Below are 72,089 nucleotides of genomic sequence, written 5' to 3'. Positions count from 1 at the left end.
CAGTCCACCAACCTTTAAAAAAATAAAAATAAAAAAGTAAAAAAAAAACTAAAAATAAATAAATAAAAAATGAAAAATGGTTCAATTTTACAAGTTGGGGAAAACAAAAAACAGAAGCCACATCCCATCGTCATTTAGCAAAATGTCAACACTTTTGCCTGACTTTGGCTGAGCTCCTAATACCGGAAAAGATCCAAAACTTGTAAAGATGTGAAAAAATAAATAATTACCCAGAAAAAATGGATACACTAAATTTGACAATATGCGTGATGGTGCAGCAACATTGTGCCATTGCTTAGGAAAAGCCCTGGATGGTTGATGTTTAAAAATGCAAAAGTACTTTTTATCCAATTACTCGATTAACTGCCAGAATACTCAATTACTAAAATCGATAGCTGCTGTCATGACTGGGTGTGGCGTGGCACAGAAAGTGGTAGGACACACGATGCAGACTCTCAGGCTGAGGCATGGAGGTAAAAATGGGCTTTATCAAGAAACAGGCAATGGTCCGGTGTACAGTGGGCCTTTGAAAACGAGACAAACGAGAGGCAGATTCGTAGTTCAGTACACAAGCTGGGGTCAGGTTCACGGCGTGGCGGAGATCGAGTCAAACAAGCAAGGTCAAAAAACGAGGCAAACAGACTACGACAAAGAAGGCGAGGATGTGACACACGATCGACAAACCAGCAGGGAAGTGAGGGACTGTGAGAGCTTAAATACAAGTGGAGTAATCAGGGAGCGATGTAAAACAGGTGTGGGGAAGGTCCTGGAAGGGGAGTGGCCAGACAAGACAGGTGGGCGTGACAGACATAAGAACTAAGTGCCAGTGACACACCCACAACGGAGAGAGATAAAAAGAACTGAAAACCACAAACTGATGTGTTCAAGTGTCAGGACCCAGAAAATAAAGGCAAAGACTTAACTAAGACAGAACTCACCATGTGGCTAAAGAATAAAGGGAAAAAACAACTAACGACTAAAGTGTAAGGCAAAGTGCAAATACAACCAGAAAATGAAAAGCAAAGTCTAAACTAGAACAGAACTGATACAGTTCAAAGTACGAAAGTAAATGCCATAACTGATTACCAGCTGACCAGAAAAATAAGACACCAAAATAAACCAGTGACGAATGAATACAACAAAGGACAACACAGAATAATAGGAAACCAGAGAAAGCAACAAATAACTAAAGGAACGTAACCAGAAGAAAACACTGAAGATAAATACTAACCAAAACCAGTGACTAAAGTATAAAGCAATACATGTGATAAACAAAAACTAAACTGGGACTGAAGTAACTAAAGGGACCACAAGTAAAAGAATACAAATGCATTACAACGAGCAAAAAAGAAAAACAAACTACAGTTCAGACAGAAACAAAGACAAAACTAAGTATATGGTAACCAGGTGATACAAAGAAAATAAATGAAACAAAACTAATCATAAGCAGAGCATAAGATGATAAAACACAAGACATAAAGATAAACAGAAACCACAGACAGAATAATCAAAACCAGAAGTGAGGAAAAGTGATAAAACCATGACCAGAGTCCTGAATGGGCCGAATCCTGACAGCTGCAGCCCAAGAAGAGACGCCAAAATGGGGGTAATGTGGTCAAACTTTCTGCTACGTGTCAAAGGTCTGGCAGCAGCATTTTGAACCAATTGGAGAGCCTTAATGCTGGACTGCGGTAAACCAGAGAATAGAACATTGCAGTAGAAGAGATAAACGCATGGATCAGGGTCTCAGCATCAGCCATAGACACGATGGGACGAATCTTTGCTATATTTTGCAGGTGGAAGAAAGCAGTCCTCGTAATATCTCTAATGTGGAGGTCAAAGGACAACATAGGATCAAAAATTACCCCAAGGTTCCTCACTTTGTCAGTGTGATGTATGACACATGAGCCTAGGCTAAGCGTTAACTGGTCAAATTGATGCCGATGTCTCACTGGACCAAGAACAATCATTTCAGTCTTATCAGAGTCTAAAATTAGGAAGTTGCGAGACATCCAGATCCTCATTGATACAAGACAATCTTCTAAGGATTTTATGTGGATAAGATTACCAGCAGTTATCAGCATGTATAACTGAGTATCATCAGCATAGCAGTGAAAGGTAATCCTAAACCACCACAATCCAAGAAATCTTGTGCTGTAAAAGGAGAGCGACTTACAGGTGGTTGTTCATGAATAAGTGTTACCACCGTGTCCAACAAGAACTTTGAGTTATGCTTGTTTTTTTTTTTATCAAATCAGAGTAATAGGTTCACTTTGTAGCCAGTAGTGCATGTTTACAGTCTAAGATAGTATCGCGCCACACGAGGTGAAATATTTCGAATTTTGAACTACAGCATTTCCGTTCTAGACCTCTAGTCTTAGGCTTGAGGTCATGCAAGTAATCACTGAACCAAGGTGACTTGTGTGTCATACATCACACTGACAAAGTGTGGAACCCTGGGGTAATTTTTGATCCTACGTTGGTCTTTGACCTCCACATTAGAGATATTATGAGGACTGCTTTCTTCCACCTGCAAAATATAGTGACAATTTGTCCCAGTTAGAGCACAACAGGAAGTACGACTGGTTGTACATCCCTTCAAAATAAGGCAAATAATCATAACGTACCCTCTACGGTGGCCTGGATGGGAATATAGGCAATCTGAAGAAATACTTCACTATAAGTTTTATTACTTGAAACCTCATTTAACAGCTCATTCAGGACTTCTGACCAGTAGATGTCAGAGGGGGGAAGCTTTCGAAAATTCAAGCTAAAAATTGGCCATTCTAGGGGTACCCAAAGGGGAAAAGCCAAGTACGACAGCCCAAGTTCCTTCATCATGTCCAGAAGGCTGGGGAAGTTTGTTGAGTGGGCAATCTCATTGTGGGTTAGCCAGTACATGGCCCTCAGTGAGGCTGTCGGAGTCCGTGGACATTTTTAAGTCAAGACTTAAAACCTATTTTTATTCTTTCTTATGAGTAGTTTTTATTTTGTTATGTTTTATTATTTTACTTCTGTTTTTAATTAGGTATTTGATTTTTTATTTTTATTTATTATTTATTTTAATTTTTTATGTTGAACTGTTCTGTGTGAGGCACCTTGAGACGGCTTTTGTTGTAATTTGGTGCTTTATAAGCTGATTAAATTGAAATTGAACAACATTTTATTGAGGCTTAAAGTCGATAAATATGAAATTGGTTACTGGATCCTTAACTCTGGACATAATAAACTCTACATGGTGGATCCTTGATCTCTGGACATAAACAGAAATAAAATCTGTTAGTTTTTGTCAAAAGCATTTCCTTTCAGACATTATTATTGGCATGAATGTCTTTCCATATCTGAGCTGAGCTCTGTGCTGCACGTCAGGTTCATAAAGAATACAGCACGTTTCATTTTGGGAGGAAAAAAAAGTTTTAGTCGATTGTAGTTTCTTGTCTGTATTACAACGCTTGTAAAAGGTGTCATTTTATTTAAAGCGGCCATTCGTTTTGAAGTTATTAATTCCGAGTGGACTCTGTCTCAGCAGAGAGCCGCGCAGCATTTGAAGCTGTGATAATGGAACGGAGGACGATTCTTGTTTCTCGACTGCAAGACAGGACTCCCAGTTAGTGAATTTAATCTACACAAAAGTGACTTTTGTGTGTATTTTAATGGCTTTGAGAGGGGTTAAGAAGTGGACTTACCGCTTCTGAAGAGCAGTGAATCAAAGAGCCACGAGCCATTGAATCAAAGCATTGCATTCACGCTTCAAACTGGAGTTGCGCTGCAGAAACGGTTGATTATAGACGATGTACTGAAAATCGTACCGGTCCAAAATAAGTGTAACGGTCCAAAATTATAGCGTAACAGGCCGTAACGCAAGTTTGCGCTAGCTAGAACCCTGCTTGGGTGTAGAGAGTCAGACTCAGTGAATCAGACTCAGACGTGCCGCTGCTGCGCTCTGATCGCTTCCCTCGTCTTTTATGATGAAATAATGCTGGATTTATGTGGAAATGATTGTTGTACAAAAACTTCAGATATCTGTCAGTGAGACAGATGATGACTGGAGGCAGTTTCAAGCAAAAACAAGGTGATAATCAGTGAATCGCTGCTGACGCTCCAAAATGACGCATGCACAGTGAAGGCAGGGTGGACTGATTTTTAGGGGGGGACCGTTTGGTCGGTAACACGGGAAACAATCCAAAGAGATTTGCTGGTTGCTATCTCGCTCTGCATTATTACAAGAGGCTTTCACTGATAAATAAAAAAAAGAAGATATTAGCAGTTATTTAGATTTTTTTATTGCAATGTCAGAATAAAAGGAATGAAATCCTATTTCCCATGTTTTGACGTTTTTAAAAAACCTTTGATAGACCACTTTAAGATATTTGAATATGATTAAGGCCTATTTTTAAATGAACAAATTCACTGCAGACTTTTGAAGGATCCACGGGCTCCCTGCTTCAGGACGAACAGAAACCAGGAGCTCTGCTGTGCACACAGGAGGAGCAAATATTTAAATATGACCCTGAGCCGCCCAATCTATGAAATCTGACGCCGCCTCTGGATAAAAAAAAAAAAAAGAGCCGCGCTAACCCGTCTAGCGCCGTCAGTGATGTCATAAAGGACAGCAGCCGTCGGTGTGAGGTCACGCTGCATGTTTGTCCCTGACAAGGTTCTGAGGTTCGGCTCTCCCTGCAGATGAAGTTCAGCCCAAAAACGAGCAGCAGGACGTCCCAGGAGGACATCCGGTCACGGAATGCGGCAAACACACGGACCGGCCGAACCCCGGCTCCGGATCACTGCTGGTACCTGCTGCAGGCCGAGAATTAACCAAAAAACACGAAAACCCACGTAGCTCCGCGCGTGCCGGTCTCACCTTCAGCCGCTCCGCGCGACGAGAGAGGAGGACACGCTGCGTGGACACAGTCCGCGTGGACAAGCGCCGTGGGCCCGAGGAGGCTGCAGATGCTCCACGAAACCTGCCGCTCCCTCCTCCTCCTGTTGGACACAGATGTCAGCATCACTGAGGAGGGGCGGGGTTTAAAGGGGTCACGTTCTGCAGATTTATTGACACTTTACACGTTTCACCTTTGATGAGTTTCGAAACCTGACCTGCTTTAAACAAAAGGAAGACCTGAAATGGCTGATTGTTTGTTTGTTTTAACTTCTTGTGACATATGTCGCAGAAATCCTACAGTTATCTCCTGACACTGCTGGTGTTCCACCTCCTCTCAAAGGAGGGGCGTGGCTAAAATACAGCTCCTTTCCATTTAAAGGAACAGACACAGCGCAGGCTTTCTTTAGTTTGCACCTTCTCACACTATGGTCACGCTAGCTACGAGTGATGAAGGCAAAATGACGATGTGCCGTTCATTTTCAGTCAGAGAGGGCGTTTTGTAGCGGCAAGAGACAAAGGTCGCTCTGTTGCCAGCTGGGCGGGGCCTAAACTGACTTCAAGTCTATTTTATGAAGATGCTGAGCTCAGTGTTGTATAGTAACAAAGTAAAAATACTTGACTACTGTACTTAAGTACGTTTTGGGAGACTTTGTACTTTACTTGAGTTTTTTAAATTACTTTCACTTTTACTTACGGAGCGCCTTGGGGCAACTGTTTGTTGTGATTTGGCGCTATATAAGAAAAAAGTTGATTGATTGATTGACTTCACTACATTTTCAACCTTAATTGCATACTTCTACTCCGATACATTTTCTATGCGCCATGCCGTTACTTGTTACAAAAAAAAACCACACACACACACACAAAAAAAGTCATGTTTTCACCCAGAGACACCACTGATTACTAGTGACTGCAACGAAGTCAGGCCGATTTGTCATGAGGCTTTTTTGCAGTTGTGCACTTGGGGGGTGTTTGTCAGGAAAATGATCATTTCTCTACATTGATTATTACAGAGATTAGAGCATGCCATAGGTATTAAAGGCACTGCGCTGCGGTGGTTTGAATCATATTTGTCTAATAGATTACAATTTGTTCATGTAAATGGGGAATCTTCTTCACAGACTAAAGTTAATTATGGAGTTCCACAAGGTTCTGTGCTAGGACCAATTTTATTCACTTTATATATGCTTCCCTTAGGCAGTATTATTAGACGGTATTGCTTAAATTTTCATTGTTACGCAGATGATACCCAGCTTTATCTATCCATGAAGCCAGACGACACACACCAATTAGCTAAACTGCAGGATTGTCTTACAGACATAAAGACATGGATGACCTCTAATTTCCTGCTTTTAAACTCAGATAAAACTGAAGTTATGGTACTTGGCCCCACAAATCTTAGAAACATGGTGTCTAACCAGATTCTTACTCTGGATGGCATTACCCTGACCTATAGTAATACTGTGAGAAATCTTGGAGTCATTTTTGATCAGGATATGTCATTCAAAGCGCATATTAAACAAATATGTAGGACTGCTTTTTTGCATTACGCATATCTCTAAATCAGAAAGGTCTTGTCTCAGAGTGATGCTGAAAAACTAATTCATGCATTATTTCCTCTAGGGCTTGGACTATTGTACTTCATTCTTATCAGGTTGTCCTAAAAGTTCCCTAAAAAGCCTTCAGTTAATTCAAAATGCTGCAGCTAGAGTGCTGACGGGGACTAGAAGGAGAGAGCATATCTCACCCATATTGGCCTCTCTTCATTGGCTTCTGTTAATTCTAGAATAGAATTTAAATTCCTTCTTCTTACTTATAAGGTTTGAATAATCAGGTCCCTTCTTATCTTAGGGACCTCGTAGTACATATCACCCCAATAGAGCGCTTCGCTCCTCAGACTGCAGGCTTACTTGTAGTTCCTAGGGTTTGTAGGAGTAGAATGGGAGGCGGAGACTTCAGCTTTCAGGGCTCCTCTCCTGTGGAACAGCTCACCAATCAGATCAGGGGAGACAGACACCCCTCTCTACTTTTAAGATTAGGCTTAAAACTTTCATTTTTGCTAAAGCTTATTAGTTAGGGCGGATCAGGTGACCCTGAACCATCCCTTAGTATGCTGTATAGACGTAGACTGCTGGGGGTTCCCCTGATGCACTGTTTCTTCTCTTTTGCTCTGTATGCCAACTCTGCATTTAATCATTAGTGATCGATCTCTGCTCCCCTCCACAGCATGTCTTTTTCCCTGGTTCCTCTCCCTCAGCCCCAACAGTCCCAGCAGAAGACTGCCCCTCCCTGAGCCTGGTTCTGCTGGAGGGTCTCCTGTTCAAAGGGAGTTTGTCCTTCCACTGTAGCCAAGTGCTTGCTCACAGGGGGTCGTTTTTGGCCCGTTGGGGTTTTACCTCATTATTGTATGGCCCTTGCCTTATCAACTATAAAGCGCTTGGGGCAACTGTTTGTTGTGATTTGGCGCTATCTAAAAAAAAAAATTGAATTGATTGATTGATTGATTACCGACCGCAGCGGGTCTGTAATCAACTTTTCTGCAGACGGCTTTGTTTTGCACCTGGAACCAATCGAAGCAGTGATTCGCAGGTCGAAGCAGTGCTTCGATCTACGATTCGTGGATTGTTTTATTTTGCTTTATCCTAATTTTTTCCTGCTAAAACCCTGAAGAGCATATGTCTGTGAGTAATATTTAATATTTTTATGTTAATCCGACCTGCTATGGTCTTCTGAAACAGTTGATAGATGTATTTTATAACTTAAAAATGGACTGAGCTAACTGTGTTAGCATGTCTTCTGGCAGTTTTTCAATGTTTAAAGTTAGCATTAAGCTGTTAGCATCAGCAAGTTTGTGTTGATTTGTTTTCTGTATATTAATGCTCAGCGTTGGTTGTCATAAAAGAGTCAAATTGTCATTTTTTTAAATTTATTTTTATTCCTATATTATAGACACAACAATAATAGTATACATCATAGACAATAATAGTCAATAATAATAGACTAATAATGTACAATACAATTTTAGAGAAGAGACAAAAAGAACATAATGAAACAAAACAACAGAAAAGATAAAACCATGTAACAATGAAAATAAATAAATACATATAGAAAAATAACTGTTTCCTGTGAACTCTAGTGAGTAGCCTACTCTCGTTTAGGTTTGAAACCTGGTTTGAAGTGTTTTGTGTGATGTGCACAATTTTCGGTATTTTGACTAATTTTTACTACCAGTCATTTCCACGCCTAGATATAACTTTGTAATCTAACAACAATCAGTCCGTTTTTGATTATCACAGTTACTTGTACTTTTACTTTCAATACTTGAGTACATTTAGGTTGTACATTACTTGTTCATACTTAAGTACAATAAATACTAGGATACTTTAAGACTTTTACTTGAGTAGCATTTCAATCAGTGCCTTGAACTTCTACCAAAGTTCATTTTTAATGGGTATCTGTACTTTTACCTTAAGTGGTTTCTGGTACAACACTGGCGGACTGGCGATCAGAGTGGAACGGGCAGCGTGATGTCAGCTAAGCTGTTTCGTGCCAACAAATAATCCAAGGTGGCAGAATCTGCTCCCAATGTCTTATTTCTGTAAACATTATTTTTTGTATATTTTGTAAAAAAAAAAAAAAAAAAAAATAGTGAAGAAAATAAACACGTCTAAATGTAAAAACACTGTTTTTGTAACCAGGTAACACCTCTGAATAGCCCATCACGTGACAAGCCATCTGATGCGTTGTACCCCCCTCGCCAGTTCTCACTTGCCACTCTGGGGGGCTGAGCTGAGCCGTGAATGCGCTAGAGGACTTAGGGGTTCTTTACTTCTGGTCTTTTGTCTGGAACCAGCACCTCATTCACAGGACTATAAACTCCAATATTCTGCTGAGAATCACCGATATCACAACATCCCAAAATAAGGTTAAAGATAACATATCATTTGTCAATTAATCTGAATAAATACCGAGCCTTAAATTTGTAGCCGCACCGATTATCGCTCACAAAGTCACGCTGCTGTCAAAATGAAATGCGTCGTCGGTGCCCGTGCTGTTATTGCTGCAAACGTTTGCAAACAACCTGGACCAAAAATCACGTAAAAAATAATAAATAAATAAATAAAATGGTGGCGTTCCTCTTCCCTTAGCTGACTGAATAAAATTGACTTTAACTGTCTTTTTTTAAAACTTGCCTTGTTGCAAATTGACTACAAGATCTATGTTTTATATAAGACTAGCTGAGTTCCCTGTTCTACACACGGGTAATAAAGATGAATTTTATCCATGTCATTGTGTATTTCATGTCCCTTTAGTTAAGGTGTAGTAAGTTGCATTGTGTGTATGCTGTCATCATTAATTTTCACAGAGCAATTTGTAACATTCATGAGACTCAAGTGAATGATGATAAAAAGGTGACAGCAGGTCAGATCACTGCAGTGCTCTGGGATATATAATGTTCTTAGTGTCTCTGCAGATATTTTCCAGCTCTATTACATTTCATCCATTTAGCACTTGCAGTTTTACCATCTAACGCCCCCTGCTTCTTGGGAGGCATATTGACAGTCTGCATGCTGTACACAGCAGGTACATTTTAAGTCAAAAAAGGCACACCTTAACTTGCATGCAGTGCTCACTGGCCCCTTCAGATTCTAATTAAAGTCCACCCTCACCAGCCGCTACTACATAGTAAAGCCCCTTTCACACCGGGGCTGCTCCCAGTTGCTTCCTGTGGTGTCATGACAACGCAGGAATTTCTGCGTCAGGTGCACGCAGCAGGGGGCAGAGAGGAGGTGAGAACGCAGCCTGCAGGTTCTCTGCACAGAGAAGTCAGTGCACAGTTTGGCTGCAGACAGACTGTGCACTCTGACTTCTCTTCTACTTGTTGTTGTGCTGAGCTGCAGGGCTGCATTCTGAGTTCTGTTATAGTTTATCTTTCCTCCCTTGACCTCCACATTTGGAGATGTCTCGCGGTCTGGAGTTCTACTTGATGTTGACATGTCCTGGACTTATGTCCTTTTTTAACTGTGATGAAAGAGTCTGAGGAGAGAAAGGAACTTACTGCTTGCAGACAATTTTTGTTCTTTTCTTTCCTCCTTTGACCGTGATATGCGTGCACGAACGAACCGTCAAGCAAATGTGGAGATGTCTTGAGTTCTACTTGATGTTGACATGTCCTGGACTTATGTCCTTTTTTAACTGTGATGAAAGAGTCTGAGGAGAGAAAGGAACTTACTGCTTGCAGACAATTTTTGTTCTTTTCTTTCCTCCTTTGACCGTGATATGCGTGCACGAACGAACCGTCAAGCAAATGTGGAGATGTCTTGAGTTCTACTTGATGTTGACATGTCCTGGACTTATGTCCTTTTTTAACTGTGATGAAAGAGTTTGAGGAGAGAAAGGAACTTACTGCTTGCAGACAATTTTTGTTCTTTTCTTTCCTCCTTTGACCGTGATATGCGCGCACGAACGAACCGTCAAGTAAATGTGGAGATGTCTTGAGTTCTACTTGATGTTGACATGTCCTGTCTCAGGACTTATGTCCTTTTTTTAAATGTGATGTGAGAGTTTGAGCAGAGAACAAGGAACTAATGCCTGCAGCCAGACTTTTTTTTTTCTTTTAATTGTTCACATGTGCGTGCGTGAACAAACGTCCATGAGTGGACTAGAGATGTCCGGACTTTTTACTGGATATTTCTGGCAATCAGTCTGCATTTTTTTCTGTGGTCTTTTTTTTTTTCAGCGTGTAGTTTTTACTGCATTATGTACACGGTATAACAACAATCCTGCATGATTTATACTGCGGGAACAATGGAACACAGCAGGAATCATAAATTGGCTTCCGAGTCACGCCGAGTAACGCCTCTTTGCCCCGAGTTACGCCTCTTTGCCCCGACTTGTGCTGGAACCACTTCCTTTCTGCGTCCAGCACAGGACGCCAAAAAAATTAAACAGGTTTAATTTTTCAACCCCTTTTGATGCACAGCGCAATTGGGAGCAACCGGGAGCACCACCGGTGTGAAAGGGGCTTAAGTAAAATGTGATGCTGCTACCAGACCTGAGTACCATGTGAACTGTGAAAATAAGGGCTCCAGTGAGCGGGTCATAATCTATTATATAAAGCTGACCCTGTGTGTGTGTATATGTGTGTGTGTTTTCACAGCAAAATCGAAAACCTAAATCCGGTCATTGACAAAGATGGACATCTCTGAGTTGGAGGACGCTTATCCAGTTCTCAGCTGACTATAAGTGAGGTAAACCCTCTTATCATTCCTGGCAACCACTACCATGCAACACTGATCATTAGACATCATCATGAGATGGTAAAGCACCAGGGTAGACATTTCACGGAGGGTGCCATTCATGGTGATGGATTGTGGTTGGTAAGAGGAAAGAGGCACACAGATTGTACTCTTTAAATGTGTCACCTGCTGAAAACTTCGGGGTAAGATAGCCGGGTTGGCCAAGATCACGCTACACTGGGCCTCATCACCGGACAATGCGGTGAACAACGTACATCCTCTAGGGAAAAAAGAAGGAGGGAGACCCCGACAAATACTAATCCAGTTCTCAGTGAGATACCACCGAGACGCCTTCTGGAAACTGACCAAGGATTCTAAGATGTGCAAGGAGCTAGGCATCTACTTCAAGCTAGATTTCTGTAAGTTAAACAGGGAGGCAAGAGCAGCTGTTTGACCCAAAATGGAGCAAGCCAGAGCGGAGGGGAAAAAACGCCTACTACTACTACAACTACTGCTACTACTACCGACACGTCGGTTACATCAAGGGAGGTCGGGTTCTCCCTGCTTGACTGTATATCTAACTGAAAGTTAAGCCTTTGTTACACTTTGTTCCACTACTATAGGAGGAGCACTAAATAATTACTAATAATACTACACAAGTTCTATTTTAAGCTAAATGCCTTAAGTTTAAATAGGCAGGTTCAAAGTTCATATCTTTACAAACCTGTTTGGTACGCTGTTACAATGCCTTTTGGAGGTCTATTGCACTTTTCTGAGTTCAGTTCAAGGGATTCAGTGTTTAAAACCTTTATAAACTACTACTTTACCTGAGCACTTGAAGTACAGTTAATTGTTAACTTGTTTTGTTTTTTCTTTTATGTCTTTTTCCCCCTCCAATTTTAACTGCGGGTCGTTGAATGCTAGGGGCTTGAGAGATAGTGTTAAAAGAAAATCTATATTTTTATTTTGTAACAATATTAAAACAAACTGCATATTACTACAGGAAACACACTCTGTTGAGGCAGATGAGAACTTTTGGTCTAATCAGTGGGTTGATAAAATAATTCTTTGTCATGGTACTAACAAATCAGCTGGTGTAGCTTTTTTATTCAAAAACTTTTGGAACAAGATAGAAACTCAAAGGAAGGACAGTCTGGGCCATTGGCTAATGTGTGTTGTCAAAGTGGAAAATAGCTTTCTGATTTTCTGCAGTATTTATTGGTACAACAGTGTTACACAGAAGAAAATTATGTTAGCTGAAATAAGCAATCATATGAAAACTGTCTCACAAATACTCAACAAACAATATTATATTGGGAGATTTCAATATGGTATATAATGAATGGCTTGATAGATCACCCTCTAAATACCAGTCTAACCATGTAAATTCAAGTGTACAAATGCCTAGATTTTAATCTAACAGACGCTTGTAGATTAGCAAATCCTTCAGATCAGGACTTTTTATGGTTCAAACCCGATGGCTCAGCAAAATCTCAGATTGACTTCTGGGTAGTCTCGGACAATATACTACAAAATAGTGTAGAAGCTAGTATCTCAGCTGCACCTTTAACCGATCATTGTTTGACACAACTTAATGTCACACATCAATTGGAAAAATGTAATAACAGAGGTTACTGGAAATTTAACTCAATGTTGCTTACAAATGAAAACTTTAGTAACAAAATTCTTGAACAACTAGAACTAATTTCTGTTGATATAAACTTAAAGTCTTACACAGAAAAATGGTAATATTTTATGCCCCGCATAAAATAATAGCATTTAGCATATTGAATATAGCATCTGGGTTGTCCGTCCGTCTGTCCGGCTGCAATTTTTTCGCCACAACGTAGCTTGGCACCTATTGCCCACAAAAACGTCATATTTGGTGGGTACATGCCTTGGAGGAATACTTCGCAGGCCAGTGACCTTGACCTCCATTTCAAGGTCACCAGTGGTTGCATTTGTTTTGAAGGCTGCGACCGTGACCAACTTTTTATGCTCACTGTTTGTCACATCCTCTAAATAAATATTATGCCAATCTCCAATTTTTTCATTTTCATTTCATTTTCATTCATTCATTTTCATTTTAGAATTTTCCCAGTTTCCATCAAACACATAAGGCTTCAACCAAATACCCACCCCATACAATCAATCAATCAATCAATCAATTTTTTTATATAGCGCCAAATCACAACAAACAGTTGCCCCAAGGCGCTTTATATTGTAAGGCAAGGCCATACAATAATTATGTAAAACCCCAACGGTCAAAACGACCCCCTGTGAGCAAGCACTTGGCGACAGTGGGAAGGAAAAACTCCCTTTTAACAGGAAGAAACCTCCAGCAGAACCAGGCTCAGGGAGGGGCAGTCTTCTGCTGGGACTGGTTGGGGCTGAGGGAGAGAACCAGGAAAAAGACATGCTGTGGAGGGGAGCAGAGATCGATCACTAATGATTAAACGCAGAGTGGTGCATACAGAGCAAAAAGAGAAAGAAACAGTGCATCATGGGAACCCCCCAGCAGTCTACGTCTATAGCAGCATAACTAAGGGATGGTTCAGGGTCACCTGATCCAGCCCTAACTATAAGCTTTAGCAAAAAGGAAAGTTTTAAGCCTAATCTTAAAAGTAGAGAGGGTGTCTGTCTCCCTGATCTGAATTGGGAGCTGGTTCCACAGGAGAGGAGCCTGAAAGCTGAAGGCTCTGCCTCCCATTCTACTCTTACAAACCCTAGGAACTACAAGTAAGCCTGCAGTCTGAGAGCGAAGCGCTCTATTGGGGTGATATGGTACTACGAGGTCCCTAAGATAAGATGGGACCTGATTATTCAAAACCTTATAAGTAAGAAGAAGAATTTTAAATTCTATTCTAGAATTAACAGGAAGCCAATGAAGAGAGGCCAGTATGGGTGAGATATGCTCTCTCCTTCTAGTCCCCGTCAGTACTCTAGCTGCAGCATTTTGAATTAACTGAAGGCTTTTTAGGGAACTTTTAGGACAACCTGATAATAATGAATTACAATAGTCCAGCCTAGAGGAAATAAATGCATGAATTAGTTTTTCAGCATCACTCTGAGACAGGACCTTTCTGATTTTAGAGATATTGCGTAAATGCAAAAAAGCAGTCCTACATATTTGTTTAATATGCGCTTTGAATGACATATCCTGATCAAAAATGACTCCAAGATTTCTCACAGTATTACTAGAGGTCAGGGTAATGCCATCCAGAGTAAGGATCTGGTTAGACACCATGTTTCTAAGATTTGTGGGGCCAAGTACAATAACTTCAGTTTTATCTGAGTTTAAAAGCAGGAAATTAGAGGTCATCCATGTCTTTATGTCTGTAAGACAATCCTGCAGTTTAGCTAATTGGTGTGTGTCCTCTGGCTTCATGGATAGATAAAGCTGGGTATCATCTGCGTAACAATGAAAATTAAGCAATACCGTCTAATAATACTGCCTAAGGGAAGCATGTATAAAGTGAATAAAATTGGTCCTAGCACAGAACCTTGTGGAACTCCATAATTAACTTTAGTCTGTGAAGAAGATTCCCCATTTACATGAACAAATTGTAATCTATTAGACAAATATGATTCAAACCACCGCAGCGCAGTGCCTTTAATACCTATGGCAAGTACATATTACTGCACTTTGCATGGAAAATAATACTGTGCGTGGGGCATTTTGTGATGAATGTCTCTAGTTTAAATTTAAAGTACGCCAAATCTCAATCAAACATAGAAATTATTATCTTACCAGAATAAACAAAAAGAAACAGAAATTATAAAAGAACTTAAGCATATCTGTTTGAAACCCTTTTTTAATGATGATGATAAATAATGCAAGTCTATTTTACAATCTAATTTAGATGATATTTATACAAAAAAAAGCCAAAGGAGCATATCTAAATCCTGAGCTAGGTAGATAGAAGATGGTGAGAAAAGCACTGCATATTTCTATAGATTAGAAAAAATAAGACAAGAGAGAAATGCTATAAATAGTTTGCAAATTGATAATCAGCTATGTACAGACCCTCAAATAATATCCAAAGAATTTTATTACATTTTATAGCAATTTATACTCCTCTTCATACACTAAGCCAATGGCTGAGATTTTCAAACAATCTATTCAACACTTGATTACCAAAATTGATGGAAATTTCAAACAAGTATGTGAGGCAGGGATTACTATAGAAGAATTAAATAAAGCCTTAAGTGCTTTATCCAATGATAGAGCCCCATGCTGTGATGGACTGACAAGTAACTTTGGAAACTTTATTAGACTCATATCAGAACCCTTGTTTTCTGGAATGCTTACAGAAATTTTAGAAAATGGTTCTCTTACACACACTATGAAACAAGGCGTCATCACACTCATACCTAAACCTGGTAAAGATCCAACTCTTCTTGACAACTTAAGACCTATTACATTATTGAATAATGATTATACACTCCTAACCCATATTTTTGCTAACAGATTAAAATCAGGCATAACCCAAATTATTTCTGACACCCAGTCTGGCTTTTTAAAAAGGCCATTCTATACACAATAATATCGGCCTTATTTTGGACCTGATTGATTATAGCTCCCTAGTTGAAAATGAAGGTTTTGTACTATATTTTTTTTATTATTTTTACAAAGCCTTTGACATGATAGAAAATGAGTTTATGTTCCAAGCTTTAGATCTCTTTGAGTTTGGAAATAATTTAATTAATGTAATTATATTACAGAGATACAAAGAGCTCAGCCTGCCTTCCACATGGCACCTCACAAAGATTTAAAATCAACAAAGGTATAAAACAAGGATGTACAATTTCACCATTGCTATTTACTGCAGCTACAGAAATGCTTTCCATACTAATTAAGAATGCTGTATCTGGTAAAATAACTGTTCTAGATAAAAAGTTCTCTATCAGCCAGTTAGCTGATGACACAACCATCTTCTTAAACAACCTGAGTGAAATTCCCCTAATCCTCCAAATTATTGAGAAATTTTCCAAAGCTTCAGGTTTAAAACTAAATTTAAACAAATGTGAGATTTTACCTTTAAAAGACTGTACTATATCTACTGCATTTAATATCCCCGTAAAATCCATTCTCAAATATTTGGGTAAGCATATCACTAAAAATAGGACTGATTTGGAAAATCTTAATATTTGGGAGAAACTGAAAAACTGCAAAACTCGTCAAAATAATTGGTTGCAGAGAGATTTATCTATTCTGGGAAGAATATTTCTCACCAAAATGGAAAGTATTTCCAGACTTATACACCCTGCATACACATTGGGAATACCCAAATCAGCAATCAAATCTATTAACCAAATTAAATTTGAATTCATGTGGAAAACGGAAAATACACTATATTAGAATCTGTGGCGGTGCCAAGGGGGGGCTTAATAATTGGCAATAATTCTGCCAATAATGTGAATATAGTGACTGACATATTTGTGGATCTCAACTGCAGTTTTACGCTGAGAATGTCTCAATATTGCGTAACTGATCAAAGTGATGAATGTGTGTGTTCAGTGATCCACCAATGCTGAATCACCCTTCACAAACAGAATTTTCAGTTTTGCAAATAAACATTTATTTGTAAAAACCCACACACAAGTTACAAATCAGAAATTTGTGTTTGTGGATCACAAAGCACATGTACAAATCAAAGGATATTTGTAAATCACCCTCTGTGCATTTGCAGGTATTGAGACAAATTTAACTCCATACTCCAAAAATGTAGGTTTCATAAATATTTATTATGGCCACTCTTAAATCTTCACTTATCTTTATAATTTTATTACTGCTACATTTTAGAATGGATTTAGATGAGATATATTTATTATCTCACAGGAATATATCGCAATTATCTGGGAACTACTTTTTGCGCAGGAATTCAACAAGCACATCGAGCGCAGCTGTGCACTAACACAGAATATACAGAAGCTGTATATCATTGTTCTGCAATCATTCTAAGTGATGTGTGTGTGCACTGATACCACATTTTAGAGGAGCACAGGTGACTAAAACATATACCTTGGTATTTATAAAGCAATTTACTATATATTGTTCATTTTGACGGCATTTTGTGGAGCCCCTCCAATTTTTACCTCAGCTCCCCGAACAAAAATTTCCTGGAGCCGCTGATTAGAATTTGCGTAACTGGTCAAAGTGATGAATCCGTGTAATTTTTTTTTTTACAAATGGAAAAAAACTATATATTTACAAATACATATTTATTTGTAAAAACCCACACAAAAGTTACAAATCGGAAATTTATGTTTGTGGATCACAACACACGTAATTTGTAAATCGTAATTTGTAATGCTCTCTGTGCATTTGCAGGTTTGACAGTGTTGCTTTGTGTGAATCGTGAGCTGTTTGTGGATTTGTGCAGTTTTGCGCTCAGAATGTCTCAATATTGCGTAACTGAGCAAAGGGATGAATGCGTGTAATCGGGGATCCACAAATGATGAATCACACTTCACGTCTTTTCTATAATTTCGTAGTGAAACACTGCCATCTAGTGGCACAGTATAACAATGCAGCTGTCGTGTCCTGTGGAAGGGATCTTTTCTGTTTATTGAAGCAGTTGGGCTGAGCCAGGTAAAAACTGCCATTTTTTTCTGTCAAGGTTTTCTCAACGGATTCCGGTACTTCAGACCATACTAATCAAAATAAGATTTTGTGTCATCTTGAAATTTGTCCAGAATCCAAGATGGCAGCCAAAAATCCAGATGGCCGCCAAGATACATAAAGTTGGTCCTAAGTTTTTTTTTTTTTTTTTTTGGCATGACTTGGTGAGCTCTGACAAAGGAAATAAAAATTAGTGGCTTAAAATCATAACCAGACGTTTCCATGGTGCAAATCCAAGATGGTCGCCGGGCGGTCCCCTAAACTTCAAAGTGTCATATCTCCTATTCTACAAGTACTATGGCCACACTTCTGGTGTCCATCCATAGGTTTTTATGGTCAAGGAATCCATTTCCACCAGTATTTTGCAAATCAGATCATGCAGTCTATCAGAAAATTCAATATGGCTGCCAAAACCGTTGCTTTATTATAGTAAATGGTCTAGGACTTGCTCTAAAGCTGATGTAGCAATAATTTGTGACCAAGGGGCATAGTTTGGTGAATTCATATCTTCAATTCAATTTAAGGGTTCTTGTCCCAATTCTGAGTATTAGATTGGCGGGAAAGCTTGTTATCTCTGATTTGCAAAATCGACACTCCTGGTATGTTTTTAGTAAACTAAAATCATCTAAATATCATCTATGAATCTATTATCCAGTTCACAAAATTTCATGGCTAATTTACTGGTATATAATACCTGTAAAAACTAAAGTTTTTTATAAACAAAATGTATTTTGACAATGCATTTCATGATTTTGTCCGAGAGGGCTCATTTGCAATAGTAACATTTTATAATTGTGTGTCTTTGATTGATCATGGGGCTGCTCTTTCCATTATTTTGATGGGATAAATAACTAAGATTTCTTTACAGATTGTGTGATGCTGTGATTTTATCAGAGAATGTTGGTGTGGAGAAGAAATAGACTTTTGTGGAAGCTAGGCAATGGCAGCAAAACCGTTCTTGAGCCAGGGAGACGGTGAGGGAGAACTGTGCATTCTTTGCAACAGTTGCATTAAAGCGAATGCTAATTTTTCTGAGGTGGCTAAAGATGGACTTAAACTGTACCGGGAGGTAGCAGACAGGTGGTCCAGAGGAGAATGACCACCATACTCACTCAAACCCTGAATGGTTGGTGCTGAAACTTCCATACTCCGCCCGGGGATTAGTCCGCCCCTGTTAACATCTACCCACTTTTTCAAGTAGCACTGTGATTTCCGAGCTGCCTCGAACGTTTCTCTGCGCTGCAGGAGGGGCTGCGGCAGAACGTGACCACGTGACAGACGACATTCACTCTTCAAACCGACGTTTTATTCTTCATTCTGACCGCCGCTCACGGACTCGAACCATGTCGTCCACCGTCAAAACGTCGCGATATTTGAGCCACAGGGACGACGGGCCTGACAACGCTCGCGCAGGCTGCGAGCGCACGGTGAGAACCACTTCCTGTTCAAAATAAAACCACTTCAGCTTTACAAACTCGAGGAACAGCAGATTATTGATTAAAAATATATATTCTTATGAGTATATCTTAAAAAATTAAAATGGCTAGCATGTCTTTTAAAAATGTCAGATTGTTTATGATTTCATTCAAGAATGAAGTTACAAATATCAGTTTTAATAACACGAAGAATAACGTCCAAATATGGAAGTTTGCTGTTTTTTTTATCATAAATGAAATTATTTAGACTTTTGGGTCTGCAGTTATTTATTGCACAAAATAGTCGTAAATTAATTCGAGAATATATTAGTAAGTTTAGGGTGACAAAAGAAGAAAATCAGTTATTTCATCAAACTCAGGTTCGATACTTTTTAATAGCTTTACAAGGTGTTTGTGTGACTTTAATAAATGAGTTTATTTTTTCTGGATCACTGATTGGGCAGAACTACAAGCCGTCTATGAGATTAAATTGCTTGAGAAACACTTCCAGTTTGTTTTTTGAGCTGATGGCTGCAGGCAAGAAACTGCTGAGTCATGTTTGACTCTGGGCCTGGTGCTGAGTCACTGATAGCTGGAGGCAGTTATTATCAGTCAGGACAGTCTGGGTGGACTCACTGGAACAGCATGTGCCTGAGCTAGTTAAAGTAAACTTAAAACGGTTATAATTAATCATAATTAAACACCGTGGGGGCGGTTAGTGCGTGGAAGGTTTCTGGTTCAAACCTGCCATATTTCTCCATGTAATGTAGAGTTAATGTCAAGAAGGGCATCCGGTGTAAAACTTGTGCCAGAATCAAAGCAGTGAGTGTGAGTGAGCGGGCACTAAACCAAACCACAGGGGTTTACTCACTTTGGTACTTGCACTGTAAGCATTCAGTAGAACCTCAGGGATGTTCCTTCATCATTTGATTCAGGTGTGTTCAGCCAATCAAGACGAGCCCCAGTTTACCAGAAGAGTAAAGTCCCTTCCCTTGATCTGCATGTTGAATTGGCCCAAAGTTTACACTGGATGCCCTTCTTGACACAACTGCCCATTACATGGAGGAATATGGCAGGCGTGGGGTATGAACCGGGAACCGTCCACATTGAAACCAAGCACACTAACCACCCTGTCCTCTAGTAAGTCCCTTCGGCTGTTCCCTTGTTTGCACTTGGGGTCGCCACTGAAAGTCCAAGGTGGATCTGCATGTTGAACGGACTCTGTGGTTAATAAATGGAACAGTTCTGAGCGCATTTAAGGTGTTGGATTCTGAGACACATTAACCTGTAACATGAAAACTCAGCATAATAGACGGTGCAACCTAGTCCTTTTAAAAAGGAGCTGCTGCCCCCGCGACCTGACTCCGGATAAAGTGGAAGAAAATGGATGGATGGATGGATAGTTTGCACCGTCCAGTATTTTGCATAACATTTTGTCAAAATTGGAGCGACTTTATCTTTTGACCCCTGTCCAAACTTAAATTAACCTTTGTCACTATTTTTGCTGTTTTTACCCCGTAATGCCAAAACATTCAGTCATAGATAATCCAAACTATAGCTTTTTGGAATATTTGTGATCAGACAAATAATGTAGTTACTTTTCAATATGATTGGAGCATGTTTAAATTTTGACCCCTGTGCAAACCTTCACTGACCCCAGCCTCGGACCCTGGAATGGCCACCATGCTTTTGTGACAGCCACAGCATACTCAGGCTGGATTGTAAGTGTTGTTTTGGGAACCTTAAGTGGTGCTGACAACCTGCTTGGACCACGGACACAGCAGGGAGAGATGGAAAATGTACATGTTAGAGGTCCCTATGGACTAGCGTTGGGAAGCATTGGGTTCGGAGTCTCTGAGGACCAGGTTTGGGAAATGCAGGGTTAAGGGCCTGTCAGCAGCCTTTCAGCTAATGTATGGTTTTATTGTCTCCATTGTGTTAATTATGTATGTTTAAAAAGGAGACCGACACAAAACCTGACATTTGTGTGCTGTTGGGATGTTAAAAACCAGGGCCCAGATCCTCGGTGCATCTCAAAGACCCTCTCAGAGAGCTCCTAACATGGCCTAAAATACAGTGTTGTAATGTAACGAAGTAGAAATACTTCGTTGTACTTAAGTAGGATTTTGACGTATCTGTACTTGACTTCGTTATTTACATTTCTGGCGACTTTCACTTTTACTCCACTACAATTCCTCAGTAAAATGTATACTTTTACTCATATAAATTTCCTCAATTACATGTATACTTTTACTCCGATACATTTCCCTTAAACATCTTCATTACTCGTTAAAATATAAATGTAGAATAAATGTGACTGGACGACGCCTGTGGTGAAAGTCAGCCGAAGTGCAGTGACAGAGATGCAGTCAGCCGGAGCGCAGCGCCTTCCACCGCTGCTGACTTAAAAAAAGCTTAAAAGACTATATATATATATATATATATATATATACACGAGGTCTGTCCATAAAGTATAGGTCCTTTTTATTTTTTTCAAAAACTATGGATTTCATTCATGTTTTTACGTCAGACATGCTTGAACCCTCGAGCGCATGCGTGAGTTTTTCCACGCCTGTCGGTGACGTCATTCGCCTGTGAGCACTCCTTGTGGGAGGAGTCGTCCAGCCCCTCGTCGGAATTCCTTTGTCTGAGAAGTTGCTGAGAGACTGGTGCTTTGTTTGATCAAAAATTTTTCTAAACCTGTGAGACACATCGAAGTGGACACGGTTCGAAAAATTAAGCTGGTTTTCAGTGAAAATTTTAACGGCTGATGAGAGATTTTGAGGTGACACTGTCGCTTTAAGGACTTCCCACAGTGCGAGACGTCGCGCTGCGCTCTCAGGCGGCGTCATCAGCCTGTTTCAAGCTGAAAACCTCCACATTTCAGGCTCTATTGATCCAGGACGTCGTGAGAGAACAGAGAAGTTTCAGAAGAAGTCGGTTTCAGCATTTTATCCGGATATTCCACTGTTAAAGGAGATTTTTTAAATGAAAGACGTGTGGACGGGTCCGCGCGTCAGGACGCAGCCGACGCGACGCTCCGCCACAGGAAAAACACCTCTACTGGAAGCCTTAAGGACAAGTTGGAACATGTCCAGCTGTTAAACAATTTCTCATATACTCACTCCACTGAAAGCCATCAAAAGCTGCCTGGATTTTACAAATGGTTATCAACACGGAGGTGTTTTTCCTGTGCCGCCGCTCCGCGCCGGCTGCGTCCCGACGCGCGGACCCGTCCGCACGTCTTTCATTAAAAAAATCTCCTTTAACAGTGGAATATCCGGATAAAATGCTGAAACCGACTTCTTCTGAAACTTCTCTGTTCTCTCACGACGTCCTGGATCAACAGAGCCTGAAATGTGGAGGTTTTCAGCTTGAAACAGGCTGATGACGCCGCCTGAGAGCGCTGCGCGACGTCTCGCACCGTGGGAAGTCCTTAAAGCGACAGTGTCACCTCAAAATCTCTCATCAGCCGTTAAAATTTTCACTGAAAACCAGCTTAATTTTTCGAACCATGTCCACTTCGATGTGTCTCACAGGTTTAGAAAAAATTTTGATCAAACAAAGCGCCAGTCTCTCAGCAACTTCTCAGACAAAGGAATTCCGATGAGGGGCTGGACGACTCCTCCCACAAGGAGTGCTCACAGGCGAATGACGTCACCGACAGGTGTGGAAAAACTCACGCATGCGCACGAGGGTTCAAGCATGTCTGACGTAAAAACATATGAATGAAATCCATATAGTTTTTTAAAAAAATAGAAAGGACCTATACTTTATGGACAGCCCTCGTATAAAAGCTCTCATTTGTCTTTCCTTATTTCACGCAGCTCACCACAAAATGAATTTTTACACAGCTTGAAGATGTTTAAACATATCTATCTTCATATTAGAAGTGTGCATGGATGCGTGAGTTTATGAATAAGTTCAATGTAAGTACATAATATAATTATACATACATCAAAATTACATGCATGACACAAGAAAGTGAAAACACTTATTTCCATTGTGGTCCATTCAAAAATCAAATGACAAAATTGAAGATGATGTTGTTGTTGCTGCTCCTGTTTGTTCGGGGTCGCCACAGCGGATACAGCTAGATCCACATTGGTATTTGGCACAAGTTTCACACCGGATGCCCTTCCTGATGCAACTCCAGTTTGTGGAGAAACACACACAGCCCCTGGTGTTCCGAAGAGGTCTCCCATCCAAGTACTAACCAGGTCCCGCTCTGCTTAGCTTCTGAGATCTGATGGGATCAGAGTGACACAGAGCAGACCGGCTGCCAAATGACAAAATAGAAGTAATAATAAAATCAAATAATATCAATAATAGTGACAATAATAATAAAAAATAAGGGTAATATTAATGTGTCAAAATGATAACAATGTAAACAATTTATAAATACATTAGAACAGTAAATGAACATAAAATAATTCCGTAGATCCAGTGGGCAGCGTGTTACTGACTCACTGTCATCCTACATATGTAGAGGATCTCTGCTTCCTCTCTGGTCCTCCTCCTTCCTCTTCCAGTTTGGCACCTCAGGAGCTCTCTTAAGGTCTAAGGTGCTTTGTGGACAACTTTCATCTTACCGAGGGAAAATTCTAAGAATGTGTGGAATGCTAAGATTTTTCTTAGAATAAGATCACTATGAACTATTTTTAGCCTCAGGCTGCTTCGTGGATCCGGACCCTGGTATGTTTGAGAAATATTGACCGTACATGACTAATTTATCCACCAAAAGCTGCAGAACTTAGATTTGTATTGTCTGCTGGCATTTGGCTGAATGATGTGATGATTTAAACAATTCATGTTTCTGTAAACCAGTGTTTCCCAATCCTGGTCCCCAGAGCAAGAATTTTAGCTGAGGAAGCTTCTGCGATTTGAAGCGAAACGTCCTCGCGTCAAGCAACCCAGTCCAGTCGAAGATTCAAGCTTCTCTACTATGTCCCCGGTGTAACAGTTTATCTTCCCCCCTGGATATCTTACCCCCACCCTGATATCTGGCCAAAACATGCACGCCAACATGTACACAGAGGCCACTTGGCTTTTAAGTTTTGCAATATACGTTTGTCAGTATGTATATTTTTTGTTTGTTTGTTTGTAATCAAGAGCCATCAAGAGTGATTTAAAAGTGTTAAGTGGCATGAGCTCTTTCAGTCTAAACTGATTTTGGAGTTAATTCCAAGAGTGGAATGTTGGAATGTTGTCTGTCCTGGTTGGGGGAGGGGGGAGCTAATTTTTTGATATTTTCTAATACTAAACCAAATGACCACAAGCCTACTTACACTCAACAAAAATATAAACGCAACACTTTTGGTTTTGCTCCCATTTTGTATGAGATGAACTCAAAGATCTAAAACTTTTTCCACATACACAATATCACCATTACCCTCAAATATTGTTCACAAACCAGTCTAAATCTGTGATAGTGAGCACTTCTCCTTTGCTGAGATAATCATCCCACCTCACAGGTGTGGCCATATCAAGATGCTGATTAGACAACCATGATTATGCACAGGTGTGCCTTTAACTGTCCACAATAAAAGGCCACTCTGAAAGGTGCAGTTTTATCACACAGCCAATGCCACAGATGTCGCAGAGGTTTGAGGGAGCGTGCAATTGCATGCTGACAGCAGGAATGTCAACCAGAGCTGTTGCTCGTGTATTGAATGTTCATTTCTCTGCCATAACCGTCTCCAAAGGCGTTTCAGAGAATTTGGCAGTACATCCAACCAGCCTCACAACCGCAGACCACGTGTAAACCACACCAGCCCAGGACCTCCACATCCAGCATGTTCACCTCAAAGATCGCTGATACCAGCCACTCGGACAGCTGCTGAAACAATCGGTTTGCATAACCAAAGAATTCCTCCACAGACTGTCAGAAACCTTCTCAGGGAAGCTCATCTTCAGTGCTCGTCGTCCTCATCGGCGTCTCGACCTGACTCCAGTTCGTCATCATAACCGACTTGAGGGGCAAATGCTCACATTCGCTGGTGTTTGGCACGTTGGAGAGGTGTTCTCTTCATGGATGAATCCCGGTTCACACTGTCCAGGGCAGATGGCAGACAGTGTGTGTGGCGTCGTGTGGATGAGCGGTTTTCTGATGTCAATGTTGTGGATCGAGTGGCCCATGGTGGCGGTGGGGTTATGGTATGGGCAGGCGTCTGTTATGGACGAAGAACACAGGTGCATTTTATTGATGGCATTTTGAATGCACAGAGATACCGTGACGAGATCCTGAGGCCCATTGTTGTGCCATCCAAGAACATCACCTCATACGTGCAGCAGGATAATGCATGGCCCCATGTTGCAAGGATCTGTACACAATTCTTGGAAGCTGAAAATGTCCCAGTTCTTGCATGGCCGCATACTCACCAGACATGGCACCCATTGAGCATGTTTGGGATGCTCTGGACCAGCGTAATACGACAGCGTGTACCAGTTCCTGCCAGATCCAGCAACTTCGCACAGCCATTGAAGAGGAGTGGACCAACATTCCACAGGCCACAACTGACAACCTGATCAACTCTATATCGAAGGAGATGTGTTTGCAACTGCATGAGGCAAATGTGGTCACACCAGATACTGGACTGGTATCCCCCCCATAAACAAAAACTGCACCTTTCAGAGTGGCCTTTTATTGTGGACATCTAAGGCACAACCTGTGCACTAATCATGGTGTCTATCAGCATCTTGATATGGCACACCTGTGAGGTGGGATGGATTATCTCAGCAAAGGAGAAGTGCTCACTATCACAGATTTAGACTGGTTTGTGACAATATTTGAGGGAAAATGGTGATATTGTGGATGTGGAAAAAGTTTTAGATCTTTGAGTTCATCTCATACAAAATGGGAGCAAAACCAAAAGTGTTGCTTTTATATTTTTGTTGAGTGTAGTTTGATAACAATCAATATAAGGTTATTAAGTCTATATACCTTCAATAAAAGACAAATGACCTTTGTAAAATTCAGTTGCTGAAATTTTGAGATCCACTATATAATACAAATTTGGTGACCTTTGTGACCCTACCTTTGAACTTGTGTCTGGAAAGTTAATCAGCTTGAGAACCAGTATAAGAGCATATACAGCTTGAAAAGTGTCATGAAAGTCCATGCAGTTGTTCTTAGCTATTTTGTTCACAAACCCATCAAAAGTGCCCAGGCACACAGAGTAAATAACCCCTGTGACCTTGAGTGTGACCTTTCGCTCAACATTTTATATAATTTTCTGTGTCTACTTAAGTAGTACTATAAGCTGTCTGTGAAATTCAATAGCTGAATTGGAGATATGCTATTTAACCCCTAATATTAGATTGGTGACCTTTTATCTGAAAAGCTAATCAGCTTGGAGCTACCATTGCCTGCAATAGCAGCAGAGAATTAAAGCCCACTTCCATCTGTAGATGAAGCCACAAGTACACAGGAAGGTTTCCCATGATGCACTGTTTCTTTCTCTTTTGCTCTGTATGCCCACTCTGCATTTAATCATTAGTGATCGATCTCTGCTCCTCCCTCCACAGCATGTCCTTTTCCTGGTTCTCCTCCCTCAGCCCCAACCACTCCCAGCAGAAGACTGCCCCTCCCTGAGCCTGGTTCTGCTGGAGGTTTCTTCCCTGTTAAAAGGGAGTTTTCCTTCCCACTGTAGCCAAGTGCTTGCTCACAGGGGGGTCGTTTTGACCGTTGGGGTTTTACATAATTATGTATGGCCTTGCCTTACAATATAAAGCTCCTTGGGGCAACTGTTTGTTGTGATTTGGCGCTATATAAAAAAATTGATTGATTGATTGAAGGTTACTAAAAAAAGCATTTATAATCATTAATATCTTTAATTTTTTTTTTGTTTCCAACTGTCATAATAAAATTATTAACTATCACTTGAATCAAATGATCCTAAAATCAATTATATGCTATAAAATTGTATCAAGTATTTGTACCATACATATTTTTTATCTATATTAGAAATTTTATGATTACATTAGTACTAGCAGAATACAGTTCTTTGATTACAAATAGTAAAACTTTAATTATAAGTAAAATGTTCATTACAGCAAAGTATGCTGTCATACTGGGTGTGGAAAAACTAGCATACATGTATTGTTTGCTTATTAATCATACTGTCTGTATATAAGAAGTAAACTGATTTTTGCAGGGTAGAGAAGGGTCTGTTCCAGGGACGTCGTTCTTTTGAATACATTTGATCTTCAATTACTGTGGGGTCACTTGCCGTGTAGTTCAACACCAGTTGGGACTAGAGGTGGGCGATACCGGGAATTTTGGTCTTGATCCGATACCAAGTAAATACAGGCCCAGTATCGCCGATACCGATACTTTTTCATATTTAAGCTTCATAGATCCAAAGGATCCAAAAGACCTAGGATAAATTTTTGCCAAACATTGTACTTGACAACAAAATACTTTATTATCATAATCAACATTTTTGTTTTAAAAAAAAATCACTCAACACAACTTAAAACAAAATCTCCTGAGGTAGAGGGCTGACAAACTACAATACAACAAAATAAACACACCACAACAAATACTGTAAACAGTTTCAAACTTATTCTGTTTTTCAAGTCGAACAATACAATAAAATAATACAAAAAATAAGGAATTTCTTTCCTTCAGTGCTCTTCTCTTGAGGCGGATCGTTCAATATCAGTACCAGCATTGGTATTGATATTATCGATATTAGGATCGATCCGCCCACCTCTAGTTGGGACTCTAAAGTCTGACTCATTCTTCATGCTACTTGAAGCATGCTTCATGCTACTCATTATGTTTCTTTGCATACTATTTATTGTGTGTGTGTTTGTGTGTGCGTGTGCACATGCTACTGTGTGTTCTATACATATACTGTGGATATTTTATGCAAAACTAAATTGAAGTATTTTCCATCACATCACATATTTCAGGTTGTCAATCAGGTCCATATATTTGGAAGGGGAACTTAAAGATACTTCAGAATAGGAAATATTACTATTATAGAGAGCTACAGATACGTACAGAAAGAATACCAATATTGTTCACCATCAATCAAACTGCTTCATCTGTGACCATAAAACATCCACAAAATATAGAGTTTAAAGGCTGGTTTCAGTGTTTCTGTGTAGGCTCTTAGTTGTCCAGGTGGTTTCCATAGTAGAGAAGCTTGAATCTAGACAAAGATTTAAGCTTCTCTACTAAGGCTGGTTTCGTAAACCAAAATGTGTTGGAATCAGGGTTCATTACTTGACTCTTCAAGAGAACAACAGTGACATCTACCGGCCAAAAACGTGTATGACACCACCACAAAGCTAGTGATGGCAAAATACAACGCTGCTGCCACCTGGTGGTGGAATTAGTGAATGTTTGTGTTCAAAATCCACTAAAAGACATTTTCTGAACTGCCTCAAAATGTTAAATCATTGTGAAATTCAGTTGCAGATAAAGTGAATCAGAGTGTTCTGAGCTTCTGAGTAAAATTTTACATGTTGAGAGAACACAGCAGGAAAACAAACAAACAAACATACAAAAACCGGTGAAAACCTCAGAAAAATATCAAAATGATCGATATTATGAAGATAATGTTTGTTCCCTGTAGTTTGACTGAAGAAAAAAAAAAAAAAAAAAATATACTATATATATATATATCCCAGATAACTCAACAAATGTACACTCATCACTTGAGATCACAGAGTACGAGGGTGTGCATTTATAGAAGTTCTGAAGAACATCCAGAGACTGAGTGACAAACACATTCAGCTCAGTGGAAGGAAAGGAAAACAGGATCTAAATTTAAGAGCTAGATCCTGCTGTGCAGCGGTTTCAGGCTCAGTGAGTCAAAGTTTCCACTAAATGTAATAGATAGGTTAAAGTTTTAAAGAAACCCAGTGGAGTTGCTTTGTTGACCTTCGTAACAAGGAGCTGAGAACGGCTGCACCAGGGTGAGGCTCTCAGGGTTCAGACAGGGTCTCTGGGAGTCACCGTGTCCCGTCTCTGCCCAGGTTACAATTGACTGGTGCTGGTGAGGGACCCGGCCAGGCTGCCCGCTGACCACAAGGCCTCCCGGGTGGTGGTGGGAGACGTGCGGAATAAAGATGATGTGAAGAAGACCGTGGAAGGCCAGGAAGCCGTCATCATTGTTCTCGGCACCAGGAATGACCTCAGTAAGGAAGCACGTTTATTACCACTCACATCACTCACTAACTCGTTCTCAGAAAGGTGACTGTTGCGTTTTCTAGTGGCTACATTTTCACGCTGTTGCGGCTCTTTTGGGTTTTCTGTGAAGACGACCAGGATCCGGTTTTATGAAGCACGGAGACTGAGACTAAGGCTCAGTACTCAAACTTTAGTCAAAGACTAAAAGTGGTGGTGGTGTACTTTGGGGACGAAAAAGACAAGTTAGACCTGTCTGGCTCTAGACCAAAGGTCTAAAGTCCAGACCACCTAGCTGAGGTGGTTTATGTCTGTTGGTCCTGGTCTAAGGTCAAGATCGCAGTGATTGTTGTGCTTCAACACGTAGACAGGAGGCGACTCCAACACGGAGAGTGATTTTTCAAGATCACCAGGGACCCTGTCGAGATGGTTCACGTTGCTGGACAATCCAGTCCCTATCTGGAAAAAAAAACAAAAAAACAAACAAACAAAAACTAATGATAAAATAGTAAATGGACTGCATTTATATTGCTTTTTTCCATCTGCGTCAGACACTCAAAGCAAAGGTACAAATATGCCTCACATTCACGCAAACACATACACCCCTGTCAGGGTGCTGCCATGCAACGCGCTCACTACACACCGGAAGCACTTGGCTATTAAGGACCTTGCCCAAGGGCCCTCATGGCCTTTAACCCGGAAGCAGAAAATCCTTGCAATTTTTTTATCTCAAAATTAATTCTGATTACTGTAAAAAAAGGTTTATTACATTAGAACTCTTGTAATTGAAATAGTAAAAAATAAAAGAGTCTTTATAACCTTTTCTGCATCTGTAAATTACAATCATAACTTACCTGTTATTTTCAGATGAGATGATTTCTTGATTAACATAAGGACCCGTGAACATTTAATTTTTAGGCAAATAAAATAGCACGGAAATTAATCTGTACATTTTTAAGTCTGGTAGATCATTCATATCTCATTTCAACCAGAAAAACAGACACTGTAAATAAATACAAATGTTATTATAAATACAACAGGAGATGATTTAACAACGACTACAGTGTGATTTCCAAACTCAGCCACATGGGGTGTGCAGCCAGTACATTCTGAGTGCCGGTCCCAAGCCTGGATAAATGAGGAGGGTTGCGTCAGGAAGGGCATCCGACGTAAAACAAGCCAACCCAACTATGCAGACTCAGAATTGAATTCCCATACCGGATCGGTCGCGGCCCGGGTTAACAACGTCCGCCACCGGTGTATTGCCCAACAGGGTGCCGGTGGAAATTGGGCTACTGCTGGGCGAAGACGACGACGAAGAAGAGGAGGAAAACGTTGCCACGAACAGCGGGAGAAGAAGAAAACTAGAAGGGTGGAAATGAGAGTGGGGACTTTGAATGTTGGTAGTATGACTGGTAAAGGGAGAGAGCTGGCTGATATGATGGAGAGGAGAAAGGTAGACATATTTTGTGTGCAAGAGACCAAGTGGAAGGGAAGTAAGAGCAGGAGCATCGGCGGTGAGTACAAGTTGTTGTACCATGGTGAGGACAGAAAGAGAAATGGTGTTGGGGTCATTTTAAAGGAAGAGTATGTTAAAAGTGTGTTGGAGGTTAAGCGAGTGTCTGACAGCGTGATGAGTGTGAAGTTGGAAATTGAAGGGGTGATGATGAATATCATCAGTGCATATGCCCCACAGGTAGGTTGTGAGATGAAGGAGAAAGAAGATTTCTGGAGTGTGTTAGATGAGGTGGTGGAGAGTGTGCCCAAGCATGAAAGAGTGGTGATAGGAGCAGACTTCAGTGGGCATGTTGGTGAAGGGAACAGAGGTGATGAGGAAGTAATGGGTAGATATTGTATCAAGGATAGGAATGGGGAAGGACAGATGGTAGTTGATTTTGCAAAAAGGATGGAAATGGCTGTGGTGAATACCTACTTTAAGAAAGGGAGGAGCACAGGGTAACATATAAAAGTGGAGGAAGGTGCACACAGGTGGACTACATTCTTTATAGGAGATGCAAGCTAAAAGAAATCACAGACTGTAAGGTGGTAGCAGGAGAGAGTGTCACTAGACAGCATAGGATGGTTGTTTGTAGGATGACTTTAGAGGTAAAGAAGAAGAAGAGAGTGAGAGCTCAACAAAGGATCAGATGGTGGAAGCTGAAGGAGGAAGACTGAAGAGAAGGCGAGAAGAGAAGTGGCAAAAGCAAAGGAAAAGGCATATTGAGAGCTGTACAAAAAGTTGAATAGTAAGGAAGGAGAAAAGGACTTGTACCAATTGGCCAGACAAAGGGACAGAGCTGGAAAGGATGTGCAGCAGGTTAGGGTGGTAAAAGATGCACATGGTAATGTGCTGACAAGTGAGGAGTGTGTGCTGAGAAGGTGGAGGGAATATTGCAGTGGTGATGGACAGGTTGACAGATGAGATCAGACAGGAGTCCCCATGGACTATGATGTTTGCAGATGACATTGTGATCTGTAGTGAGAGTAGAGAGCAAGTTGAGTCTAGTCTGGAGAAGTGGAGATATGCTTTGGAGAGAAGGGGAATGAGAGTCAGTAGAAGCAAGACTGAGTACATGTGTGTGAATGGGAGGGAGCCCAGTGGAATAGTGCAGTTACAAGGAGTAGAAGTGGTGAAAGTAGATGAGTTTAAATATTTGGGGTCAACTGTTCAAAGTAATGGAGAGTGTGGTAGAGAGGTGAAGAAGAGAGTGCAGGGCAGGGGGGAGTGGGTGGAGAAAGGTGGCAGGAGTGATTTGTGACCGAAGAATATCAGCAAGAGTGAAGGGGAAAGTTTACAAAACAGTAGTGAGACCAGCTATGTTGTATGGTTTAGAGACAGTGGCACTAACAAAAAGACAGGAGGCAGAGCTGGAGGTGGCAGAGCTGAAGATGTTGAGATTCTCTTTGGGAGTGACAGAATGGACAAGATTAGGAATGAACATATCAGAGGGACAGCTCAGGTGGGACGGTTTGGAGACAAAGTCAGAGAGGTGAGATTGAGATGGTTTGGACATGTGCAGAGGAGGGACCCAGAGTATATAGGGAGAAGGATGCTGAGGATGGAGCCACCAGGCAGGAGGAGAAGAGGGAGACTAAAGAGGAGGTTCATGGATGTGCTGAGAGAGGACATGCAGGTGGTTGGTGTGACAGAGGAAGATACAGAGGACAGGGTGAGATGGAAACGATTGATCTGCTGTGGCGACCCCTAACGGGAACAGCCGAAAGACAAAGAAGACAGTGTGATTGTAAGGTAGGATTTCTTAATGTGACATGAACCTCCTGATGAAATAATTTTTTTAATATTGTGATCAGGACAGAGTAATTTTGTAAAATATGAATTTGACTAGTGACTGTGAATGTTTTAAAATTGTGCACAATAAGGGGCGGGGCTTCTACCTGTGCAAATGTCTTTTGACTGAACTTTGACGTCATTCATTTATGTTAAATATAAAATGAAACAAAATTTTTAAAAAATAAAATAGTTGCTGTTTAAAGAGCCTTTTTATTTAGAACTGTAGAAGCAGGTGATGTTTTGCTGGATTCTTGGGACATTTAACCAGATGAAGGTCTTTTCTGCAGCTTTGACCTCTGGTGTACTTGTTGAACACACTTTTGTCCCATTTTGAAGAGCAGAGAAGTTTTCTTCTGGATTTCATGGTGTTCAGCTCATCAATGGAAGTTTTTGAAGTGCGTCTGAATTTAGGTTGTCTGCACAGCAGTCTTCCTGTTTGTAGGACAAATAAAAAAAGATTTCTTAAAATATAAAGAAACACTAAAAAGTTAAAAAGTAACAACACCCCCCCCCCCTCAGAAAAAACACCTGAAAAAAATCTAAGTTATTTAGAAGTTGAGCTTTTTGTGCCCTCAGAAGTAACAAAAATAGCTGTTGCTTTATTTGGTAAAAATAATAATACAGACTGACACATAAAATAACAGGGACGACAGAATTTTCAGAGAAAAGCATGAAATTATATGAAATAGAAATATTGTCCATATTAAAAATAACGTTTTACCACGAAGGACTGTAAATAATAATTTCAGGTTTTAGACATTTTTACTGCAGAGGAAATGCAGCAAGAGTCTTACGTTTGAAAACATTTTTCTCATTAGTCTGCCATTTTTTTATTTTTTCTCCTCTCAACAGCTCCCGATTTGCCCCCCCCCCCCCCCAGCCCCTGAAAACCATCATTTTTTTTTCCCCCTTAGAGTTTCTTTAGTCAAATACTCTCTGTTCAGGACCCTGAAAACGGCTCATCACCCTGTTATGTTTTTTTAGCCTGATGCTAAATTTTAACTACTGGTCTCATGACTCTCAGACTATAACTTAGTCCAGTACTGTTTTTAGTACCACTTCATAAAAACCAGACCCAGTAGTCTGACCTGAGCTAAACCTTACACAGGTGTAATTGTGACAAAATCCCCCAGAGTAAGAAAAAAACAAAAAAACAAAACAACAACAAAAAACAAATTCAAGGGATTTGTTGGGAAAGTGTAGGTACACGGACCCACAACAGGGGGCGCAAATGAACGGACAATGGAGGAAGTCAAATAACAACACTTTACTGTTGTGAATGGGCACAACAAATACAACAGATTACAACAATGGACAAAAAGCCAAATCACAAAAGGTGTCGTGTGGGCAGGCTCGAAGATAGGAGACGTCTGTCCAAAGCAGAACTGGAACCACACGATTTCCTCCGCCACCAGACCCCGGGAATACTGGAGCCGCCAAGTCCCGAATTCCCAGGTGGCCACTGCCTCCGCGTGTCGGACCTGGTACTGCTGGCGAGGAACAAAAAACAATTAAATGTGGGCGCGGTTGCACCCAGCAATCCGCACGGCAGGAAAACTACCTCCACCTCTCGTTGGAAAAGGAGTCTGTTATACAACGCACAAAAGTCACAAAAGGTTACTGTCACACAGTCAGCTGAGTACGTTACCTTCCAGGTAGAACGATATCTCGACAAAGAGGTGGAGACGTCGTCCTGCTGATGTACCCCTGCCGATCGGATGATTGGTAACAGCTGTTGCAGGTGATGCGTGACAGCTGTCACCCGGGCTGCTCCTGTGAGGCGGCTGCGCCCTCTGGTGCCTGGAGCCCGCACTCCAGACAGGGCGCCCTCTGGTGGTGGGCCAGCAGTACCTCCTCTTCTGGCGGCCCACACAACAGGATTAACTGATGACGCCCATGACAAAAAAAAAGAAAAGAAAAGAAAATAATAAAAACAACTGAAAAGAAAATAATAAAAACAACTAAGGCACTTAATCTTGGAGTGTACCAGATGAGATGAGATTTATTGTCATTGTCACTACAGTCATGTCTCAGCCTTAACATAAGTAAGACAAAAGGTATGTTCTCTTCTAAAAACAACCAGTTTGCGAGTGATGAAATCGTTATAAAAGCTGAGAGGATTGACATTGTGAGGGAGTTTAAATGTCTTGGAGTAGTAATTGATTCAAATCTTAATTTTAAGTCACATGTTGAAAAAAAAATGGCCAAAACTATCAGATATAATTTGATACATTTTAGACATATTAGAGGCTGCCTCTCAATGAATGCTGCAAAGACCTTCATGCACGCTAAGATCCTTTCTCATTTGTCATATTGTATCATGTGTTGGGGGTTAGGCAGGAGAAACAACTATTAAACTACTGGAATCTCTATAAACAAACCTTAAAAACCTAAGATAAAAAAAATCTATGCAATATCACTACTGCAGGATTCTAGAAAAGATTCATCTGCTTAGTTTTGAGAATTAATATGCATATGTCACGGACATGAATGAACAAAGCTCGTCAGCATCTCACCGTGTCCTTTAGGTCCTTCAGTCTTTATTTTGAGTAAATGCTTCAGGGGAGCATTAGCATGACTAAAACCTTTCAGCTTCTGGGGGAGCTCCGTCCCCCAGACCCCCGCCTTTTTAAGCATTTTTCTTTATTTGCCTCTCACATGCCTGGAAAAGCTCCTCACCATCTAACCATGTCCTTTAAGTCCTTCAGACGTTTTTCAGTAAAATGGTTCTTGGGAGCATTAGCATGACTAAAACCTTTCAGCTTCTGGGGGAGCAGACCCCCTGCCTTTTGAAGCATTTTTTCTTTTTTTTTTTTTTTTTGCTTTTCAGCTGACACCCCCCACCCCAATTACAGCCCTCTTAACCCCCTTAAGCATTTTTTAGTGTAGATGTAAATTAATATTCAAAGTTTTCAGTGAGTTGACAGTAGGGCTGTACAATATTGTCATGTAAATGTTACTTATATACATGCTGTCCATATTCTTGAGCCGCTTAAAGCCCCTTTCACACCGGGGCTGCTCCCAGTTGCTCCCTGTGGCGTCATGATGACGCAGGAATTTCTGCGTCAGGTGCGCGCAGCAGGGGGCAGAGAGGAGGTGAGAACGCAGCCTGCAGGTTCTCTGCACAGAGAAGTCAGAGTGCACAGTTTGGCTGCAGACAGACTGTGCACTCTTCTCTTCTGCTTGTTGTGCTGAGCTGCAGAGCTGCGCTCTGAATTCTGTTATAGTTTATCTTTCCTCCCTTGACCACAAGATGCGTGTGGACCGTCCTTTAGCAAATGTGGAGATTGTTGGAGTTCTACTTGATGTTGACATGTCCTGGACTTATGTCCTTTTTTAACTGTGATGAGAGAGTGAGGAGAGAAAGGAGCTAACTGCCTGCAGACAATTTTTTTCTTTTCTTTCCTCCTTTGACCGTGAGATGCGCGTGCACCATCAAGCAATGCGGAGATGTCTGGAGTTCTACTTGATGTTGACATGTCCTGTCTCAGGACTTATGTCCTTTTTTGTCTTTTTTTTTTAACTGTGATGTGAGAGTTTGAGCAGAGAACAAGGAAATAATGCCTGAAACCAGACTTTTTTTTTTCTTTTAATTGTTCATGTGCCCACGTGAACGAATCAACGAATCTTGTAGAATCAAAAAGCTTGCACTGTGCACAATTTCTCCAATTACAGCCAGAGAAGCCTGTAACTTCTTCTGAGTTGTCTGTGTGTCTTGGTGGCTTTCCTCACTCTTCTGTTGTGTGGGCCGCCAGAAGAGGATGTACTGCTGGCCCACCACCAAAGGGCGCCCTGCCTGAAGTGCGGGCTTCAGGCACGAGAGGGCGCTGCCGCCACGGACACAGCCGGGAGTGACAGCTGTCACTCATTAATTCCTGACAGCTATCACACATTCTTCATCATCGCACTCCATAAAGACCAGACGTCATCTCCACCTCATCGCCGAGATATCATACTTCATTGGAGGTAATATCCTCAGCCGTTTGTGTCTTTTGCAATATATCTGTATATTGTGAGTGTTTGCAGGAGTACCTGTTCCTTTTTCTGTGGAGGCTGAGTGAGTGCAGGACGGCACTCTTTTCCCCTGAGGAATCACTGCGGTACTCTGCAAAATATTGAGTGAGAGGTGGAGGTGGCATTCCCACCGCTGTTGTTACTGGGTGTACACACACCCACACTTGACTGTCTTTGTTCTTCGCCAGCAGTACCAGATCCGACAGTCGGGGACGGTGATCACCTGGGAATTCGGGACTTGGCGGCTCCAGTATTCACCAGGTTCTGTGGGGGCGGAAATCGTGTGGTTCCGGCTCTTCTCAGGACAGACGTCTTCTATCCTCGAGCCTGCCCACACGTCACCTTTGTAATTTGACTGTAATTATATTCTGAGATTGTCTGTATGTTCGTTGTGCACGTTTCACAACATTAAATTGTTACCTTTTGGCTCATCTATTGACCGTTCATTTGCGCCCCCTGTTGTGGGTCCGTGTCACTACACTTTCACAACATCATCTCCTTCTTGCACAGTCACTCGGATTTTGAGAACTGTCTACTCCATGCAGATTTACCACAGAGTGCCATACTGTTTGTATTTCTTTGTAACTGATGTAAATAAAGTCTAAGACATATTCAGTGGCAGCTTCATCATCAGAGAGCCTCGTCCACATCGACCACAAAAGACTCCAAGCTGTCACTGATGTCAATTGAAGGCACTTTGTGGAGGGAGGTTAGAGGCTTTTGGTGCCTGATTCCAAGTCAAGTGGTAACACATTCATTCATTCAGCCATTAGAAATGTCATTCCAACCTTAGAAATGTCTAGAGAGTCAGTTCTTTGTTAAAAGTGGTATATGAAGCCAACTTTTGTTCTGTAGAGATGTCTTTTTGGCCCTATTTACTCCCTCAGGTACCTCTAGTTGCTTAGTTTCCTCATGAGTTTCCGGGTGAAAATACAGAGTGTCAGATGTCACCTGCAGCAAACATCAGAAATCAGTGGACACATCTGCAATGTAAAGGCGTCCACAGGTTCGTGTGACCAGCAGCTGCTTCCTGATGCAGGTCTGTGTTGTGCTCCTCAGGTCCGACCACCATTATGTCTGAAGGAACCAAGAACATTGTGGACGCGATGAAGGCTCTTGGGATCCGCAAAATTATCGGCTGCATGTCTGGTAGGAAGCATTTTCAAAGTAAAAAACACAGTCAAATAAATGTCTTATGTAAAAAAGCAGAAGTTATAACTGTTCTAATAACTCCATCTTATATACAGTGGATAGCCAGATGTATGTGTGCATCTGCACGTGACTGGCCTGGTGCTTAGCAACAGTAACTGTGTCATCTTTTACCCCCCCCACACACACACACACAACAGTCCCACCCCCAAAACATACAACCCCTACACACAAGTCCCCCTTCCTTCGTGTCTGTCCACAATGTCCGAATACTCTGCAAACATTAGCTCCTAATGTAAATGACAGTATTAATCAGTCAAGATCAAAGTTCAGTGATAAAGATTAAAAATGGTTTTAATGTGAAAGGGTTTGTCCAAATACTCATGTACCTCCTGAATTAAATTTCCCACTACCTTTCTTGCTTCCATCTGCAAAGTCCAAATCCTTGTCCAAGACCACAAGCTCCTAACGTTAACCAAACAAATGTATTGTTCAGTTAAAGCCAAAGTTGATTTTGTATAATGCGACTCAGGTCAGTGGTGGGCACAGTTCTGCTAATCCGCTAACTACTACTACTTTTTCTTTAGCAAATTAGTTTTTCAGCTAACTTTTGAAAACCATCAGCGGACCAATTAGCTTCCGCTAAATTTAATTCCACTAACTTTCACTCCACTAACATTGTTTTTTTGATGATAAATTAAGCTGGAAAACGCATATTAACTATGTTAAATCTAAAATGTCAAGTCATTGCAATTCTGCATGAAGTACAAGACTTCCTCTCCCAACATTCTTTGGCTATTATGTATCATGCATTACTTGTTCTATATATGACATACTGTGTTGAGGTTTGGGGAAACACATACAGAACCAATACTAATCCAATATTTCTATTGCAAAAGAAAGCTATAAGAATTAGTAGTAATAAGCCATATCGGGAGCCAACAAATCTGTTATGTGTTGGTTTGCAAATTTTAAAATTCTGGGACTTTGTTGATTATATCACAATACAAATTATGTATAAAGTCAAAAATGAACTCTTGCCTAAACATGTCCAGGATCTGTTTAAAATGAGGGATTCCTGCTACAATTTGAGAGGGACATTAGTATTTGAAAAACCAAGAATCAGAACTACTGCAAAAACTCATTGTGTTTCCGTTAAGGGTGTTGATATTTGGAATAAGTGTCCTGATAATATTAAGCTACTTGGTACCTTAGTCAAATTTAAAAGACATTACAAAAATACTATACTTACTCATTATAGTTTGAAAAATTAGGTATACCATTTTGTTGTTGTGCTTGGGTTTATCTACTGTTGCTCGTTTGGTTATGTTTTAAAATTCTGGTGCACTGAGTTGTTTTGTTTGTGCACATTTCTTTTGTATTGTTGTTATGAGTATATATGTTTATATGTGGGGAGTTCAGATGAAAAATCCAGTATCGTCAAAACCATAAATTTCCTCATATGTATGTATGTATATGTATGTATATCTTTACTTTCTTTTATTTTTTTACGGTATAAGGGGAGGATATCTATAAGCTTTGCTTCTGCCTTCACCCTTTCGGCTATACGGATTTATTGTACGTTCTTAATTTTATGAGTGTGTTATTGTTTTTGTTGTTGTTCTATGTGCCGAATTCATTCATTCATTCATTCATTCATTCAAAAAAAAAAAGGTAAAAAAAAAAGAATTGTTGATTTGTCAATGTATTTGTTTATTTGACATATGTATATGTGATTTCATAGTTTGTTTTTTTACACATTTGCAAAAATCTCAATAAAGCTTTTCTCACATTGTCAAAAAAAATATTGTTTTTTGCTGGCATAGTGAATAAAGCTTAACGGTTAAAAACATTTGTAAACCCTGAAATCCTACATATTAGTTCCTGTCGTGTGTTTTGCAATAATCAGACTGCTGTGAGAAGTTTAGTCCTCCTCCAGCAGAAGGGGGCGGACCGGCTGCCAGCTACTATTGCAAAGAAGAAGAAAAAATAAATAAAAAAAGCATCATTTACTTTCAACATGCATCGACTCAGATAATGAATGGGTAGGAGACATGAAACGCACATATCTTTTAAAGTAATGCCCTAAATCTGAAGGTTTGAGTGTTAACAGACACACTCGCCAAAAGGCATTATGGAAAATTCAGCACAAACCATTCAGCCTGCCTTGGTAAATTTAAAAGCATACTCGCCGTCACCTAGCACACGTGCTGGTTTAAAATGGTTTCCTCTGAAACCTTCATCCTCCGAATGGTTTGTGCTGACACTCCCACACTCCAGCCAGGGATTAGACTCTTCCCACAAACAGCATCAATTCTTACAGGAAAATGGTGTATTGTTTTGTTTAGGGCTGCAGCGATAGAATATTTTTGAAATCAAGTATTCTAGCAATTATGGTAAATGGACTGTATTTATACAATCCCTGGCAAAAATTATGGAATCACCGGCCTCAGAGGATGTTCATTCAGTTGTTTAATTTTGTAGAGCAGATCACAGACATGACACAAAACTAAAGTAATTTCAAATGGCAACTTTCTGGCTTTAAGAAACCCTCTATGCTGAATCACCTCTAAATTATTTACACATTATTCACTTTGTGTGTTTTTAGGAATCCGCTAGCTTAGCGCAGCTACTAGCTCTTAGCTGGTTTAGCATGGTGGCTTCTCCTGTCTCTCCCACACTTCTCTGCTCTGGGTGTGAAATGTTTAGGCATTCCTTGGCCTCCTTTAGCAGTAATGGTACTTGTAATAAGTGTAGCTTATTTGTAGCTTTGGAGGCCAGGCTGGGTGAATTGGAGACTCGGCTCCGCACCCTGGAAAATCCTACAGCTAGCCAGGCCCCTGTAGTCGGTGCGGACCAAGGTAGCTGTCCCCCAGCGGATCCCGAGCAGCCGGGAAAGCAGGCCAGCTGGGTGACTGTGAGGAGGAAGCGTAGTCCTAAACAGAAGCCCCCTGTACACCACCAACCCGTTCACATCTCTAACCGTTTTCCCCACTCAGCGACACACCCGCTGAGGAACAAACTCTGGTTATTGGCGACTCTGTTTTGAGAAATGTGAAGTTAGCGACACCAGCAACCATAGACAATTGTCTTCCGTAAATTTGGTAAGATTGTAATTCACGTCGGCAGTAATGACACCCGGTTACGCCAATCGGAGGTCACTAAAATTAACATTGAATCAGTGTGTAACTTTGCAAAAACAATGTCGGACTAGTTTTCTCTGGGCCCCTCCCCAATCGGACCGGGAGTGACATGTTTAGCCGCATGTTCTCCTTGAATTGCTGGCTGTCTGAGTGGTGTCCAAAAAATGAGGTGGGCTTCATAGATAATTGACAAAGCTTCTGGGGAAAACCTGCTCTTGTTAGGAGAGACGGCATCCATCCCATCCAACCTGGTTACAGCAGGATGAATATGTTAGTTTAAATGAGTCAACACCCCCGAGTCACACTGTCAGAATGCTCGTAGCACGGGCCGAGGGGGAGGATTAGCAGCAATCTTCCACTCCAGCTTATTAATTAATCAAAAACCCAGACAGAGCTTTAATTCATTTGAAAGCTTGACTCTTAGTTTTGTCCATCCAAATTGGAAGTCCCAAAAACCAGTTTTATTTGTTATCTATTGTCCACCTGGTCGTTACTGTGAGTTTCTCTGTGAATTTTCAGACCTTTTGTCTGACTTAGTGCTTAGCTCAGATAAGATAATTATAGTGGGCGATTTAATCATACTTTAGATCTTGTTTTGACTTAAGGTATGGAAATTGAAGACTGAACAGTATTCCCTGAAAACCCCCTTCTGTCTGGTCATTTCTTAATAACATTTACATTTACTTTAATGGACTACCCAGCAGTGAGGAATAAGTTTCATTACAGTAGAAGTCTTTCGGAAAGAGCTGTAACTAGGTTTAAGGATATGATTCCTTCTTTGTTATGTTCTCCAATGCCATATACCAACACAGTGCAGAGTAGCTACCTAAACTCTGTGAGTGAGATAGATTATCTCGTCAATAATTTTACATCCTCATTGAGCACAACTTTGGATGCTGTAGCTCCTCTGAAAAAGAGAGACTTAAATCGGAAGTGCCTGACTCCGTGGTATAACTCACAAACTCGCAGCTTAAAGCAGAAAACCCGTAAGTTGGAGAGGAAATGGCGTCTCACTAATTTAGAAGATCTTCACTTAGCCTGGAAAAAGAGTCTGTTGCTCTATAAAAAAGCCCCCCGTAAAGCTAGGACATCTTACTACACATCACTAATTGAAGAAAATAAGAACAACCCCAGATTTCTTTTCAGCACTGTAGCCAGGCTGACAAAGAGTCAGAGCTCTATTGAGCTGAGTATTCCTTTAACTAGTAATGACTTCATGACTTTCTTTGCTAATAAAATTTTAACTATTAGAGAAAAAATTACTCATAACCATCTTAAAGACATATCGTTATCTTTGGCTGCTTTCAGTAATGCTGGTATTTGGTTAGACTCTCTCCGATTGCTCTGTCTGAGTTATTTTCATTAGTCACTTCCTCAAAACCATCAACATGTCTGTTAGACCCCATTCCTACCAGGCTGCTCAAGGAAGCCCTACCATTAATTAATGCTTCGATCTTAAATATGATCAATCTATCTTTATTAGTTGGCTATATACTACAGGCTTTTAAGGTGGCAGTAATTAAACCATTACTTAAAAAGCCATCACTTGACCCAGCTATCTTAGCTAATTATAGGCCAATCTCCAACCTTCCTTTTCTCTCAAAAATTCTTGAAAGGGTAGTTGTAAAACAGCTAACTGATCATCTGCAGAGGAATGGTCTATTTGAAGAGTTTCAGTCAGGTTTCAGAATTCATCATAGTACAGAAACAGCATTAGTGAAGGTTACAAATGATCTTCTTATGGCCTCAGACAGTGGACTCATCTCTGTGCTTGTCCTGTTAGACCTCAGTGCTGCTTTTGATACTGTTGACCATAAAATTTTATTACAGAGAATAGAGCATGCCATAGGTATTAAGGCACTGCACTGCGGTGGTTTGAATCATATTTATCTAATAGATTACAATTTGTTCATGTAAATGGGGAGTCTTCTTCACAGACTAAGGTTAATTATGGAGTTCCACAAGGTTCTGTGTTAGGACCAATTTTATTCACTTCATACATGCTTCCCTTAGGCAGTATTATTATACAGCATTGCTTAAATTTTCATTGTTACGCAGATGATACCCAGCCTTATCTATCCATGAAGCCAGAGGACACACACCAATTAGTTAAACTGCAGGAATGTCTTACAGACATAAAGACATGGATGACCTCTAATTTCCTGCTTTTAAATTCAGATAAAACTGAAGTTATTGTACTTGGCCCCACAAATCTTAGAAACATGGTGTCTAACCAGATCCTTACTCTGGATGGCATTACCCTGACCTCTAGTAATACTGTGAGAAATCTTGGAGTCATTTTTGATCAGGATATGTCCTTCAATGCGCATATTAAGCAAATATGTAGGACTGCTTTTTACATTTGCGCAATATCTCTAAAATTAGAAAGGTCTTGTCTCAGAGTGATGCTGAAAAACTAATTCATGCATTTATTTCCTCTAGGCTGGACTATTGTAATTCATTATTATCAGGTTGTCCTAAAAGTTCCCTGAAAAGCCTTCAGTTAATTCAAAATGCTGCAGCTAGAGTACTGACGGGGACTAGAAGGAGAGAGCATATTTCACCCATATTGGCCTCTTTTCATTGGCTTCCTGTTAATTCTAGAACAGAATTTAAAATTATTCTTCTTACTTATAAGGTTTTGAATAATCAGGTCCCATCTTATCTTAGGGACCTCTTAGTACCATATCACCCCAACAGAGCGCTTCGCTCTCAGACTGCAGGCTTACTTGTAGTTCCTAGGGTTTTTAAGAGTAGAATGGGAGGCAGAGCCTTCAGCTTTCAGGCTCCTCTCCTGTGGAACCAGCTCCCAATTCGGATCAGGGAGACAGACACCCTCTCTACTTTTAAGATTAGGCTTAAAACTTTCCTTTTTGCTAAAGCTTATAGTTAGGGCTGGATCAGGTGACCCTGAACCATCCCTTAGTTATGCTGCTATAAACGTAGACTGCTGGGGGGTTCCCCATGATGCACTGAGTGTTTCTTTCTCTTTTTGCTCTGTATGCACCACTCTGCATTTAATCATTAGTGATTGATCTCTGCTCTTCAATAAAATTGATTTGATTTGATCTTCTGGACTCAAGCCCAACACCTTAACCACTAGACCATCACCAATTAATTGGATAAAAAGTACTTTTGCATTTTTAAACAACATCAATTGTCCAGGGCTCTCCCTAAACAATGGCACAATGTCACTGTACCATCACACAGATTGTCAAATTTAGTGTATCCCTTTGTTTTCCTGGGTAATTATTTATTTTTTCACATCTTTACAAGTTTTGGATCTTTCCCGGACTGTAAGTGCAGGCGGTCGGTGTAATCCTCAGTGAGTCAGGCTGCACGTGAACAGCTGAACGTGAGTACAGTAGACCTGTTCAAAATGTCAAATGTTACAAAATCTTTTGGGTCACATGTTCTTGTGCTACTAATAAAATATAAGATCTGTGCCAAATTTGATTGTAATCGGACATTGTTTAGGGGTCCCCCACAAAGCAACATTTTTCCCCAAACAAGCAATGCAGTAACGTACTCGTCTGGGTGACCAATCATCCACCACTTTTTGCAAATTAGAAGCCATCACATGTACAGTAGTGTTCAGAATAATAGTAGTGCTATGTGACTAAAAAGATTAATCCAGGTTTTGAGTATATTTCTTATTGCTACATTCAATTCAATTCAATTAAATTTTATTTATATAGCGCCAAATCACAACAAACAGTTGCCCAAAGGCGCTTTATATTGTAAGGCAAGGCCATACAATAATTACGTAAAAACCCCAAAGGTCAAAACGACCCCCTGTGCTTGACCTTACATGTTACATGGGAAACAAGGTACCAGTAGATTCAGTAGAGTCTCACAAATCCAACAAGACCAAGCATTCATGATATGCACACTCTTAAGGCTATGAAATTGGGCTATTAGTTAAAAAAAAGCAGTAGCAAAGGGGGTGTTCACAATAATAGTAGTGTGGCATTCAGTCAGTGAGTTCGGCAGTTTTGTGGAACAAACAGGTGTGAACCAGGTGTCCCCTATTTAAGGATGAAGCCAGCACCTGATGAACATGCTTTTCTCTTTGAAAGCCTGAGGAAAATGGGACGTTCAAGACATTGTTCAGAAGAACAGCGTAGTTTGATTAAAAAGTTGATTGGAGAGTGGAAAACTTATACGCAGGTGCAAAAAATGATAGGTTGTTCATCTACAATGATCTCCAATGCTTTAAAATGGACAAAAAAACCAGAGATGCTTGGAAGAAAACGGAAAACAACCATCAAAATGGATAGAAGAATAACCAGAATGGCAAAGGCTCACCCATTGATCAGCTCCAGGATGATCAAAGACAGTCTGGAGTTACCTGTAAGTGTTGTGACAGTTAGAAGATGCCTGTGTGAAGCTAATTTATTTGCAAGAATCCCCCACAAAGTCCCTATGTTAAATAAAAGACATGTGCAGAAGAGGTTACAATTTACCAAAATCAACTGTCCTAAAGAGAAATGGAGGAATATTTTGTGGACTGATGAGAGTAAAATTGTTCTTTTTGGGTCCAAGGGCCGCAGACAGTTTGTGAGACGACCCCCAAACTCTGAATTCAAGCCACAGTTCACAGTGAAGACAGTAAAGCATGGTGGTGCAAGCATCATGATATGGGCATGTTTCTCCTACTATGGTGTTGGGCTCATATATCGCATACCAGGTATCATGGATCAGTTTGGATATGTCAGAATACTTGAAGAGGTCATGTTGCCTTATGTTGAAGAGAACATGCCCTTGAATTTGGTGTTTCAACAAGACAATGACCCCAAACACACTAGTAACCGAGCAAAATCTTGGTTCCAAACCAACAAAATTAATGCCTCGCAGATCAAATCAAATCAATTTTTTTTACATAGCGCCAAATCACAACAAACAGTTGCCCCAAGGCGCTTTATATTGCAAGGCAAAAGCCATACAATAATTACAGAAAAACCCCAACGGTCAAAAGGACTCCCTATGAGCAAGCACTTGGCGACAGTGGGAAGGAAAAACTCCCTTTTAACAGGAAGAAACCTCCAGCAGAACCAGGCTCAGGGAGGGGCAGTCTTCTGCTGGGAATGGTTGGGGCTGAGGGGAGAGAATCAGGAAAAAAGACATGCTGTGGAAGAGAGCAGAGATCAATCACTAATGATTAAATGCAGAGTGGTGCATACAGAGCAAAAAGAGAAAGAAACACTCAGTGCATCATGGGAACCCCCCAGCAGTCTAAGTCTATTGCAGCATAACTAAGGGATGGTTCAGGGTCACCTGATCCAGCCCTAACTATAAGCTTTAGCAAAAAGGAAAGTTTTAAGCCTAATCTTAAAAGTAGAGAGGGTGTCTGTCTCCCTGATCCGAATTGGGAGCTGGTTCCACAGGAGAGGAGCCTGAAAGCTGAAGGCTCTGCCTCCCATTCTACTCGTACAAACCCTAGGAACTACAAGTAAGCCTGCAGTCTGAGAGCGAAGCGCTCTATTGGGGTGATATGGTACTAAGAGGTCCCTAAGATAAGATGGGACCTGATTATTCAAAACCTTATAAGTAAGAAGAAGAATTTTAAATTCTATTCTAGAATTAACAGGAAGCCAATGAAGAGAGGCCAATATGGGTGAGATATGCTCTCTCCTTCTAGTCCCCATCAGTACTCTAGCTGCAGCATTTTGAATTAACTGAAGGCTTTTCAGGGAACTTTTAGGACAACCTAATAATAATGAATTACAATAGTCCAGCCTAGAGGAAATAAATGCATGAATTAGTTTTTCAGCATCACTCTGAGACAAGACCTTTCTAATTTTAGAGATATTGCGCAAATGTAAAAAAGCAGTCCTACATATTTGCTTAATATGCGCATTGAAGGACATATCCTGATCAAAAATGACTCCAAGATTTCTCACAGTATTACTAGAGGTCAGGGTAATGCCATCCAGAGTAAGGATCTGGTTAGACACCATGTTTCTAAGATTTGTGGGGCCAAGTACAATAACTTCAGTTTTATCTGAATTTAAAAGCAGGAAATTAGAGGTCATCCATGTCTTTATGTCTGTAAGACATTCCTGCAGTTTAACTAATTGGTGTGTGTCCTCTGGCTTCATGGATAGATAAAGCTGGGTATCATCTGCGTAACAATGAAAATTTAAGCAATGCTTTCTAATAATACTGCCTAAGGGAAGCATGTATAAAGTGAATAAAATTGGTCCTAGCACAGAACCTTGTGGAACTCCATAATTAACCTTAGTCTGTGAAGAAGACTCCCCATTTACATAAACAAATTGTAATCTATTAGATAAATATGATTCAAACCACCGCAGCGCAGTGCCTTTAATACCTATGGCATGCTCTAATCTCTGTAATAAAATTTTATGGTCAACAGTATCAAAAGCAGCACTGAGGTCTAACAGGACAAGCACAGAGATGAGTCCACTGTCTGAGGCCATAAGAAGATAATTTGTAACCTTCACTAATGCTGTTTCTGTACTATGATGAATTCTGAAACCTGACTGAAACTCTTCAAATAGACCATTCCTCTGCAGATGATCAGTTAGCTGTTTTACAACTACCCTTTCAAGAATTTTTGAGAGAAAAGGAAGGTTGGAGATTGGCCTATAATTAGCTAAGATAGCTGGGTCAAGTGATGGCTTTTTAGGTAATGGTTTAATTACTGCCACCTTAAAAGCCTGTAGTACATAGCCAACTAATAAAGATAGATTGATCATATTTAAGATCGAAGCATTAATTAATGGTAGGGCTTCCTTGAGCAGCCTGGTAGGAATGGGGTCTAATAGACATGTTGATGGTTTGGAGGAAGTGACTAATGAAAATAACTCAGACAGAACAATCGGAGAGAAAGAGTCTAACCTAATACCAGCATTACTGAAAGCAGCCAAAGATAACGATATGTCTTTGGGTCTATGGTTATGAGTAATTTTTTCTGTAATAGTTAAAATTTTATTAGCAAAGAAAGTCATGAAGTCATTACTAGTTAAAGTTAAAGGAATACTCAGCCCAATAGAGCTCTGACTCTTTGTCAGCCTGGCTACAGTGCTGAAAAGAAACCTGGGGTTGTTCTTATTTTCTTCAATTAGTGATGAGTAGAAAGATGTCCTAGCTTTACGGAGGGCTTTTTTATAGCGCAACAGACTCTTTTTCCAGGCTAACTGAAGATCTTCTAAATTAGTGAGACGCCATTTCCTCTCCAACTTACGGGTTATCTGCTTTAAGCTGCGAGTTTGTGAGTTATACCATGGAGTCAGGCACTTCTGATTTAAGGCTCTCTTTTTCAGAGGAGCTACAGCATCCAAAGTTGTGCTCAATGAGGATGTAAAACTATTGACGAGATACTCTATCTCACTCACACAGTTTAGGTAGCTACTCTGCACTGTGTTGGTATATGGCATTGGAGAACATAACAAAGAAGGAATCATATCCTTAAACCTAGTTACAGCGCTTTCCGAAAGACTTCTACTGTAATGAAACTTATTCCCCACTGCTGGGTAGTCCATCAGAGTAAATGTAAATGTTATTAAGAAATGTGAAGAAAGCAGTGTTATTAAGCAGATGTGAAGAAATCATGAAAAACTGTGGTTATACAACTAAATACTAGTTTAGTGATTCACAGGATTGCTAAAAAAAGCAGTTTGAACATAATAGTTTTGAGTTTGTCGCGTCAACAGCAGATTCTACTATTATTGTGAACACCCCCTTTTCTACTTTTTTTTTTTACTAATAGCCCAATTTCATAGCCTTAAGAGTGTGCATATCATGAATGCTTGGTCTTGTTGGATTTGTGAGAATCTACTGAATCTACTGGTACCTTGTTTCCCATGTAACAATAAGAAATATACTCAAAACCTGGATTAATCTTTTTAGTCACATAGCACTACTATTATTCTGAACACTACTGTACGTGTAAATGAAAAATAATGGCATCAACGTCTTCTCCTGTTAGGGTGATGTTGCCTTGCCAGAGGAGCGAGAGTGGAACAAAAACAACATTGTTCATGTTATATAGTGAAAAAATAAAAGCTGTGAGAGACTTTGGGCCACGTGTCTATCTTCAACTTCGTTTACACATAACCAAAACTATGACCCTGATTTATACTTTAACGACGTTAATGACGTTATACTTTAAAATAAGACCATGAATGGACTGTAAATATTCTTTTGTTTTCTGAAGACAAAAGAAATGCTTCATTTCATCCACTTCATTTGGGTTCTGCTCTCTCTCTTTTCATCACTCATCTTCTCATCAATCAATCAATCAACATTTATTTATAAAGCGCTTTACAGCACCGACTGGTGTCCATAGTGCTTAACATTAAAACTGTTGTGTGGGCCACTGAAGAGGAGGTACTGCTGGCCCACCACCACCAGATGGCGCCCTGCTTGGAGTGCGGGCTCCAAGCACAGAGGGCGTAGGAGCCGCTGGAGGTGACAGCTGTCATCAATCAACACCAGCTGTCACCCATCACCACCACTATAAAGACCGGACTGCAACTCCACCTCCTCGCCGAGAAATCGTCTACCATACAGGTAATTTTCTCTGCTGACTTAAACTTTGAGTATTAGTCTGATCTCTTTTTGCAGCCGTTTTCCTGTGGTGTGCCTTATCTGCGGAGTTGGCGTTTGGTGTGGACTGCGACGGCTTCGCCTCACACCCCACTCAGATAAGTGGTTAACTCAGGAGCTGCACGAGTGTGTGATTGGAGGTGGAGGTTCTCCCTCCTTAACTGAACACAGACTGTGGGATTACTGAGTGTGCGGACTCACACTCGTCCAGAACTGTTTCTGTTTTCTGCCAGCAGTACCGGGTCTGACTGCTGAAGACAGTGGCCACCTGGGGCGCAGGGCTTGGCGGCTCCGGTGTTCTTCAGGACCGTTGGTGGTGAGGCTTGTGTGGGTTCTGGCTTCTCTCTCACCGGACGTTTCCTATCTTCGAGCCTGCCACACGTCACCTTTTGTTGGATTGATATAACACATATTTGTATCTGTCTGTATCACATTGTGCACCTTCACAACATTAAATTGTTACTTTTTGGCTATTCCATTGTCCCTTCATTAACGCCCCCTGTTGTGGGTCCGTGTCACGACACTTCCCCAACAAAAAACACAAATTTACAAAAATAAAACACATATAAAATAAAATTTTAAAACAACACATAAAAAAAAGAACATAAAAATAACAGAACATGTCACCTCCCCACTAAGTGTTAAAAGCCAGTTAAATAAATAAGTCTTTAACTTAAATTTAAAAAGTGCTAGGTCAGGAATAGTACGTAACTCAAGAGGTAGCTCATTCCACAGTCTGGGGCCAGCTACCGCGAAAGCATGATCACCCCACCGTTTATATCTTGACCTTGGAACATCTAAGTAAAGCTGGCTAGACGCCCTTAATTATCCTACTGTAGTTGCGCAAAGTTAAAATTTCAGACAAGTAGGGAGGTGCAAGGCCATAAATAGCTTTAAAAACAAACATTAAAATTTTAAAATCAATTCTAAAACGAACTGGAAGCCAGTGGAGTGAGTACAGGACGGGCATAATATGCTCACGTCTAAAAGTGTTTGTCAAAAGACGAGCAGCAGCATTCTGCACCAACTGGAGACGTGCAAGAGACGACTGATTAATGCCCGAATAAAGTGCATTACAATAATCAAGTCTGGAGCTGATGAAAGCATGAATGGCCGTCTCAAGATCACGTTTACTGAGAAAGTGCTTTATTTTAGCCAAAAGGCGAAGTTGGAAAAAACTAGCTTTGACAACAGAATTTATCTGTTGATCGAACCTCAAACAGCTGTCAAATATCACTCCCAAATTCTTGACAGCTGGTTTTACATAGTTAGCCAAAGCACCAAAATTTGGTGTTACCACATTTGGTATGCCAGTACGCTCAAACACCATAATCTCAGTTTTACCATCATTCAGGTAAAGGAAGTTTTGGGACAGCCACTGCTTTACATCACGAATGCAATTAAATAATGATGACAAAGCATCACTCCCATTAGTCCTCACAGGCAGATAGATTTGCAGATCATCTGCATAACAATGAAAGGACAGGTTGTGCTGGGTTATAACTGACCCCAGTGGCAGAATGTACAAAGAAAATAGAATCGGCCCAAGGACAGATCCCTGCGGCACTCCACAGCACAGAGGAGCAGTTGATGAGGAAAGGTCCCCAATCATGACAGAAAAGCTCCTTTCAGCCAAATATGATCTAAACCACTTAAGTGCAGTACCATGAATGCCAATAAAATGTTCCAACCGGGAAACAAGTACTGTGTGATCCACAGTATCAAAGGCTGCTGTGAGGTCCAACAGAACCAGCACAGCAGGATTCCCTGCATCCACCGACAGAGTAATATCATTATGAACTTTTAAAAGTGCTGACTCAGTGCTGTGTCGCGATCTAAACCCAGACTGGAATTTTTCAAGGATGAGATTGTCTTCTAAAAATGATTGTAACTGTAAAAAGACAACCTTTTCTAAAACCTTAGATAGAAATGGCAGATGAGACACAGGTCTAAAATTGGATAAAACTGATGAGTCCAGGTGAGGTTTTTTAAGAAGAGGTCGAAGCACAGCATGTTTAAAAGCAGCTGGAACAGACCCTGATCTAAGACAAGCATTGATAAAAGTTAGGAGACCCGCCCCAACAGTATTAAAAACCTCCTTCAGCACCTTAGCTGGAACAACATCAAAAGGACAACTTGTAGATTTTATGTGTTTTACAACATCAGCGAGAGATGCAAAAGAAATGGGCTCAAACTGTTCGAGCACAGCAGAATGTGCACGAGGAGCAGACAACTCAACATTACAGCTCTGATCAGCGTTCTGTCTGACTGATGAAACCTTATCAATAAAAAACTGAAGAAACTCCTCACAGGTTGTGGTTGTAGCGTCCAACAAAACAGAGGTGTGTGGATTTACAACTGAGTTTATAGTCTGAAATAACACACTGGGACGATGACAACTGCTCGAAATAATATGAGACAGATATTGTGCTTTTGCCTCCTTCACAGCCTTCTGATAGTCAGTTAGACTGTCCCTCAGAAAACCCAGAGACACCTGTAGTTTGTCCTTTTTCCATTTTCTCTCTGCCCATCTGCAGCGTTGCCTGAGGGCACGGGTCATGGCATTTAACCAGGGGTCGGATTTTGATTTCCTGGATTTGCAGCGCATCGGTGCAACAGAGTCCAAAATTACTGTGCATGTAGAGTGGAAAGAAGAGAGGATGTTATCTGGGAGTAATGGAGAAACCAGTCCATTCATGTGTTCATATGTTCTTCTTTGCCCTCTTCCTTTCCCTTCATGTCATCCATGTTCCTTTTTCCCTCCTCTATCCCAGCTTTCCTGCTGTGGAACCGAGCCAAAGTCCCACAAAGTCTGATTCCCATCACAGAGGACCATGACCGGATGTACGCTGTGCTGAGGGAATCAGGACTGGACTATGTCGCTGTCATGCCTCCTCACATCGATGGTCAGTATACCTTACTTCATCCAAATGATAATGGGAATGATGTGAATGAAGTTACCAAGCTGAAGTCCTTAAAGTATGTATGCATGGTCTTCAGGGTGGTCCAGTGTCTCTGTGATGGTGTTCCTGGGTTTGAAAAACAGGAATGTTGTCTTTGTTGAAAATCCTCCTGAATTTCTTAAAGGATTTGTTGTTTTTTTCATTGACCACAGTGTTTATATTCCTTCCAGCTCTTGAAGCTGTTTTCATAAAGGTCCATTTCGGGTATAAACAAACTTCAGGTGAAGGTGCTGGTGTTCCGTTTCTTGGGCACTTGTTGGGAGTATCTCAGTATCTCCCATTATGGCCAACCTCTCCATGGAAGAGGTTGGCCAACCAAGGCCCTGTCCTCCTTCAGAGGAACTACACCAAGCCACAGCTTCAGATACAGTTATGGTCAGACGTTTACATACATTCATCATGGGCGTGAATGTCATGGTAACTTTGGGCTTTTAATGCTGTCTTTGAACTGTTCCTTTGTCAGGGAGGAATGATTGTACACCAAACATCATGAATAACTGCAGATGGTACAGGCCTGGACATAGTCCCGAACGTCGGTTTCCAGGGACGCCCACCAGAAGCGCTGCTGGACCACTGCCACGGTCCTACACCCTCTCAGTCCATGGCAATGTAAAACTCGAGTGACGCTGGTGTTCCAGCACTTTCCAGTTCATAGTAGGACTGAGCCTCAGTGCTTAATGGGCTGTTCCTGAACATCCTAAACAATTTCCTCAAATCCGAGGGTGACTGTTTGGGTCTTCTTCCAGACCTGGGTAAAGAGGTGACACGTTCAATTAACTTGTGCTTACATGCAGTTGTTTGAAGTGATGATCTTGGAATCTGGATCTGCAGTTGTTTAGAAATGGCTCTAAGAGACCTTCAGAACATGTAGAAATCTACAGTTCTCTTTCTTAGATCTTCACTGAGTTCCTTGAACTTCCCCATTGTTCTAAGTCATGATCTGTCTAGTGAGTGCTGTCAAACACGTCCTTTTTATGTTGGCAAAGACAAACTACCAGTTATAGTCAATCATGATCACTAACAAGGAGTTAATAGGCCTTGACCTTCTCACATTAAAAGACATGGTAGAGCCTTCAGCACCACTTACTGAAATGTTAGTGAATTTATGTACAGTAGTGTTCAGAATAATAGTAGTGCTATGTGACTAAAAAGATTAATCCAGGTTTTGAGTATATTTCTTATTGTTACATGGGAAACAAGGTACCAGTAGATTCAGTAGATTCTCACAAATCCAACAAGACCATGCATTCATGATATGCACACTCTTAAGGCTATGAAATTGGGCTATTAGTAAAAAAAAAAAAAAAAAAAGTAGAAAAGGGTGTGTTCACAATAATAGTAGTGTGGCATTCAGTCAGTGAGTTTGTCAATTTTGTGGAACAAACAGGTGTGAATCAGGTGTCCCCTATTTAAGGATGAAGCCAGCACCTGTTGAACATGCTTTTCTCTTTGAAAGCCTGAGGAAAATGGGACGTTCAAGACATTGTTCAGAAGAACAGTGTAGTTTCATTAAAAAGTTGATTGGAGAGGGGAAAACGTATACGCAGGTGCAAAAAATTATAGGCTGTTCATCTACAATGATCTCCAATGCTTTAAAATGGACAAAAAAACCAGAGATGCATGGAAGAAAACGGAAAACAAACATCAAAATGGATAGAAGAATAACCAGAATGGCAAAGGCTCACCCATTGATCAGCTCCAGGATGATCAAAGACAGTCTGGAGTTACCTGTAAGGGCTGTGACAGTTAGAAGATGCCTGTGTGAAGCTAATTTATTTGCAAGAATCCCCCACAAAGTCCCTCTGTTAAATAAAAGACATGTGCAGAAGAGGTTACAATTTGCCAAAGAACACATCAACTGGCCTAAAGAGAAATGGAGGAATATTTTGTGGACTGATGAGAGTAAAATTGTTCTTTTTGGGTCCAAGGGCCGCAGACAGTTTTGTGAGACGACCCCCAAACTCTGAATTCAAGCCACAGTTCACAGTGAAGACAGTGAAGCATGGTGGTGCAAGCATCATGATATGGGCATGTTTCTCCTACTATGGTGTTGGGCCTATATATCGCATACCAGGTATCATGGATCAGTTTGGATATGTCAAAATACTTGAAGAGGTCATGTTGCCTTATGCTGAAGAGGACATGCCCTTGAAATGGGTGTTTCAACAAGACAATGACCCCAAGCACACTAGTAACCAAGCAAAATCTTGGTTCCAAACCAACAGAATTAATGCCTCGCAGATGTGAAGAAATCATGAAAAACTGTGGAAATACAACTAAATACTAGTTTTGTGATTCACAGGATTTGTTGGGAAGGTGTCGTAGCACGGACCCACAACAGGGGGCGCAAAGGAACGGACAATGAATAAGCCAATAAGTAACAATTTAATGTTGTGACAACACACAACTAAACACACAAAATTTGTAAAGTCAATTAACACCAGGTGACGTGTGGGCAGGCTCGAAGATAGAAGACCCCCGACGAGAGAGGAGCCGCGTCCCACACGGCTTCCACCACCAACGGTCTGAAGAACACCGGAGCCGCCAAGTCCCGAGTCCCCAGGTGGCCTCTGTCTTCGGCTGTTGACCCTGGTACTTCTGGCAGAAAACAAAGACAAGATGAATGAGTGTGAATCCGCACACTCAGTAATCCACAGTCTGCACTCAGTTAGGAGGGAGCACCTCCACCTCCAATCACACACTCGTGCAGCTCCTGTTTAACCACTTATCTTGGTTTGGGGTGTGAGGCGAAGCCGTCGCTGATCACACCAAACGCCAATCCCACAGATAAGGCAGACACCACAGGATAACGGCTGCAAAAGAAGTTCAGATTATCACTCAACGATTTGAGTAAGCAGAGAAATTACCTCTTCGGTAGTTGATTTCTCGGCGAGGAGGTGGAGTTGCAGTCCGGCCTTTATGGTGATGGTGATGATGAGGAATGAGTGACAGCTGGAGCTGAGGATGAGTGACAGCTGTCACTTCTTCTGGGTCGGGCGCCCTCTCGTGCTTGGAGCCCGCACTCCAAGCAGGGCGCCCTCTGGTGGTGGTGGGCCAGCAGTACCTCCTCTTCAGCGGCCCACATAACAGGACCCCCCCCCCAACGGGCGCCTCCTGGCGTCCGACCAGGCTTGTCCAGGTGTCTCTTGTAAAACTCGGCCAGGAGGGCCGGGTCCAGGATGAAGCTCCTCTTCACCCAGGAGCGTTCTTCAGGTCCATACCCCTCCCAGTCCACCAGATATTGGAACCCCCGGCCCTTACGACGGATGTCCAGGAGCCTGTGGACTGTCCAAGCAGGCTCCCCGTCAATGAGCCGGGCAGGAGGCGGCGTAGGTCCCGGAGCACAGAGGGGCGAGGTGTGGTGCGGTTTGAGGCGGGACACGTGGAACACAGGGTGGATCCACAGTGAAGCTGGGAGTTGGAGATGACAGGAGAGCTTGGATCCGTGACAGAAGTCCAATACGGCAGCTCTGGCCTCTGGTGGGATGTACAGTCTGTTCTTGGGGCCGGTCCCCGGGTCCGGGCTCCTTGCCAGGGCCTCCCGGACGGTCTTCTCCATGTCCCAGGTGAGGGAGGCCACGACAGTGGACTCGGGGATGATGGTCTCGGTGGGGTTCGACAGCCCCGCCTTGGCTTCCTCTTCGTGCACCCGGGACAACGCATCCGATTTTTGGTTCTTGGTCCCAGGGCGGTACGTGATCCGGTAGTCAAAGCGCCCGAAGAACAGAGACCAGCGGGCTTGCCTGGGGTTCAGCCGCTTGGCGGTCCGGATGTACTCCAGGTTCCGATGGTCCGTGAAAACCGTGAAAGGCAACGACGCCCCCTCCAGCAGGTGTCTCCACTCTTCAAGAGCCTCCTTCACTGCGAGGAGCTCCCAATTGCCGACGTCATAGTTCCGTTCAGCTGGGGTCAACCTGCGGGAAAACTAGGCACAAGGATGGAGAACCTTATCAGCTTCCACGCTCTGGGACAGCACGGCTCCTATCCCTGAGTCAGAGGCGTCCACTTCCACTATGTACTGACGATCAGGATCAGGCTGCACCAGAACTGGTGCAGTCGAGAACCGGCGTTTCAACTCCTTGAACGCGGCTTCGCACCGATCCGACCAGGTGAAGGGGACCTTGGTGGAGGTCAGGGCAGTCAGGGGGCTAACTACCTGACTGTAGCCTTTAATGAACCTCCTGTAGAAATTTGCAAAGCCGAGGAACTGCTGCAGTTTCCTGCGGCTTGTTGGTTGGGGCCAATCTCTCACCGCCGCAACCTTGGCCGGATCAGGGGCGACGGAGTTGGAGGAGATGATGAACCCCAAGAAGGACAAAGAAGTGGGGTGGAACTCGCACTTCTCGCCCTTCACAAACAGCCGGTTCTCCAACAACCGCTGTAGGACCTGACGTACATGCTGGACATGGGTCTCAGGGTCCGGGGAAAAGATGAGTATATCGTCCAGATATACGAAGACGAACCGATGCAGGAAGTCCCGCAAGACGTCATTTACCAAAGCTTGGAACATCGCGGGGGCGTTAGTGAGGCCGAACGGCATGACCAGGTACTCAAAGTGACCTATCAATCAATCAATCAACTTTTTTCTTATATAGCGCCAAATCACAACAAACAGTTGCCCCAAGGCGCTCCATATTGTAAGGCAAGGCCATACAATAATTATGAAAAACCCCAACGGTCAAAACGACCCCCTATGAGCAAGCACTTGGCCACAGTGGGAAGGAAAAACTCCCTTTTAACAGGAAGAAACCTCCAGCAGAACCAGGCTCAGGGAGGGGCAGTCTTCTGCTGAGACTGGTTGGGGCTGAGGGAAAGAACCAGGAAAAAGACATGCCGAGAAGGGGGGCAGAGATCGATCACTAATGATTAAATGCAGAGTGATGCATACGGAGCAAAAAGAGAAAGAAACAGTGCATCATGGGAACCCCCCCACAGTCTACGTCTAAAGCAACATAACCAAGGGATGGTCCAGGGTCACCCGATCCAGCCCTAACTATAAGCCTTAGCGAAAAGGAAAGTTTTAAGCCTAATCTTAAAAGTAGAGAGGGTATCTGTCTCCCTGATCTGAATTGGGAGCTGGTTCCACAGGAGAGGAGCCTGAAAGCTGAAGGCTCTGCCTCCCATTCTACTCTTACAAACCCTAGGAACTACAAGTAAGCCTGCAGTCTGAGAGCGAAGCGCTCTAATGGGGTAATATGATACTACGAGGTCCCTAAGATAAGATGGGACCTGATTATTCAAAACCTTATAAGTAAGAAGAAGAATTTTAAATTCTATTCTAGAATTAACAGGAAGCCAATGAAGAGAGGCCAACACGGGTGAGATATGCTCTCTCCTGCTAGTCCCCGTCAGTACTCTAGCTGCAGCATTCTGAACCAACTGAAGGCTTTTTAGGGAACTTTTAGGACAACCTGATAATAATGAATTACAATAGTCCAGCCTAGAGGAAATAAATGCATGAATTAGTTTTTCAGCATCACTCTGAGACAAGACCTTTCTGATTTTAGAGATATTGCGTAAATGCAAAAAGGCAGTCCTACATATTTGTTTAATATGCGCTTTGAATGACATATCCTGATCAAAAATGACTCCAAGATTTCTCACAGTATTACTAGAGATCAGGGAAATGCCATCCAGAGTAACGATCTGGTTAGACACCATGCTTCTAAGATTTGTGGGGCCAAGTACAATAACTTCAGTTTTATCTGAGTTTAAAAGCAGGAAATTAGAGGTCATCCATGTCTTTATGTCTGTAAGACAATCCTGCAGTTTAGCTAATTGGTGTGTATCCTCTGGCTTCATGGATAGATAAAGCTGGGTATCATCTGCGTAACAATGAAAATTTAAGCAATACCGTCTAATAATACTGCCTAAGGGAAGCATGTATAAAGTGAATAAAATTGGTCCTAGCACAGAACCTTGTGGAACTCCATAATTAACTTTAGTCTGTGAAGAAAATTCCCCATTTACATGAACAAACTGTAATCTATTAGACAAATATGATTCAAACCACCGCAGCGCAGTGCCTTTAATACCTATGACATGCTCTAATCTCTGTAATAAAATTTTATGGTCAACAGTATCAAAAGCAGCACTGAGGTCCAACAGAACAAGCACAGAGATAAGTCCACTGTCCGAAGCCATAAGAAGATCATTTGTAACCTTCACTAATGCTGTTTCTGTACTATGATGAATTCTAAAACCTGACTGAAACTCTTCAAATAGACCATTCCTCTGCAGGTGATCAGTTAGCTGTTTTACAACTACCCTCTCAAGAATCTTTGAGAGAAAAGGAAGGTTGGAGATTGGCCTATAATTAGCTAAGATAGCTGGGTCAAGTGATGGCTTTTTAAGTAATGGTTTAATTACTGCCACCTTAAAGGCCTGTGGTACATAACCAACTAACAAAGATAGATTGATCATATTTAAGATTGAAGCATTAAATAATGGTAGGACTTCCTTGAGCAGCCTGGCAGGAATGGGGTCTAATAAACATGTTGATGGTTTGGATGAAGTAACTAATGAAAATAACTCAGACAGAACAATCGGAGAGAAAGAGTCTAACCAAATACCGGCATCACTGAAAGCAGCCAAAGATAACGATACATCTTTGGGATGGTTATGAGTAATTTTTTCTCTAATAGTCAAAATTTTGTTAGCAAAGAAAGTCATGAAGTCATTACTAGTTAAAGTTAATGGAATACTCAGCTCAATAGAGCTCTGACTCTTTGTCAGCCTGGCTACAGTGCTGAAAAGAAACCTGGGGTTGTTCTTATTTTCTTCAATTAGTGATGAGTAGAAAGATGTCCTAGCTTTACGGAGGGCTTTTTTATAGAGCAACAAACTCTTTTTCCAGGCTAAGTGAAGATCTTCTAAATTAGTGAGACGCCATTTCCTCTCCAACTTACTTTAAGCTACGGGTTTGTGAGTTATACCACGGAGTCAGACACTTCTGATTTAAAGCTCTCTTTTTCAGAGGAGCTACAGCATCCAAAGTTGTCTTCAATGAGGATGTAAAACTATTGACGAGATACTCTAACTCCCTTACAGAGTTTAGGTAGCTACTCTGCTCTGTGTTGGTATAGGACATTAGAGAACATAAAGAAGGAATCATATCCTTAAACCTAGTTACAGCGCTTTCTGAAAGACTTCTAGTGTAATGAAACTTATTCCCCACTGCAGGGTAGTCCATCAGGGTAAATGTAAATGTTATTAAAAAATGATCAGACAGAAGGGAGTTTTCAGGGAATACTGTTAAGTCTTCTATTTCCATACCATAAGTCAGAACAAGATCTAAGATATGATTAAAGTGGTGGGTGGACTCATTTACTTTTTGAGCAAAGCCGATAGAGTCTAATAATAGATTAAATGCAGTGTTGAGGCTGTCATTCTCAGCATCTGTGTGGATGTTAAAATCGCCCACTATAATTATCTTATCTGAGCTAAGCACTAAGTCAGACAAAAGGTCTGAAAATTCACAGAGAAACTCACAGTAACGACCAGGTGGACGATAGATAATAACAAATAAAACTGGTTTTTGGGACTTCCAATTTGGATGGACAAGACTAAGAGACAAGCTTTCAAATGAATTAAAGCTCTGTCTAGGTTTTTGATTAATTAATAAGCTGGAATGGAAGATTGCTGCTAATCCTCCGCCCCGGCCCGTGCTAAGAGCATTCTGACAGTTAGTGTGACTCGGGGGTGTTGACTCATTTAGACTAACATATTCATCCTGCTGTAACCAGGTTTCTGTTAGGCAGAATAAATCAATACGTTGATCAATTATTATATCATTTACCAACAGGGACTTAGAAGAGAGAGACCTAATGTTTAATAGACCACATTTAACTGTTTTAGTCTGTGGTGCAATTGAAGGTGCTATATTATTTTTTCTTTTTGAATTTTTATGCTTAAATAGATTTTTGCTGGTTATTGGTGGTCTGGGAGCAGGCACCGTCTCTACGGGGATGGGGTAATGAGGGGATGGCAGGGGGAGAGAAGCTGCAGAGAGGTGTATAAGACCACAGCTCTGCCTCCTGGTCCCAACGCTAGACAGTCACAGTTTGGAGGATCCAAAAAAATTGGCCAGATTTCTAGAAATGAGAGCTGCTCCCTCTAAAGTGGGATGGATGCCGTCTCTCCTAACAAGACCAGGTTTTCCCCAGAAGCTTTGCCAGTTATCAATGAAGCCCACCTCATTTTTTGGACACCACTCAGACAGCCAGCAATTCAAGGAGAACATGCGGCTAAACATGTCACTCCCGGTCTGATTGGGGAGGGGCCCAGAGAAAACAACAGAGTCCGACATTGTTTTTGCAAAGTTACACACCGATTTAATGTTAATTTTAGTGACCTCCGATTGGCGTAACCGAGTGTCATTACTGCCGACGTGAATTACAATCTTACCAAATTTACGCTTAGCCTTAGCCAGCAATTTCAAATGTCCTTCGATGTCGCCTGCTCTGGCCCCCGGAAGACAATTGACAATGGTTGCTGGTGTCGCTAACTTCACATTTCTCAAAACAGAGTCGCCAATAACCAGAGTTTGATCCTCGGCGAGTGTATCGTCGAGTGGGGAAAAACGGTTAGAGATGTGAACGGGTTGACGGTGTACACGGGGCTTCTGTTTAGGGCTACGCTTCCTCCTCACAGTCACCCAGTCAGCCTGCTTTGCCGACTGCACGGGATCTGCCAGGGGGGAACTAACGGCGGCTAAGCTACCTTGGTCCGCACCGACTACAGGGGCCTGGCTAGCTGTAGAATTTTCCACGGTGCGTAGCCGAGCCTCCAATTCGCCCAGCCTGGCCTCCAAAGCTACGAATAAGCTGCACTTATTACAAGTACCGTTACTGCTAAAGGAGGCCGAGGAATAACTAAACATTTCACACCCAGAGCAGAAAAGTACGGGAGAGACAGGAGAAGCCGCCATGCTAAATCGGCTAAGAGCTAGTAGCTGCGCTAAGCTAGCGGATTCCTAAAAACACACAAAGTGAATAATGTGCAAATAATCCAGAGGTGATTCAGCAGAAGGAGTGCCCCAATCAAGGCACCAAACAGGCCATGAAGCAGCACAGGCAATGCATGACAACGGTGCTAAAATAAAATAAAAATAAAAAAAATAAAAAAATAAAAACGAAAGCGTTAGCAAGCTAGTTAGCTTGCCTCCTGGTTCCTCCTTAGCCAGCAGGTGCTCCTTCAGGACCGGAGACAGTCCATTTACGAAGGTGGCGTGGAGCGCAACGTTATTCCAGCCAGACCTCGCTGCCGCGATGCGGAAGTTGACTGCATACTCGGCTGCCCTGTCTCATTGACAGCAGCACGCTCGAAGCGGTCTCGCCTCTGTTGGGATGGTCAAAAACTTGTTTGAACTCCCGTACAAACCCAGCATAAGACGTTAGGAGCCGTGAATTCTGCTCCCAAAGCGCTGTAGCCCAGGCGCGTGCCTCTCCTCGAAGCAGATTAATAACATAAGCCACCCGGCTGGCGTCTGACTCGTACATGACAGAACACTGTGAAAAGACGAGCGAACACTGCATGAGGAAGTCTGCGCACGTCTCAACACAGCCTCCGTACGGTTCCGGAGGGCTTATGTATGCTTCAGGGGATGGTGGGGGGGGTCGTTGAACAACCAGTGGAACGTCTGTTACAGGCCCAGGACCAGCAAGAGGAGTGGCTGCAGCAGCGCCCTGATCGCGCGCTTCCACCCTGGCGGTGAGAGCCTCCACCCTCCGGTTAAGGAGAACATTCTGCTCGGTCACTAACTCCAGCCGAGCCGTGAAGGCGGTTAAGATCTGCTGCAGCTCACTCAACACGCCTCCCGCTGACGCCTGCGCTCCTGGCTCTTCCATTGGCCGTTCGAGCTCGGGTTGACGCCCCTCGGGATCCATGATGAATGGCCGAGAAATCCTGTTGGGAAGGTGTCGTAGCACGGACCCACAACAGGGGGCGCAAAGGAACGGACAATGAATAAGCCAATAAGTAACAATTTAATGTTGTGACAACATACAACTAAACACACAAAATTTGTAAAGTCAATTAACACCAGGTGATGTGTGGGCAGGCTCGAAGATAGAAGACCCCCGACGAGAGAGGAGCCGTGTCCCACACGGCTTCCACCACCAACGGTCTGAAGAACACCGGAGCCGCCAAGTCCCGAGTCCCCAGGTAGCCTCTGTCTTCGGCTGTCAACCCTGGTACTGCTGGCAGAAAACAAAGACAAGATGAATGAGTGTGAATCCGCACACTCAGTAATCCACAGTCTGCACTCAGTTAGGAGGGAGCACCTCCACCTCCAATCACACACTCGTGCAGCTCCTGTTTAACCACTTATCTTGGTTTGGGGTGTGAGGCGAAGCCGTCGCTGATCACACCAAACGCCAATCCCACAGATAAGGCAGAACACCACAGGATAACGGCTGCAAAAGAAGTTCAGATTATCACTCAACGATTTGAGTCAGCAGAGAAATTACCTCTTCGGTAGTTGATTTCTCGGCGAGGAGGTGGAGTTGCAGTCCGGCCTTTATGGTGATGGTGATGATGAGGAATGAGTGACAGCTGGAGCTGAGGATGAGTGACAGCTGTCACTTCTTCTGGGTCGGGCGCCCCCTCGTGCTTGGAGCCCGCACTCCAAGCAGGGCGCCCTCTGGTGGTGGTGGGCCAGCAGTACCTCCTCTTCAGCGGCCCACATAACAAGATTGCTAAAAAAGCAGTTTGAACATAATAGTTTTGAGTTTGTCGCGTCAACAGCAGATGCTACTATTATTGTGAACACCCCCTTTTCTACTTTTTTTTTTTACTAATAGCCCAATTTCATAGCCTTAAAAGTGTGCATATCATGAATGCTTGGTCTTGTTGGATTTGTGAGAATCTACTGAATCTACTGGTACCTTGTTTCCCACGTAACAATAAGAAATATACTCAAAACCTGGATTAATCTTTTTAGTCACATAGCACTACTATTATTCTGAACACTACTGTATGTGTTTGAGCCTGTATTCATAATTTTGCCCCCTGTGCAGATTAGAGAAGATCCAAAATAAATTCAAACTTGTGCACCCATTTTTTAAAGTTATTAATGATGTTTTTGTCATTCCATCTTGACAAAAGAACAGTTCAAAGACATTATTAAAAGCCTAAAATTACCATGACATCCATGACCATGATGAGTGTATGTAAACCTCTGACCACAACTGTATGTGGACGACACATGGGTTAACCCAGGAAGTGCAAGCTTTTACTGAACACATCGTCTCAGTGGATGACAACATTAAGTTCACACGAGAGGACATGAAGAACCACAGTTTGCCTTTTCTTTACTGTTCTGTTTCCATGAATGAGGACAGAAACCTGCATACTGTGGTCTACTGGAGCCCCCCAACCCCCCACACAGGCCAGGACCTTTTTTATTTAATTCCAACTACCCAGGGGAACACAAGCTTCATCAGAACCCTGAGGTACCAGGCTGAAAACCTCTTCAAGAGCAAGAAGGACCACCAACACTGGGTGGTGAAGAAAAGAAGAACAAAAGGAACTCGAGTGCTGCACTCGTAGAGTGCAAACCTTCACCAACACTTTCAAGGTCAAAGTCCTGTTAGAAGTGACTTTTCATAAGCTAAAATATAACAAAATACAGATCAAAAAGGCTTTTCAGTGTTAAAATCAGTGACCTTTATTTGGAGTAAGTGGTTGAAGATGTTAAAATCAAATATCCACTAAATCCGCAACACGGATCAGATGTGGATCAAACTTAGCCAGTTTGCACCTTATTGTCACACATGAGAGTGATTGAGGTATAATGAAAAATGTACACTAAAATATGCTTTTCAATATTAAAATGTCCACAGAACCCAGAATCTGAATCAGATCTGCATCAAACTTTGAGGTCCAGTCTGGACCTCACTTTGAAATGTGAGAGTGATTGGCTCACGTTTGATTAAGACATAATGTAAAATATACATCAAAATGGCCCCAAAATCTGTAATCTGGATCAAATCTGGATCAAACATAACAGTCAATAAAAAGATATCATCCTACATGTTGTTGTTGTTGTCGATTCAGGTGCTCCCGTTTTTTTTTGTGTGGGGTCGCCACAGCAGATACAGCCAGATCCGCATTGGTAATTGGCACACATTTTACGCCGGATGCCCTTCCTGACGCAACTCCATTTCTACCTAGAGAAACACACACAGCCGCTGGTGTTCCGAAGAGGTCTCCCATCCAAGTACTAACCAGGTCCCACACTGCTTAGCTTCTGAGATCTGACGGGATCTGACTTGCACAGAGCAGACTGGCTGTGATACCATCCTACATAATGTTCCCAAATATGAAAGAAATGTGATCTTTTTGACAAAATTATGAATTTTTGAAAATTTGCTAAGTGTTAAAGATAGGGATTTTTTTTTTTTTCAATTTTCTAAGATTTTTCCTGTCTTTGCCCTTGAAAATTGAATCAGTTCTTGCCTATCAGGATATGTAAGTCCTTTTGGCTGCTCGACTTGTTTTTATTAGGGGTCACCCAGTGGTGGGCATAGTTCAGCTAATCCGCTAGCAGATAATTAAATAATGTTTTTGTCCAGGAGGATTGACCGGTTGCTAATTTTGAAATGGATGCCTGCAACACATTTCAAAAAAGTTGGGACAGGGCAACAAAAGACTGGGAAAGTTGATGAATGCTCAAAGAACACCTAATTGGAAACAGGTGAGAGTCATGATTTGGTATAAAAAGGAGCATCCCCAAAAGTCTCAGCCATTCACAAGCAAAGATGGGGTGAGGATCACGACTTTGTTAACAACTGCGTGAAAAAACAGTCCAAAAGTTTAAGAACAATGTTTCTCAACGTTCAATTACAAGGAATTTAGGGATTCCATCATCTACAGCCCATAATAATCAGAAGATTCAGAGAATCTGGAGAACTTTCTACACGTAAGCGGCAATGCTGAAAGCCAACATTGAATGCCGTGACCTTCTATCCCTCAGGTGGCACTGCATTAAAAACTGACATCACTGTGTAAAGGATCTTACCGCGTGGGCTCAGGAACACTTTAGAAAACCATTGTCAGTTAACACAGTTCGTCGCTACATCTACAAGTGCAAGTTAAAACTCTACCATGCAAAGTGAAAGCCATACATCAACAACATCCAGAAACGCTGCCACCTTCTCTGGACCTGAGCTCATTTGAAATGGACAGACGCAAAGTGGAAAAGTGTGCTGTGGTCTGATGAGTCCACATTTCACATTGTTTTTGGAAATCATGGACGTCGTGTTCTCCTGTCAGAAGAGGAAGACCATCCAGAATGTTACCAGTGCAAAGTTCAAAAGCCAGCATCTGTGATGGTATGGGGGTGTGTTAGTGTCCATGACATGGGCAACTTACACATCTGTGATGGCACCATCAATGCTGAAAGGTACATCCAGGTTTTGGAGCAACATATGCTGCCATCCAAGCAATGTCTTTTTCAGGGATGTCCCTGCTTATTTCAGCAAGACAATGCCAAGCCACATTCTGCACGTGTTACAACAGCGTGGCTTCACAGTAAAAGAGTGCGGGTACTAGACTGGCCTGCCTGCAGTCCAGACCTGTCACCCATTGAAAATGTGTGGCGCATTATGAAGCACAAAATACGATAACAGAGACCCCGGACTGTTGAACAACTGAAGTCGTACATCAAGCAAGAATGGGAAAGAATTCCACCTACAAAGCTTCAGCAATTAGTGTCCTCAGTTCCCAAACGCTTATTGAGTGTTGTTAGAAGGAAAGGTGATGTAACACAGTGGTAAAAATACCACTGTCCCAGATTTTTGAAACGTGTTGCAGGCATCCATTTCAAAATGAGCAAATATTTGCACAAAAACAATAAAGTTTATCAGTTTAAACATTAAATATCTTGTCTTTGTGGTGTATTCAATTGAATATAGGTTGAAGAGGATTTGCAAATCATTGTGTTCTGTTTTATTTACATTTTACACAACGTCCCAACTTCATTGGAATTGGGTTGTACATGGTTGAGTGCAGCGAGGGGTGCAGTGATCTCTACACCAGTAATATCAAACAGCCACTCAAGAAATGAACGGCCCAACACAGGAGGACCAGTCCCTCTGGTCAGGACTCAGCCAGTTCCCAACACCTGGAGTTAAAAGGACACATGTTCAAGATAACTATGTTCATATTTTAGACAGATAAGATGGTTTGTGTAAAAGAGGTGTGAAGGAAACCAAAGTGAAGAAGCTGCTACATGAAACGTCACCTTTCTCCCACCTATAAAGGGACCTTGACACTGTTGTTCAATTCATAGTGCCATTGTGACCCCTTTTGTTCTGCTTGATGCCACGCTGTATAAAATAATCATTCCATCATTTGCTCTCAGAAAGTGGCTGATGAAACCATCTGTCATCGCTCCCAGAATCACAGAGAAATGATCTACAGCTGCAGGTTGTCTCAAGCGCGTCAAGTGGTCAAGAATCTATCTATCTATCTATCTATCTATCTATCTATCTATCTATCTATCTATCTATCTATCTATCTATCTATCTATCTATCTATCTATCTATCTATCTATCTATCTATCTATCTATCTATCTATCTATCTATCTATCTATCTATCTATCTATCTATCTATCTATCTATCTATCTATCTATCTATCTATCTATCTATCTATCTATCTATCTATCTATCTATCTATCTATCTATCTATCTATCTATCTATCTGTCAATTGATTGGTAAAACAGGTGCATTTTCATTCCTGCTTATGAGTTGTATGTATCTGTAAAGTTATGTTTATTATAGATGTAACATCTCGTCAATCTAATTTCACATTCAGATGCACTCTGCGCAATGATGCAGCGACACACAACCTCGCAGTGTTCTTGAATAGGTTGTGCAATGTTCACGACGAGTTCATGCAAGTGGCAAGTGCTAATGTGTGCCAGAAATTTTGAACATTTAAAAATTTTCTTTGCACTTTGGCATGCAGCTGCGCACAGTTCACCACAGTTTATGAAGCGTTTACTCACTTGCCAAGCAAGACTGCTTGTCAGTAAAATTTGTGCAAGTGTCTGTCCTTTCATCCAAAGATGGTCCTCACCTCTCCTCAAATGAAACTAAGACCCTGTTCAGACTGGACTTGGCAAGCTGGCTCAAGTAACAACTAACACCTGAACTCAAGTGACCCCGGGTGACTGACGACTCCACGTGACTCTTGTTACTTCACTGACCCCACAGAGGATGAATATTTGAGTCCTACACCACTGGAAGACTTCCACCTGTTGGACTGGTTTTGCTGGGAGACTTGCTGGGAGCAAAGCTCTCGATTCACTGATCGATCTACGTTCCGATCCTCACCTATGGTCATGAGATTTGGCTCATGACCGAAAGAACGAGATCGCAAGATGAGTTTCCTCCGCAGGGTGGCTGGGTGCTCCCTTAGAGATAGGGTGAGGAGCTCAGAGTCGAGCCGCTGCTCCTCCATGTCGAAAGGAGCCAGTTGAGGTGGCTCGGGCATCTTTTCCGGATGCCCCCTGGACGCCTCGCTGGAGAGGTGTTCCAGGCACGTCCCATCGGGAGGAGGCCCTGGGGAAGACCCAGGACACGCTGGAGGGACTACGTCTCTCGGCTGGCTTGGGAACACCTTGGGGTTCCCCCGGAGGAGCTGGGGGAGGTGTGTGTGGATTGGGAGGTCTGGGCGGCTTTGCTTGAGCTGCTGCCCCCGCGACCCGACCCCGGATAAAGCGGAAGAAAATGGATGGACTTGCTGGGAGATTGAATGGATTGAATGGTCGTTAATGAGTCTCTTTCCTAACAGAAGGATTTGTGTGTCTGCAGACAACCTTCCCCTGACTGGGCGTTACATGGTGACTGAGAACATGCTGAAAGGAAGAGCCATCTCCAAACACGACCTGGGACATTTCTTTGTTAAATGTCTGTCCACCACCGAGTGGGATGGCAAGACAGTTGGGGTGTGTGCAGAGTCTAAATAAGGGTAATTAATGATCAGCAGTGAGAAAGGATTCACTGTCAGTCATTTTATTCTCATGAATTCACTCTGGCAAATGACGAAATGCTGGTTTTTCGCTCATATAGTAAAATAAGAACTCTGTGCATTGTTCTAGAAATCACATCCTTTCATACTGAAGAATCAGCACCTTTTCTTGGTGTTATATTTTTACCAAGTTAAAATTTTCTTTGACGCTTATTCATATTTTGGCAAGTGAAATCATCAAATGTTTTATAAACAAATATTAAAGTTTGTAAGTCACCAAAATGTGTCGCACATGAGTGTGATTTTAAAGCAAGAACATTATTAGTAGTAATAATACGGAGCCCAGCAGAGAGACTTGTCAAATGTGCAGAGACAGAAATGCTGCAGCTCGGCAGCCACGTACAAATACAGCCCAGCAATCACAATGATTGATGACGGTGTCGAATGTCATCAGTGCGTATGTCCCACAGGTGGGATGTGAGATTGAGAAAAAAGACTTCTGAATTGAGATAGATGAGGTGGTAAAAATGTTACCTAAGGAAGAAAGAGTGTTGATGGGAGCAGAGGGCGTGTTGGTGAAGCACAGCGCTAACGCCACAGTTAACCAGCTGCACTATGCTGGGTACATTATTGAGTCTAACTGGACCGAGCTATCCATTTCCAACATTATCTCACTTTTCGTGTGAGCCTGTCCATCAAACACTGAATTCGACATCTGAGACCAACATTTATAAGGAACCTAACACAATACCTGTTCTTGGTGGAAACAGGAAACACCACATTTTACTTTTATCACCTGCCATCGTTCAAAGATGTGCACAATGTTCAGAGGAAAACAGGAAGTGACATCAGCACCAAGATGTTGGAACTGTGAAATATTTTTAATTTGTAATAAAAGACTGGAAAAAAAAACTGGTTACCATTGTTTCAAATAAACAGTGGCAGCTCATTATTCAGGGTGACTGTGCAACACACCATCGGAAAAGAAAGAGGAAAAGAGGAAGAAATTTTGTGAAGTTGTGCTTCATGAAGTAACGCCCTTTTGGGCCGATTTCAGACCAATCTCACAGTCTTCACGTGAAACCAATAAAACCCTTAAAAAAAAAAAAACACAACAAAAATCTGAAGGCTCTCCATACAATGTCTGTTACGGTCCTAGTGCGTGCACTTAATGTCACCACATTATACCTAACCTGGAAGAGGGGCTTAGACTGGCAGTGAGCGCCCGGTCACGTGACTCCAGATCAACATGTCTCATTACTACAACTTCCCATCAAATACCTTTCAGACTGCCTTGGTGTCTTCCTTGTATAGTATTCACAGAAAAAGGAGCTAGCAGGCTAACGGCGACTCGTTCAGCGTGGTGACAGTTTCAGCTGCCCATAATATACACACACAGGTTGGGGGGGGGGGGCAGGACACCATTACATGGGGTCATATTTGTGACAGCTTTGCTTAACAGAACTTGACCTGGTGTCTGGTGCTGCCTCTGGTGTCACCGTACACTGTAATGTCCTCTAAATAACACTGCACACCTTCCAAACCTGTCAGGATCTGGGACATCATGGAACTCAGGTAAGACCTAAAGGAACCTGAGTGAATGATGTTCAATGGGAAACGAGTGACGGGGCCCAGAACTCATGAAGCACTTCTTCGACATGTCAGTGGATGACTGTCAATTACAGCAGCTTTTCTGGGCTCAAGTATGAGACTCCTTTAGACCCGATATGGGCACGGCACGGTCAAACATTCAAATTACAGTCTACAGCAGGGGTCACCAACCCTGTTCCTGGAGGGCACCTGCCCTGCATGTTTTCTAACTCTCCATATTCCACTCCCAGGCAATTAACTCTATCAGGTGCGCTCAGCCAATCAACAGCTGGAAGACATCACTTAAAAAAACAAAACAAAAAAAAAAACAGGTGTGACTTGAGTAGGCTGATGTGGAGAACATATGCTGGGCAGGTGCCCTCCAGGAACAGGGTTGGTGACCCCTGGATAGTTTACAAGGTATTTTACTGAGGTCTTTCTGTTATGTGGCTTTCAATTCAATTCAATTTCAATTTATTTCATTTATATAGTGCCAAATCACAGCAAAGCTGCCTCGAGGCACTTCACACAAGTAAGGTCGAACCTTATCACTCCCCAGAGCAAACACACAGGCGACAGTGGTAAGAAAAAACTCTGATGATTTGAGGAAGAAACCTCAAGCAGACCAGACTCAAAGGGGTGACCTCTGCTTGGGCCACGCTACACAATTGATAAAATGAATATAGAGGAAATATTTGGAGTCCATGCTGGTGCACATGATGGGAGGCATGCAGAAGAAGACACCACTCCCACTTCTGGATGGAGCTGCACCTCAAACAGAGAAAAAAAAAAACAATCAGGTGGCAGAAACATCCTACTCAAAGCCAACCAACAGCTTCTATCAGGAAGGACCGACCACCAAAACAACACAAAGACAGACAAGAATGAGACACAAGTGGTGAAGACAATAACTGTGACGTGAGACACCGAGGAGACGGGGCCTCAACCATACGACCTACCACGACAAACAACCACACATGAACAAACAGTGACAGCAACAGTTTGTTGTCTAATTAGTGAGCATCCACACCCTAATCTAGGACACCAGAGTGTTAAAATCCCTTGAGAGCACCCAAAACAGAATTGTGGTGACGGCCACAAACACGCAACCATCCACACACAAAGACCCAGATCACAGCTAAATATCCGATCACTACTGTGGCTGGTGTGTTGGGCCAAGACAAGAGTACAGAACCTTACCATATGACATGGACCACTGCGGTGCGTCGAAGCCATACGGCCGGCCGTGATCGACGACGGCAATGGGCCCAGGACGCGGGGCCCCAGGAGAAACCAGGATAAAAGGGCAGCAGAAGGGCACAGGGGCCAGGAAGCGCAGCCCTCAGAGCCACCGGGCCAGATGACGAACCAACAGGTGAAATGTTTCTTGCTGAAGAACTTGAGTGTTGTATTGTATTTGATACTGTTCCTTTCCAAACTATAAATGAGGCCTAATATAGCTGTAAATGGTTAACTGTGTCTATGAAACTGCTGATTTTGAGAAGGAAGTTAAATGATTATTGTGAAATTGTAATAATTTTCTGACTGTTCATTTGAATGTCTGTACTGGACTCGGCAGGGGAATCTACAACCCCTGGCAAAAATTATGGAATCACCGGCCTCGGAGGATGTTCATTCAGTTGTTTAATTTTGTAGAAAAAAAGCAGATCACAGACATGACACAAAACTAAAGTCATTTCAAATGGCAACTTTCTGGCTTTAAGAAACACTATAAGAAATCAGGAAAAAAAGAGACACGTCTCGGAGGCACGCATGCAGCTGGACTTTATTCAAGTGCCCTGTAAAACAATGTCCCCCACCTAACCACCAGGGGGAGTATAACATCCTGTGTTCTATAAATGCACTAACACCACCACTAACACCTACTGAGTGTGGGGAATTATTCTGCCCCGTTGAAGTCACTCAGTCCTATTTAAGCACAAAGTCCTTCAGATACCCTGGAGGTTGTCTCTCTCTTGCAGGGTAGCGTGCCCAGGTCACAGGCCTGCCAGCTGAGCTGGGCCCTGCTCTTCCTGTGCCGGACTCTCTGGCTGAACTGGAATCTGCTCAGCTCGCGCAGGGCT

The 72,089-nt window shown here is 41.9% G+C and overlaps 2 protein-coding genes across 2 annotated transcripts in view; one reads left to right on the top strand and one right to left on the bottom strand.

Annotated features, from left to right (window-relative positions):
- LOC117509055 (spectrin beta chain, non-erythrocytic 4-like) overlaps nucleotides 1-4,982 on the bottom strand; it is a 301,034-nt gene extending 296,052 nt beyond the window's left edge. Inside the window, 1 exon segment of the mRNA XM_034168865.1 lies at nucleotides 4,862-4,982. The gene's annotated coding sequence lies outside the window, so the exon portion shown is untranslated.
- Nucleotides 4,983-18,686: 13,704 nt separating this feature from the next.
- Nucleotides 18,687-68,697, top strand: blvrb (biliverdin reductase B). The gene is given in 6 exon segments (XM_034168864.1): nucleotides 18,687-18,720; nucleotides 19,125-19,169; nucleotides 29,149-29,313; nucleotides 37,668-37,757; nucleotides 52,249-52,380; nucleotides 68,259-68,697. Coding segments are annotated over 6 exon segments (621 nt in total). The 3' UTR covers nucleotides 68,414-68,697.
- Nucleotides 68,698-72,089: the final 3,392 nt, after the last annotated feature.

The sequence above is a fragment of the Thalassophryne amazonica genome, chromosome 4, assembly GCF_902500255.1.
Source record: "Thalassophryne amazonica chromosome 4, fThaAma1.1, whole genome shotgun sequence".
Lineage (NCBI taxonomy): Eukaryota > Metazoa > Chordata > Actinopteri > Batrachoidiformes > Batrachoididae > Thalassophryne > Thalassophryne amazonica.
This window is presented reverse-complemented; position numbering and strand designations above follow the sequence as displayed.